This window comes from Pistacia vera, unplaced genomic scaffold (genome assembly GCF_008641045.1).
Source record: "Pistacia vera cultivar Batoury unplaced genomic scaffold, PisVer_v2 Contig144, whole genome shotgun sequence".
Classification (NCBI taxonomy): Eukaryota; Viridiplantae; Streptophyta; class Magnoliopsida; order Sapindales; family Anacardiaceae; genus Pistacia; species Pistacia vera.
In genome coordinates, this window is record NW_022195510.1 from 567,158 (window position 1) to 639,246 (window position 72,089).

General features: G+C 36.2%; 6 protein-coding genes, 1 non-coding gene and 2 pseudogenes across 7 annotated transcripts; 4 read left to right on the forward strand and 5 right to left on the reverse strand.

Moving 5' to 3' along the window:
- The window catches only part of LOC116123679, a 4,149-nt pseudogene extending 3,392 nt beyond the window's left edge, over window positions 1-757 (forward strand).
- A 3,994-nt stretch (window positions 758-4,751) lies between these two features.
- LOC116123680 lies at window positions 4,752-5,318 on the forward strand (annotated as a pseudogene).
- A 6,432-nt stretch (window positions 5,319-11,750) lies between these two features.
- LOC116123652 lies at window positions 11,751-14,295 on the forward strand. Its single transcript, XM_031409404.1, has 2 exons — window positions 11,751-11,937; window positions 12,169-14,295. The coding sequence occupies exon 2, from the start codon at window positions 12,232-12,234 to the stop codon at window positions 14,278-14,280; it is 2,049 nt and encodes a 682-aa protein (XP_031265264.1). The 5' UTR covers window positions 11,751-11,937; window positions 12,169-12,231; the 3' UTR covers window positions 14,281-14,295.
- Window positions 14,296-19,477: 5,182 nt separating this feature from the next.
- On the reverse strand, window positions 19,478-20,242 carry LOC116123681 (secreted RxLR effector protein 161-like). Its single transcript, XM_031409425.1, has one exon. It carries the CDS (start codon window positions 20,240-20,242, stop codon window positions 19,478-19,480), a length of 765 nt encoding a protein of 254 aa, XP_031265285.1.
- Window positions 20,243-25,352: 5,110 nt separating this feature from the next.
- LOC116123682 (universal stress protein A-like protein) lies at window positions 25,353-27,723 on the reverse strand. The gene is made up of 4 exons (XM_031409426.1): window positions 27,543-27,723; window positions 25,878-25,954; window positions 25,607-25,743; window positions 25,353-25,491 (listed from the first exon to the last, which is right to left on the reverse strand). The coding sequence occupies exons 1-4, from the start codon at window positions 27,721-27,723 to the stop codon at window positions 25,353-25,355; spliced, it is 534 nt and encodes a 177-aa protein (XP_031265286.1).
- A 488-nt stretch (window positions 27,724-28,211) lies between these two features.
- On the reverse strand, window positions 28,212-31,386 carry LOC116123727 (universal stress protein A-like protein). The gene is made up of 4 exons (XM_031409487.1): window positions 31,050-31,386; window positions 29,130-29,251; window positions 28,814-28,932; window positions 28,212-28,544 (listed from the first exon to the last, which is right to left on the reverse strand). The coding sequence occupies exons 1-4, from the start codon at window positions 31,228-31,230 to the stop codon at window positions 28,436-28,438; spliced, it is 531 nt and encodes a 176-aa protein (XP_031265347.1). The 5' UTR covers window positions 31,231-31,386; the 3' UTR covers window positions 28,212-28,435.
- Window positions 31,387-32,138: 752 nt separating this feature from the next.
- LOC116123638 lies at window positions 32,139-32,892 on the reverse strand. The gene has a single exon (XM_031409381.1). It carries the CDS (start codon window positions 32,735-32,737, stop codon window positions 32,207-32,209), a length of 531 nt encoding a protein of 176 aa, XP_031265241.1. The 5' UTR covers window positions 32,738-32,892; the 3' UTR covers window positions 32,139-32,206.
- Window positions 32,893-47,446: 14,554 nt separating this feature from the next.
- Window positions 47,447-47,539, forward strand: LOC116123754. Its single transcript, XR_004127100.1, has one exon. It is a non-coding gene; the product is annotated as a small nucleolar RNA snoR1 (small nucleolar RNA).
- A 370-nt stretch (window positions 47,540-47,909) lies between these two features.
- LOC116123701 (cinnamoyl-CoA reductase-like SNL6) lies at window positions 47,910-51,101 on the reverse strand. Its single transcript, XM_031409449.1, has 5 exons — window positions 50,599-51,101; window positions 49,912-50,093; window positions 48,707-48,901; window positions 48,426-48,579; window positions 47,910-48,317 (listed from the first exon to the last, which is right to left on the reverse strand). The coding sequence occupies exons 1-5, from the start codon at window positions 50,852-50,854 to the stop codon at window positions 48,022-48,024; spliced, it is 1,083 nt and encodes a 360-aa protein (XP_031265309.1). The 5' UTR covers window positions 50,855-51,101; the 3' UTR covers window positions 47,910-48,021.
- Between the last annotated feature and the right edge of the window lie 20,988 nt (window positions 51,102-72,089).

Sequence of the window (72,089 nt, forward strand, 5' to 3'; positions counted from 1 at the left end):
TTCATAATGATCACTAAGTTTTGCTGACAAACTGATACACAGGTTGTAGCTGTTATCTTAGGGATGGAGTCGATTGCCTGCAGACATGGTTGTAGTAGGGATTGGAATACGTCCAAACACAAGCCTTTTTGAAGGTCAACTAACTTTGGAGAGGGTGGGATTAAAGTAAATGACGATTGCAATCAAGCAAACGCTCATTTATGCAGTTGGCGATGTTGCGGCATTTCCACTCAATATTTGGTGAAATCCGAAGGCTTGAGCATGTTGACTCTGCTCGAAAATCCGCAAGACATGCTGTTTCCGCAATTTATGGAACCAGACAAAACAGGCGAATTCAACTACCTGCCATTCTTCTACTCTAGCTCTTGCGTTGTCTTGGCAATTTTATGGGGACAACGCTGGGGAAGTAGTCCATTATGGGATTTCTCAGGAAATACATTTGGTGCTTACTGGTGAGTAAGGGTCATCTTGTTGGATCTTTTCTTGAAGGTGGAACGAAAGAAAGTATGAAGCTATAGCCAAAGCCACAAGCTTGAAGCCAGAAATTGAAGATTTAGCCGAGCTGGAGAGGCAAGGTTTGGGTTTTGCTTTGGCAGTTAGTCGGAAGCAGTGCAGTCACCACCTCCTGCTGTGTTAAATCAGAGTTCTGGCCTTGTTTAGAGAAAGCCTTATATCCTTGGCATGCAACAGCTGGTGTTATTCTTGCTGCATCCGTGCTGCATTTGCATATTGGTATGGAGGAGCGCCGAAGATGTAGGAGACTACTCACGGGTATGGCAAATGCAAGTGAAGGTTATTGATGTTTTCTGATTTAATTCTGTAATATTCATGTTGTAACATTGAAGAGTAGGATTTGTACATTTGATCTTATATGATTAATCACTTGTATTCATCAGAGATATATTGTATACGAAATCGTATCCTTGTTGATAATTTAAGAGAACTGTCATTACATTATCTATAAAAATTCTAGGATCTTTACAGGTGGACAGGAGAGTGTTAAAGAGACATTGTTTTGGTTACTTTCAATAAAAAATCAACCTGTGTTTTGTAATTTGTTACAAATTTGGTAAAAGAGTGCTGGAGTCGTGTCCCATTTACCGAACTTGTATGATAGCAAAGTCATACCATGCAGGACAAAGCTTTTTAACTTCACCATGTGATGCTCAACGGGGTAGAGTAACAAGATTATGGTTTCATGGTTTTAGTCGGACATTATTGGATCTCTATTTGATGATGAACTCAAAGTTGTTTGCTATGATAAATGATTTTGATATCAATATAAAGAGTAAACGACTTTGTCCCACCCAAGTTTCCTTAATGACCTTTCCCACTTAAAAGTTTAAAATATCACTTTCCTACCCAAAGTTAATATTACATTACTACCTAAAGCCGATTCGACAGTAAGTTCTCTCTGTCACCACCATTTCAACCTTTAGTCTCCTCTTTACAAAACCCTCTCACTCTGGCTTTGAATCTCGCCGATTATCGGCCACCGCAAAACTAGAGTTTCTTGTTCTTAACTGATTTTCAGTTGATTCCACGGCGAATATTCAATCGATCGCCACCATTCGATCCACCGACCTTCACTCAACAAAACTCCTCTTACCCTAGCTTTTGTTAACTCGCCGAACTCCGGTTGGAAAGTAAAATATATTTTAGGTATTAACGAAACATAAACTTTAGGTGGGAATTGGTATTTTGAAACTTTTTAAGTGAAAAAATCATCAAGGCAAACTGTGGTGGGAAAAAGTCGTTTACTCTCAAATAAAATAACTAAAATATTATTATCCCACCAATTGTCAATCCAATTTTGAAAACTTATTGTACACTTCCGTCTATTATCATTTATCCCTGGAAAAATAATTAAAAGAGTAATGTTATATTTACATCACTTTTTTACACCATTTTCATTACATCTAATGTGGATATGTCACAACCACACAAATTTTATTATAATTTAAAAATTAAAAATAATTAAAATTCGTGTGGTTGTGACATATGCTACATCATGATATAATGAATATGGTGTAAAAGAGTGATGTAAACGTAGTATTACTCTATTAAAAACCCCTTATTATGAATATTAATACTTTTAAAAATAGTGTGTTATCTTTTATATTTCATCCTTTATATTTTATAAATTAATCTAAGAGTTAACAACTTTTTCCCACGCAATAATAGTTTAAGACACTTTCTCACCCATAGACTTTTAAAATACTATTTTTACTACCCAAATTTATATTCCGACGGTGAATAGAGAGCAACCTCGTCCAAGCTATTAGGGCTTTTGAAGAGAGAGGCCGATGAGTCTTTTGGAGGTGAAAGGTTGGATTTTGGTGATTGAGATTAATCAGATTTGACTTGGAGGGGCGGCTATGCAAACCCTAATCGTTCGATTGCCAGCAATTGTGGGATTGACAAGAGTAGTGTTTGAGGGGTTTTGGTGAGTGATGATCGAGGAAGAGAATGGTTTTGGTGTGGGGTCGCAACGATCTCGAAATTGGAACGGAATATAAATTTGGGTAATAAGTAGTATTTTAAAAGCCTATGGGTAGGAAAGTGTCATTAAGCAATTACTTGGGTGGTAAAAAGTCGTTTAGGGTCTGCTTGGAGTTTTAGGTAGCGGTTATGGGCAAACCATCGTAGCGGTTTTGAGGTAAACCACCGTCGCGGTTTTGAGGGGTTTTTAGTAGCAGTTTTTAAAACACCCAACCTGTGCTTGAGAATTTATTTTCCAACGGTTCTGACAGTTTTTTTAAATGATAATTTACATAAATGCCATAAAGTTAAAACACTTTCTCTTTGCTTAATTAACTTTGAAGTATAAATTTGACTTGCATGTTTTAGCTACTCAGTCTTGGAAAAGGTGTCTTTACAAAGTTGTACTTATGTTTCTTATTTAACACCGGGTTTTGGGTTTTACTACTTCCATTACATTAGTCTGTGTCATGGTTTCCAATTTAGTAGAGTAGAAGACGCTATAATTATCAAATTGGAATGGCTGGACATAGTTTTGACTCCTGTGAAGAATAATAACAAGCAAATAAATTTGAAGAGAAAGGAAAGATTGTAAATTAAGTTAAATGGCAGAAACAGATTGCGGTCAAATACTGGACACAGTTTGCTTAGAGCATTGAAAATGGTGTTTTTAAATAGCTGGTGATTGACAACTTTTCTTTTCAGGTTTTGAGAAACTAATAGTTAATACATTATTATTATGAAAGGATTTTTTGAGAAAGAAATTATTGAAAGGATTTTGTGCTAGAGAGAAGTCAACAGTAGAGCGAGATATGTGTGCAGCAAAGAGAGTGAAAAGGTTTTTTTTGGGATAAAAGTTTTAATCAGTCAAAACACCTCAATTTGGAGTGTTTTATAAACCTCGCAAAAATACACTAACTGATTTTGGGAGGTTTTTAAACCAGTCAAAACCAACCTATTAAAAATCTGGCAATGGGGTTTTTAAACACCTCAAAACCGGTCTAATTAAAAACCTCCCAAACTAATGAAAAAAAAACTCCCAAGCAGACCCTTACTCTAAGAAGGCGTTTGCTTGGAGGTTTATGAGATTAATGGGGTTATGTCATCAATATTACTTAATTGTCATGTTTGTTGTCAATAATATAAGATTCCGGTAATCTTTCAATACCAATAGTAGTTAATGTTGGTAATATTGGAGGTAATCTATAACCTCTATTTTCTTAGGCATTGTAAGATTACCAAGGTAATCTTATTTTTGTTACAATTATATCCCTTATTAATAAAATTTTAGAACAATAATACCCTTATTTTTAAATTAATTTGCATGATCTAGCTTTGCTATTTCACCCCAATTAACTTTTTGGACAAAATTACCCTTGAATTGAAAACAATTGCAACCCACCCAAGCCACCACCCCCACCCATCTATCGCCAGCCAAACCACCGTCAGAAGTCGCCGTGAGACACAAGGAGGCTCTGATATCCGTTTCTGGCCATACTGATGGCTGGAAATGGCCAAACAATATGCCAACGGCCATATTTTTGGTAATTTTCGGCGAGATGGATGGATCTCGTTAACGGCCATATCTCATCCAAATATGGCCGTAAAGGCCATTAACAACTAAATTCATCAATCTCGTCGGAAATGGCCATATAGGACCTCTCGGTGACGGTGAGCTACTCATTGCGACCCAGGCAACTTCCGGCTGCAGATGGTGGTGGTGAGCAGGGGCTTGGGATGGTGGGGGTGATTTTCTTATAAATTAAAGTTTTATATAAGTAGGGTGTTTAAGCAAATCTTAAATATTGGCAGTTAAAAATTATTCAAAATTAATAATAAAATTAATTACATTAATTTTAAAAAGAGAGTAATTTAATAATTTAAAAACATACTTACTAATTTATTTATTTCAACTAAATATATTAATATAATATACTCACTAATTAACTAAACATATTTTTCTAAAGATTTCCCAATTTTCGCGTGAACCAAACGGACCTGATTTTGTTTAGCACCAACTAGTTGCTCATTTGGTCTAGTGCCAGAGGTCCGTAGTCGGTTATACGATACTCAAATGTACCTCTCAAATCACTTTTTTGCCAGCCTCTCCCTTTTCCAATCACGAGGGTAATATCGACAGTTAACACATAACTCTCATCACTATAACTCCACTCCCACTCTTCCTTATCCTTTCATTTATCTCAAACTTCAACTCTCTCAACCAATTCCATCTTCTTCAAAACAAAACCCAAGCCCAAATCTTCCCCAAAATGGCGACAACTCTTTCAGCTACGACAAGACTCACTCTCCGCTCTCATCCTTCTCCCTCAAACTCATCTTTTCCCCTTCTCACCCCAAACAATTCCTTAAATTCCTTCCTACCACCCCACCTTTCTAACCTCACCCACCGCACCTCTCATCTCCGCCCCTTGCCGCCGTCGAAGCCCCCGAAAAGATCGAAAACTCGGCTCCGAGATTTCTTCCTTGACTCTCGAGGAAGCTCGCACTCTGGTGGACTACCTTCAGGATAGCTCGGCGTCTCTGCTGCCGCCTTTGCTCCCGCCGCAGTTGCCGCGCCCGCCCGAGTCGCGGTGCAGGAGATGCGCCGGCTGCAGTGGAGGAGAAGACGGAGTTCGATGTTGTCATTGAGGATGTCCCGAGCAATGCGAGAATTGCGGTGATTAAAGCTGTGAGAGCGCTGACTAGCTTGGCTTTGAAAGAGGCGAAAGAGTTGATTGAAGGGTTACCGAAGAAGTTTAAGAAGGAGTGTCTAAAGACGAACTGAAGACGCTAAGAAACAGCTTGAAGAAGCTGGAGCTAAGATTGCAATTGTCTAGAGACCCTTACATTGATTTTGTGTACCTTTTTTGGGGGAATTTTCTGATGGTAGTTTCATTGTAATTTGAAACTGTAATTTCTATGTGGTTATCGTCTTATCGATTGTTTCTCATGGTTTTAGCTAAAACTCCATTTGTTATTGTTATTTGAATTGCTCTATTTTGTTTGTTAAATTGCTTGATTGAGTTGCTTTTGGCGGATGAGGTAAGGCGTGTGTATTATTAATAGAACGCTGCGTTTCAATTGAGCAGAAGAGTAATTAAAGGTCTAGTTTTGTGAGAAGATGTATAAATTAGAAATGGGATGTTAAGATATAATATTAGTGGCACTGCAATGTTGGCTCAAAGGCTGCCTTTCTGGTTCAATCTTCAATGTGGCCGCCCTTGTTTTGTTACATTGCATTATGAGATTTGGCACTATGAAATTGTTTTTTTGTTTATCCATCGTATAATAGTTCAGACGTCCTATGGTTACAGGCATTGCGAGATAGGCCATCTTCCAATTTCTTTTTGAGTAAACGACATGTTCCACCAAGGTTTAGCAAAATCCCAGTTTCCACCCGTATTTTCATAAACAATAACACTACGGATCCGAAAAAGTTCAACCGAAATTCTATATTGGTCTACGTATAATGCGCGTCTAATTTTTTATAATTTTTTTCTAGTGAACGGCCGTCCATCAAATTTGGACCCGTTCACTCACATGGATGCCTGTCCATATACAAGGGACGGGCGTCCCCATTTAAGGACGCCCGTCCAAATAAAATACAATAAAAAAATTTGCAAAACATTATGGACGGCCGTTCATAGGTTGTGGACGGCCGTCCCTTAATTTTGAACGGGCGTCCCAATACGGGACGCCCGTCCAAACTTAATTTGTTTTAAAAAAATAAAAAAAAATTTGGCCGCCATCCATAAATTGTGGACAGGCGTCCCTTAAGTTTGGACGGGCGCCCACAAATAATGGACGCCCGTCCTTACCAAATATGAAAAAAAAAAAAAAAAAAAAAAAAACCTTTTGGGACGGCTTTCCGAATGGATGCCCGTCCCTTACATTGGACGGCGTCCATTCGTCCATACTTTAATAAAAAAAAAAAAAATTCTAAACAAAACCAATTCTCTTCTTCTTCGTTTTCATTCCTCCTCTCTTTTCTTCGTCTCAAGTTGCCATGCTGATGCAAACGAGAAATCCAGTGCCCAGACAACTGATTGACGGTCTGTGAAATTACAAATATAAATCAGTAAATGCTTTAATTTCATTTGCAGATCTAGATATACATGCACCAGTGACACCAAGTCATTTTTTTTAATCAGCTTCCAGAAAATAAATGAAAAAAGGAAGGGAAAAAGATATATGGACAACAGTATAGATAATTACCTTTCAGTGTTAGAATCCACCAACATATCCTCTGGGTTGTCTCCAACAATTATTAGAAGTTTCCCATCAGGACTCAGCAAGTATGCTGCAAAAGCACAAAATAAAAAATTCAATTGAAAGCTTCAGCCTGCAAGTCTTCATTATTGCCCAGAAAATGAAGCACAAAACCCTCCATGTCAACAAAGGCACCACTACTATACGGACAGATGAGACGTTGAATTGTAACTAACTTACATTCACTCGCCAAGGAAAACGGAAATGCTTAGAGAGTTGATACTTTTCCATATCAAAATCTCTAACACCATAGTCATTATTTGAGGCAGTGAAATGGACTGCACCACTAGCAATGAAGACGAAGAAAAAGAGAGACACCATAGTCATTATTTGAGGCAGTGAAATGGACTGCACCACTGGCAATGAAGACGAAGAAAAAGAGAGGAGATGGGGAATGAAGACGAAGATGTTTTGCAACAGAAGAATGGGTTTTTGTTTAAATTTTTTTTTTTTTATCAAAAGTATGGACGCCCGTCCAAATGTAAGGGACGGAATGGACGCCCATCCAAACATTAGGGACGGCTGTCCAAACGTCCCCAAAGCTTTTTTTTTTTTTTTTTTTCACATTTGGGTCAAGGACGGGCGTCCATTATTTGTGGGCGCCCGTCCACAATTTATGGACAGGCGTCCAAATTTTTTATTTTATTTTTTAAAACAAACTAAGTTTGGACAGACGTCCATTCCTTATGGACGCCCGTCCAAACTTAATGGACGAGCGTCCCGTATTTACAGACGCCCGTCCAAAATTAAGGGACGGCCGTCCACAACCTATGAACAGCCGTCCATAATGTTTTGCAAATTTTTTTATTGTATTTTATTTATGGACGGGCGTCCTTTAAATGGGGACGCCCGTCCCTTGTATATGGACGCCCGTCCATATAAGCGGCCGTCCAAATTTGATGGACGGCCGTTCACTAGAAAAAAATTGTAAAAAAATTCAGACGCGTGTTACACGTAGGCCAGTACAAAATTTCGATGCAACTTTTCCGGTGTCCGTAGTATTATTGTTTCATAAATTTCATATTCGTACCCTCAAATTAACATCGTTTGTTATTTTTTTTGGTTCTAACACAATATAGATAGTGCTATTACCAAATTACCCTTATTATTTTTTCTCTTTTTCAATACAGCCAGCGTTCCTCACCAGACTTCCTACTGTCAATGGGCCGTGGCCTTTCATCTTTCCCAATTTTCTGCCGTCGATCGAGCATGGTGTTTCACCTTTCCAGCCAACCGCCAACCCACAAACAACTGCACCCTTAAATCGCTGGCCAATAGCCACTATACTTTCGCATTTTTTCGGCTAGATCCCAACCGATTCTCACACTGAAAATCAACCTTGTCTGCACCATTCGACTCCCTTTCCTCTCTTCATCAAAACCCATCCCTCCTTTGATCAAAGACGTAGTCAGGATTCTGAGTCAGTGGGTTCAAAACATCAAAGTTGATAAATTTATAATAAAATTTATCAAAAATATAATTTATTTGCAATTACAATTAAAAAAACAAAACAAATTTATCAAAATTCAACTCATAACTTAGGTTTTTCAAACAATTTCTACTAATCCAATAAAATTTAAGTCATCAAACCTAACTTTAAATATTAAGCAATTAACCAATATATCAAAATTAAACCAAATCTCCAAATCTCTACAACTTAAGGTTTCATCAATTCTTTAAACCATATTCAAAATTAACTCAAAAACTAACCAAAATTTATCAAACTTAATTTAAAACAACAATTAATTAACTTATACCTCAACATAAACAAGATTAAATCAAAACTCACATCAAAATCTATAAATTATTTCAAATCCATTTATTAAACTCAACAAAAATCCATAACTCATAATCTTTCATCAATTAAGAAAGCTAAAAGAAAAGAATTTTAAGTAAAAAAATAAAAATAAAATTAACATCATCTTACTTTGTAATCCAAAGGAGTAATATTTCTTGAGTATCCAATTAAAGGAAAAATATAACATGAGTGAAAAGAAGAGGAAATTAAAAAAAAAAGACAAATTTAAAAAATATTAATTGATAATTCATTTTGTAGGGTCAATATAAAATTAAATGGGGTTAAAATTATAAAATCTATAAAATATTAATACTTTTTTGAAATTTTTGAAAAGTTCAAAAAGGATTCGATTGACCCCCAACCCAATATGTGGCTATGTGTCTGCCTTTGACCCTCCCCACTCGTCGTTTGCTGCCCCTGCCTTGCACTTGCCGTCGCGAGATAGTCGCTTTCTCATCTGCTTATTGTTGGGTATTGGTGTTTGATCAATGGGGTTTGTTGTTTTTAAAGTATTGTTGTTGTGTTGATTTATGGTCGCCGGCAAGCCTCCCACCACTTAAACCTTGCTGCTTCATCTACCACCTATTCAACCATTTGCCGCAGCCAGCTCAACCAATCCAGCACCCGTCCTTTCTCCTGCACGCATAGCCTAGCATGAAGATGGGTGGAGGGGCAAAAACCAAGGGTGTAAACAAAATTATTTTGAAATTTTTATTTTTATTTCATATTTAATGTAATATTAAATAATTTTCGTTAAATTAAATTAAGGGTGAGAATCTATAACTTATGAAACCAAGGTGGGAACTTGGATTTCGCTAAACCTTACGTGAGAATATCTTATTTGCTCTTTCTTCTTTATAAAATATTAAAATGTTTTGAGAAATTCTGTATAAATCTGATAATATTTGCTTAGCCATTTTTTACTGACGTTTAAATTTTCTATCATTGACTCACAAAAANTCATAACTTAGGTTTTTCAAACAATTTCTACTAATCCAATAAAATTTAAGTCATCAAACCTAACTTTAAATATTAAGCAATTAACCAATATATCAAAATTAAACCAAATCTCCAAATCTCTACAACTTAAGGTTTCATCAATTCTTTAAACCATATTCAAAATTAACTCAAAAACTAACCAAAATTTATCAAACTTAATTTAAAACAACAATTAATTAACTTATACCTCAACATAAACAAGATTAAATCAAAACTCACATCAAAATCTATAAATTATTTCAAATCCATTTATTAAACTCAACAAAAATCCATAACTCATAATCTTTCATCAATTAAGAAAGCTAAAAGAAAAGAATTTTAAGTAAAAAAATAAAAATAAAATTAACATCATCTTACTTTGTAATCCAAAGGAGTAATATTTCTTGAGTATCCAATTAAAGGAAAAATATAACATGAGTGAAAAGAAGAGGAAATTAAAAAAAAAAGACAAATTTAAAAAATATTAATTGATAATTCATTTTGTAGGGTCAATATAAAATTAAATGGGGTTAAAATTATAAAATCTATAAAATATTAATACTTTTTTGAAATTTTTGAAAAGTTCAAAAAGGATTCGATTGACCCCCAACCCAATATGTGGCTATGTGTCTGCCTTTGACCCTCCCCACTCGTCGTTTGCTGCCCCTGCCTTGCACTTGCCGTCGCGAGATAGTCGCTTTCTCATCTGCTTATTGTTGGGTATTGGTGTTTGATCAATGGGGTTTGTTGTTTTTAAAGTATTGTTGTTGTGTTGATTTATGGTCGCCGGCAAGCCTCCCACCACTTAAACCTTGCTGCTTCATCTACCACCTATTCAACCATTTGCCGCAGCCAGCTCAACCAATCCAGCACCCGTCCTTTCTCCTGCACGCATAGCCTAGCATGAAGATGGGTGGAGGGGCAAAAACCAAGGGTGTAAACAAAATTATTTTGAAATTTTTATTTTTATTTCATATTTAATGTAATATTAAATAATTTTCGTTAAATTAAATTAAGGGTGAGAATCTATAACTTATGAAACCAAGGTGGGAACTTGGATTTCGCTAAACCTTACGTGAGAATATCTTATTTGCTCTTTCTTCTTTATAAAATATTAAAATGTTTTGAGAAATTCTGTATAAATCTGATAATATTTGCTTAGCCATTTTTTACTGACGTTTAAATTTTCTATCATTGACTCACAAAAAGGCACCATATCCCAACTAACTTCCACACAACTAGATTAGTGACGAGGAACTTCGTTCCTTGAGGGTTGAGGCAAAGCGACGACACCGTTACATGAAATGAAATGACAAAGTTAGCGGTGAAATTGCTGTTTGCCTTTTAGGTTCCAGGTGGCCATCATCCATAACGTCACGGCATTTTAAACACGTACCAGCCTTTCTCTTTTCAACTTGTTTTTACTGCTGCCGTTATCGCACTGTTAAAAACGATTAACAATGGCCCCCTATGCCCTAACACATCCACGCCTCTATTTCTTCAAACAAAAAAAATTAACAAAAATTGGCATAATTCAAGATAATAAGAAAATAAATAAACTTTTGGTATGAAATTAATTGTTGAATTTATTATTAATAAATAATTATTTGGTGCACAATTATACTCATAACCATTCAATAAAGGTGTGTCACGTTAACGTACGTGTCTTATACGCATTCTCTTATTAATTGATCATAAATCTATCTAACACCGAAGATTTTCTCATTGTTAACATATAAATAACATGATAATAAATCATTTGAATCTATATATGACAAGCTATTGAATTTAAACCATAATATAAATTACCATATAGTAAAAGTATTCTTATATACACTTATTACTAAATATTGACAATAATCTTATTCATTTTCATAATTGCAAAATAAACAATACAGGTATCTAAAAACCATTTTATCAAATGTTTAATTGCGTGAAATTAAAAATTATAATATAAAATTAGTAAATCTCCTTATAAAAATTTAAAAAACCTAAGAAATATTTTAATAAAATTTTAAAACCAATAAGATTTAATTTATCTCTTAGCACGGAGAAACCAAACAACAAACAATCGGCGGTCATATAGAGCGCGAGTGTAAAATCAAAGTCCACTCGCGCACGTAAAAAAAGTGGACCTGACCTTTCACTTACAGACAACATAACATAGATGTTTATTATAAATAAAATAAAAATTGTAATAGTAACCGCCTACCTGAACCCTAATTCTTGCAACATTTTTATCTTTGTAATTTTCTTTTTAACACTAGAGATTTTCTATATCCATAGCCCCACTTGTTCGCTCTGTTGTTTCTGAAATTCAATTCCTCTCTCTCTTTTCGTATTCTTGAAAATGGTGTGGAGAGGAAATTTTACTCTTAAACAGTGCAAGCTCGAAAGCTCTTCTTCGTCAGGTAGATTATTATTATTTTCTTGGGGGGGTCAAAGTTTTTGATACTGTTAGTGTTATCTTTTTGTATGTAAGTAGCTAGAAATTTTAAATTTTATTTTTTATTGCTGAAAAGTTTTATTTTTAATGCATGTGAAGCGGGTATTGTTTAGTTCAGTATTAAAGGAAAACCCTAGATTCTGTGTGTTGGTTTTAACGTTCGTTTTTCTTCTTTCTTGAAATTTTGATGTTACAGCGGTTTAAGGAAATTTTTTTTTTACGTGGGTTTTCTTGAGGAAGTTTAGTGTTTTCCGGGAAAATGGAAAAAAATTTGCCGGATGGAGTAAAATCTAAGAACTCCGGTGTTAGAAGTTTAAATCAAAGCTCGAAGTCTTCTATGTTGATGGTTGGTGTGGGTTCAGCTGAAAATAGCAAAGAAAATGGGGTTAGGGTTTCTACAAATGGTAACGAAGATTTATGTGGTGGTAATTTGGGTGGAGTTGTTACAGTGGTTAAAACCAAGATTGTTGAGACTGAAGTGGAAGTTAAAAATGGAGGTGTTAGTGAGAGTGCGGAAGGAACAGCCTCTTCTATGGATGCTGTAATTGAATTGGCCGGTGATGGTATGGGCGGTGGTGATGAAGATGGCGTTTCGCTTCTTGCTGATATCAGTACTGAAATGGGGAAAATGGATGCAAATGAAATTAGGGATTTTGGTGAGAGGGAGGAAAATAGGCAAAATCCAGATGAGGTGAATGACAGCAACGATGAGGAGGAAGATGATTTCATTGACGGAGAGTATGAGTTCTGTGTGGGTGATTTCATCTGGGGTAAGATTAAGAGTCATCCATGGTGGCCAGGGCAAGTTTATGATTCTTGCTATGCTTCAGACTATGCCTTGAAGATAAGAAAAAGGGATAGGCTTCTTGTGGCATACTTCGATGGAACTTTTGCTTGGTGTCATCCATACCAGTTGAAGCCTTTTGTGGAGAATTTTGAGGAAATGTCAAAGCAGAGTACGTCAAAGAACTTTGTTAGTGCTGTTCAGAAAGCGGTGGCTGAGATTGGTAGACTTATGGAATTGAAGATGACTTGTTCTTGTGTACCAAAAGAGAGTTTGGTTGGACTTGAAAGACCGTTGACCATGAATAGTGGGATTAAGCAAGGAGTTCTTGTGCCTGATTGTGGAATTTCAAAGCTTTGGACCTATCTATTTGGACCATCAGAATGCCTAACTGAATTGAAACGCGTTGCACAAGTTGTTTCGATGACTAATATGCTTGAGTTCACTGAATTAAAGTGCTGGCTGTCGGCTTTTTATCGTGCAAAAGGGGGGTATCAGTTGGCTTTATTCCATGAATCTCAGCCGATTCCAGGCCTCGAAGACAACGACCAAAACGGATTGTTGGACATAATTCATGTCAAAAACATGACAGAAATCCCTATCCAAGGGCCGGTGGAAGAAGAAACTAATATGTCCTTGCTGCAGAAGTGCCTTGAGGCTTCAGAGAATGGGCAATACCACAGAAGAAAACAGAAAAGCATTGCTGAAATTATGGAAGGAGATGTGGATGATCGAGCTAAAAATGTTGGGGAGGATTCATTGAAAGAGAGAACTGGCACAGGAAATCCGGTGACATCATCTGGAAGGAGGAAGAGGAAAGGCAATGATGAAGCTAATGTTGGGAGTAATTCAAGTTCTAAACCAAAGAGGAGGAAAGTGACCAAGCTTTTAGAAACTACTCAAGTTACTGGGAGTGAAATCCACAGTGATGAAAGGGATGGTATCAGGGTCAAGGAAGAAACGAAAAAGGTTCTTCTGTCAAGGGAGAAGAGGAAGAGTAAAGGTTCAAGTGCCGACAATGATGGTGGTGGGAGCAAAGAAGAAAGTAATGCCAGCCCTATGTCTAGAGAAAGGAAGATGATTCAAAGAGATGATGGTGAGTCCAAAGACCACACTGAGAAGGGCTTCTTATCAAGGGAAAGGAAAAAGAGCAAGTACCTGTCACCTCCTTACACAGATATAAATAGGAGGCAAAGCAAAAAAGACATGATAGCCGAATATTTGAAAATTTCTAGTGAAGCTCAGGCAGCGCAGCAGTTGAGAAAGGCTTCTGACAATGTTGTTGAGTCTGGGTCTCCTCCAATTATTTCGTGTAGTGATCAGGTGGTACAGAAGAAAGACTCTAAACATGTTGGCGTGGGGCATGAGACATCTGATGTCCTAAGTCTTGAAACACTAAAACTAGATCACAACACAAACATTGATGCAAAGAAAGTTAAGAAGCGCAGTCTATTGCGATGGATCCAACTACCAAATTTACAACAAAAGTCAGCCTGGTACAAAGAGAAAGACACTAGAATGTGAACCTGGTTCTTCAGCAAACCATCAAAATCAAACTGATCAAAAGTCCCCGGAACAGACAACACGGCGGAAAAAGCTCAAGAAGAATGAAGAAGAAAAATTGGGTACAATGAAACTCAATCAAGCTGCAACGGCACCTGAAGTGAAGACAAGAGAAGGGGAAATTGATGATAAAGCAAAATCGTCTAAACCCAAGAAAGCTGGCAGGTTAGAAAATAAGAAGAGGGACAATAAAGAAACTGATGGGGAAGCAGCACGAAATAAAAATGCTGATGAGAAGAAATCAGATGAGAAAGCCTCACCTGCATACCTCTCTGTGACATTTGGCCCAGGATCTGCATTGCCTTCAAAAGATGATCTTATCAAAATATATAGCAAGTTTGGGTCTCTGAATGAAGAAGAAACAGAAATGTTCTATAACAATTTTAGAGCCCAGATTGTTTTTTTAAGAAGCTCCGATGCAGAAGAAGCCTTGAAAAGTTCTGAGGTCAGCAGGCCCTTTGGAGACTCTAATGTCAAATTCAGGCTTCAGCATTCCTCCTCTCCTTCCAAGATGCGGAAACTTAAGGAGATATCAAATGCAAAATCTCTTTCAGCTAAGGGGAGCAAGACCCCAGAAAAGAAATCTGCTTCTAAATCAACTGTTGATGAGTCGTCACCATTTAACTACATAAGGCAGAAACTGGAGACTATTGCCTTAGTGTTGGAGAACTCAGCTGGAAAGATGTCCCCCGACTTGAAATCCAAATTAGAGGGCGAGGTAAATGGCCTCTTAGAAAAGGTAAGCACTGTGGTTGGTTCTTCTTCGTCTTAGATTTGGCGATGAAAGCATGATATCTAGCTTTTCGATTCGTGCAATCTACCCTTTACTATACATAAATGCTGATGCATGTGTAGATGTAGAGATAATATTGCTATCCGTAGATTGCTGTATGGCTGTAGGAGTAAGTTTACTGTGTGTAGGAGGTAATATGATACAGAGGTCTTGCTTTAGTTATAGTTGTGAACTATTGCGTTTGGTCATCCTTATAGAGTTAACATTTAGTGTATCTGTCTTTGCAAATTAGCGATGTTCAATATATCATAACAATGCGAATTAAGTTACTTCTTTCAGATTCAAATCTCCCTTTTCTGCATTTTCTAAAAGATATGCGATCTCGTAAAATTTACGAGTTATCTAATTTTTTTTCTTGAGTTTTTTTCTTTCTTAGTGGGTTGCTTGGTTCTTCAAATCTGCAGTTTAGTTCTTAGTGTCCCATTATTGTATTAAGCAGCTTAGCATTTATCAGAGGATGATTACATGTAAATTAAAAGAAAAAAGCCTCTATATGTCCACTGTCCTAAAATAATTAGGTGGGAATATGAGAAATTTCCGAAGGACTATCCTAAGTTCTTTTTCCCTTGTAATTTATTGGCTATTATTAATCAGATTCATTTTTGAAATGACAAAACATTCACTGCCTGGATTATAAGAACTCATTATTCAGCCCTTATTAGCTAATATAAGCAACAAATGCTTTTGAGTTTTGAAGATATCTGAAAGTATTATTAGCACTAATCATTAGTTATCGGACGGACAAAGAACTTTTAGAAATTGAAGAAAACACTATGGAAAAGCAAATTTATATCGAAGTTTCTTGCATCGTATTCACCAAAAACAGGGCTGGGGAAGGAATCAGAGTGCCTTCAGCCCTGGAACGCAATGAAAGTGAATACACGGACTCACGGAGTACTTCCCGCATCAGAAATCCACGAAATTATGAAAGTTGATCCCTTGTGCTTCCCCTCTTCAGGAATTATAGATATTCAAATTTAGGTTTAATAGCATTTTATTGTATTGAATAGCACTATAGTATATTAGATGTACAGTATTAATATATTAATACTATATAATGCGTTTGGATCATATAATGTTTTATTATAGGAGGGTGTTATATTAATGAAAAGATAGATCACTTTGAAGATTACTGTGAATGTTTAAGGAAATGTGTTTGGTTGGTTCGAATAAATTGGTGAATATGTTATATTTATATTTTTTATTGTGAAGATAAATAGGTAGATATGTTATAGAGATTATTAAATTGCCCTCTTTTTTTAAATATTAATATAATATTATTTTTTGAATAATTCATTTTAACTCCATACATTTGAAATTTTGCTAAAACACCATAGTCATTTAAAACTTTAATTTGTAGCAAAATCACTCCCATCCACCTCAAGCCATTGTCGATAGCTAGCCACCACCATTGGCAGCTGCTGGAAGTCGTCATCATGGTGCACGACTGACGAGATCTAGTCGGTCGTGCGTAAAAAACGGGTAGATCTGGTCGTTTCATGACCAAAGATGCGGTCGTAAAACGACGGTCGTTTCAAAGCTAGATTTATGGCCATTTCATGACTAGATATGACCATTTCAAGCCATGAATCACATATCTATGGTCGGAAACGGGTCTTAACCGCTAGATTCGCCAATCATTCGTCATTAGGGCAACTGTTATCGACAGTCGGTGGTGGTCTTAGATGATTGGGGTTATTTTGTTAACTTTTAAACTTTTTTGTGGTTGGGGTGTTTTAGCTAAATTTTCAAATGTAGAAGGTTGGGTAATGGTTATTTGGTAGACATTTGAGGGCTTTTGTGTCCGAAATGCTATTTAATTAAGAGCAAAATAGGTATAAAAATCATATTAGTTCGATAATTTTTTAATAACACCTTCTGTTGGGGTATCTGATTACCTCTTATATTATCAACAATAAACACTATTTACAATAAAAGATACCCGTAATATTTTATTACTTGTAAACCAAACAACGAAATCTTGCAAATAAACGAAGATTACTCTCGTTATGTTATATGACCGTGAAGCAAACCAACCCTGTGAAATGTAATGTGTTGCTATATGCATCATATATTACATTAATTTATATATTTTTATTTTTTATTAAATTTTTAAACAATTATTTATTGTATCATTAATCATACAATAAGACTTACCAAACATGAAACATCCCTAATAGCTTTTAAATCTCCTTGAAACTAGTAAATGGGTTATCGCGGGCTTTGAACGCCTGCAGATTCCTCCAAAAACTCACTCCAGCAGGAATTTTTCCATATAACCTGTTGCTACTAATCACAATAGAAGATAGATGCGTTCCCAATTTATCAGGAAGCTGACCCGTAAACTTATTATCACCTATCCCCATATTTTCTAAATTCAATGCCGTCCATAGACCTAGGGGGATTTTCCCACTGAAACTAGTTCTGTAAATGCTAATATAGAACAGACTTACAATTCCCACCAGCACGTCAGTGTTCGGGCAGCTTGCCAGTAAGCTTATTGGATACAACCTCCAAACCTACAAGGGCTGTATATAGACCTAAGTCTTGAGGAAGACCACCTGTAAATTTTTGCAAAACAGTCTAACTTCTTCCAGTGTTGGAATTCGCGCAATGCTCTCTGGAATCTCGCTAGATAATTGATTGCACATTAAACTCAAGCCTACCAAGTACCAACTTCTCAAGCTTCCCAAAATCCTTTACATATTCTCCCAGTTACATTGTTTTCTGAGAGATCAATGACGGTCATGTCCAATGATTCAACAACTTGTGGAATCTCCCCGATAACATGTTTCTGTAAAGATATAGGAGCCTCAAATTTTATAACATGATCATGCCGCTAGGGATTTTCCCGGTCAAACTACTTGTTGATAAATCCAGCACCTCAAGCGCGGTCATATTGCCAGTCATTTCAAGGGATTTCACCAATCAAATTTACTTCAACCATCCACAAAGTCCTCAGCTTTTTCAATTGTGTAAAATTTGATGGCAACCTCGATGGAAGAAATTTCGTATTATATTCCAACCCTAATATTTCAAGATTGTGCAAATTGCCAATTTCTGGTGGAAAAGAACCATTAAACTGATTCTGATAAAGATTAATTTCTCTAAGCTCCATTAAATACCAAACACTTGCAGATATGTCGAATGCAAAGTTACTGGAGCCTAGACTGAGGTACCGGAGCCGAGATAAGCTATCAATATCATCAGGAAGCTTAGAACAGTTTAAGAGAACTCTTGGAAACTGGCCGTGAATATAGTTGTAATGTAGGTCTGGTAGGGTCAGATTTTTAAGATCACTAATGAAGGATGGGATTATTTCGGTGATGCTCGTGATGTTGAGGTACAGTCGGGTGATGGAATAGCGAGTGCAGGTGATTTCAGGCCAGGTGCAGCACTGGGGTTTGACGGGGTCCAGTGGGTGATGGGCGGTGGTTGCTTTAGTTTTATTAGCACTGCATGTTCTTCATCATACAGTTGGGAGGAGTCTGCATGGCTGAGGAAGAGGAAGAGGTGGAGGAGGAAGGGAAGGGTGCTTAGGATTGGTAGTGAAATGGCGGTTATTTTGAACATTTTTGAAGAGTTGTATATTTTTTTTGGCTGCGACTGTTTCTTAATATAATATATGCATGTAGAAACCACTGATATTGAAAAACCAAAGGCATGTTTCAATTTCACACTACCAACATTGATTTTCATTTAGTTGGTGTTATACCTACTCGCAACAGATCAACCAGAAAGCAAACACAAAAACCACAAAAAGATTCACACACAACACCAAGATTTACCGTGGTTCACTTGTTCAGATATGAGCAAGCTACGTCCACGTTAAGCTCGGGAAACCAGCGAGCTCGTTGCACTATATTGATCAAGATTACAGAACACAACTCGACCAAGAATCAAACTCTTAACTAGATCTTTACAGAACCCGTAATACCCTAGAGAAATAGATCTAACACCCAAGATACACTGCAAACTCTAGTACCCTCAAGTGGCCTGCAAACTAGCCACTCAAACACCCTGTTACAAGATTCACGATCAAGACAATACCCAAACCCTAAAGGAGGCTATTCGTTTTACAGAGAAAAAGAGAAAACACGAAGAAAAGGGTTCAACTGTTTTGAGAAGAGACTGTTGCAATGCTTTTATACTGTTGACTATCAGACTGATTTGCCACTGTTGGATGCTCAGCCAGCCAACAGACAGGATTAATCTTTTCTTGGCTCAAAACGACGTCGTCTCACTTAATGATAAAACGTCACCGTATGAAGCCATCACCTAACAATCTCCACCTTGATGGGTTTATTCGTGACTGTAGTGCAGCTTACTCTTTATGGAATCCTTCATTGCTCTGGTCACTTTGGTTTACTGAATGAATAACAAATTCAAGCAGTGCTTGAACTTGGTATGAATGACTGTCTTGGTACCCATGTCTGCTGGATTTTCTTCGGTTGAAACCTTTAGAAGTGCTATCTCATCTCTTGAGATCAGGTCCCTTACGAAGTGATATCTCACATCTATGTGTTTCGTACGTTCATGGTACACTGGATTCTTGCTCAAATGTATTGCACTCTGACTGTCAGAAAAGATGACAGGACTTTGACTTGTTAACTTGGCTTCACTAAGAATTCCTTTTAGCCAGATAGCTTCTTTGAATATGTCAGCAACAGTCACATATTCAGCCTCAGTAGTGGATAATGCAACTGTCAGCTGTAATTGGGATTTCCAGCTAATGCAGTTGCCTCCTAAAGTAAAGTAGTATGCAGTAGTTGATTTCCTGGTGTCTCTGTCACCTGCAAAATCTGCATCTACAAACCCAACCAACTCAAGTGAAGCAGTTCTTTTACAGTAATGCAATCCAACATTTAAGGTAGCATTGATATATTTCAGAACCCATTTTAAAGCAATCCAGTGATCCATACTAGGGTTAGACATATACCTACTGAGTAAGGAAATTACAAAGGCTAAGTCAGACCTTGTGCTAATCATGGCATACATAAGAGATCCTATCACATTTGCATATGGGATATGTTCCATCTTAATCATTTCAGGTTCAGTTCTAGGACATTGTGATTTACTCAGTGTAAAGTGGCTGGCCAGTAGGATTGTAACAGGTTTTGCATCTGCCATTCCAAATTTTTCTACTAGTTTGTGCAGATATGAACACTAGTGCACTTTCAGCTCACATTTGTGCCTATTTCTGTCAATTTGCATTCCTAGGATCTTTTTAGCATTTCCTAAATCTTTCATTTCGAACTCAGCACTCAATTTTTCCTTTAATCTACAAATCAGGGACTTAGACTTGCTAATTATTAGCATGTCATCCACATACAACAGTAAGTACATAGGCAGGTTATCACTTAGGGCAAAATAAAAGCAGTTATCATATTTACTCCTAGTGAAACCTATACTCACAATCAATGTGTCAAATCTTTTGTACCATTGTTTGGGGGATTGTTTTAGGCCGTATAAAGATTTGAGAAGAAGGCAGACATGGTCAGGGGTCTTTGGATCTATAAATCCTATAGGCTGGTTCATATAGATCTCTTCCTCAAGATCCACATGGAGGAAGGCAGTAGTCACATCTAATTGCTCAAGTTCTAAATCTAGGTGGGCTACAATGGAGAGCATTAATCTAATTGTTTCATACTTAACCACTGGGGAAAAGACTTCATTGAAGTCTATTCCCTCTCTTTGGGTGAAGCCCTTGGCTACTAGTCTAGCCTTATACCTGAGTGGTTCTCTAGTTGTTGCTCCATCCTTCAGTTTGAACAGCCACTTACATTGGATTACCTTCTGCCCTTTTGGCTTTGGTACAAGAGCCGAGGTTTTGTTCACCTTTAGAGACTTCATCTCAGCTTCTATGGCAGCCTTCCATTTATCCCTTTCCTTAAAGTTTACCGCTTCCTCATAAGTCTCTGGTTCAATTCTCTGCAATTTTGTACCTGCAAGAAGGGCAGTATAGATAAGGTCAGCATATGAAAACCTTGTGGGAATCCTTACCTGTCTTCTGGCCCTATCTCTTGCAAGTTGCTAATCTTGCAAGTTTTTAACCTGAGTTTCAGTATCTTCAGCTGTTTCTGTCTCATCCTCTTGTTCGGGATCATAATGTCCAGCTTCTCCTCTAGGTTCAGGAACAGCTTCAGTTTCCTGGGTGGTTTCAGGATCCTGCAGTGGTTGAGGTTAGGCAGGAAGCTCCACCTCAATTTGTGTAGTCTTAGGCTGACTAGAACTCTCCCTTACACTTGGATTTGGACCTACATTAGAGTTAGTACTTTTACAAGGGAAAATACTCTCATTAAAAATTATATCTCGGCTTACTACTACTTTAACCCCAGGGGACTCCTTGTCCCACAGTCTGTACCCTTTTGTTCCTTCTTGGTATTCCAGAAAAACACACTTTGTTGACCTTGGTTCCAGTTTTCCACCAACAGTGTGTGCATATGCAGCATAGCAAAAAACTCTCAAGTGTCCCAGATCAGGTTTTACTTCCAGTCCACATCTCTTCTGGACATTTTATGTTGATAGCAGTGGAGGGACTTCTATTTATCAGGTAGGCAGAGGTGGTAAGGGCTTCTCCCCAAAAAGAGGTGGGGAGTTTGGAGGTGATAAGCATGCATCTCACTTTATCCAAGAGTGTTTTGTTCATTCTCTCAGCCACCCTATTCTGTTGAGGGGCGTGTTTCACAGTCCTATGCCTCATAATCCCTTCATCCCTGCAGAACTTATCAAACTCTTGGTTGCAGTATTCTAACCCATTGTCAGTTCTGAGAACCTTAACCCTCTTATTCATCTGATTTTCAACTAAGAGTTTCCACTCCCTAAACTTTTCTAAGGCTTGATCCTTAGTCTTTAATAGGTAAACCCAAACATTTATGCTGTAATCATCTACTAGGGACATAAAGTAGTTGTTTACCCCATAGGTTCTAATCCTCCCAAGTTCCCACAGGTCAGAGTGGATGTACTCAAGTGGACTAGTTGCTTGGTGTACCCCCTTTTGGAAATTGTTTCTATGTTGTTTTCCTAGTATGCAATTCTCACAGAAATCCAGTGAAGAGATCTTATCCTTACCAAACTAACCTTGATTGTTCAGGGTATCCATGCCTCTTTGGCTTATGTGACCTAGTCTAAGGTGCCATTTTTTAGTGTTGGATAGGTTGACAGGCTTAGTCACAGAGTTCAAACAGTTAGAGGATATGTTCCCACAGAGTATTTAAAGCCCATTCTTTTTCTCTCCTGTCAGGATAAGGTTCCTATTTTTGTATATGTTCAAGCTTCCATTCTCTGCCTTATAACTACAGCCTGTTTCATCTAGGGTGCTTAGTGATATCAGGTTTCTTTTTAGTTCTGGGATATACCTGACTCTTGTGAGTTTAACCAGCTTTCCAGTGCTAAGACTTAGAGTTATAGAGTCAATACCTCTAACCCTACATGCATTATTGTTCCCCATGTAAACAATTTCTGAGTCAGTGTCCTCAAACTCCTGGAACCAATTTCTGTTTGGACTCATATGGAAAGAGCATCTTGAGTCCAGTACCCACTCATTGGCAGTGTCAGACATTGACACTGTAAGCACCTCAGGTTCATCTACTAGGTTTGTACTGGTGGCTAGGTTTGTCTCTGTGTTCCCTTGTTTTTGTTTCTTGATCAATTCAAAACAGTTCTTTTTAATATGGCCAGCCTTATTACAGAAAAAAACATTTTCTAGTTTCTTTACTCTTGTTATTACCCTTCCATTTTTTCTTGTTCCTATTCCCCTTATTCACAGAATTGTTTCTCCTTGTCTGACTAGACTCCATTTTTGTTTTAACAAACAGGTTAGACCCACTCATTTTCTGGACTTTCAACTCTAACTCCCTAGCCTTAATACCTGCAATTATTAGATCTAGGGTTGGTATAGTACTAGTGTACTGTAATGCATTTTTGACTACTTGGTAGTCATCAGGCAATGAGTTCAAGAGGATCATAGCAAGGCTAGTACTACCTAATTCTTGATCTGTTCCTTTAAGGATCAGAGTCATTTTAATAAATTCGTCTAAGTTGTCCTCTATACTCCTAAAACTATCCATTTTGTAAGAAAATAAAGTACCTTTCAAGAAAGCTAAATTAGGAGCAGATTGTAAAGCATACAAAGTATTGAGTTTACTCCACAGTTCTAGTGGTGATTCGATACCATCTACCTTTCTGAGGACACTGTCTGAAAAATTCAGAGCGATCAGATTGTAAGCCTCTTCATTAACCTCCTCCTTCTTCGTCGGTTTTTCCTCTGGCCATTTCTTGGTGTCTTCTTCCAGTGCAATTGCAACCTTGTTGTGTGAGAGGAGAGATTTCATCTTCTTTTTCCAACTCCCGAAATCGATCTTCTCATCATATTGGGAGATCTCCATGCGAGTAGTACTCATTTTTTTTTTCTGAAACGATAGGAAAGAAAGGCCTAAGAGGTACGCGGCGTTGTTATACCAGATGTTGCCAAATACTGTCAGACAGTTTTTAAGGCGGTTACTCGTTTCCAGCCTTTATACCTTTAAACTTAGCCTAGATTTGACTCCCTAGATCCTATTGGAGACTCAGGGAATCACAGATTCGAAAAGTCCCAAATTTTCAGAAACCCTAATTTCACGAAACCCTAATTTTGCAAAATCCCCAAAATTGCAAAACCCTAATTTTCGTAAAGAAACCCTAGCCTTTGAGAAATGGCTCTGATACCACTGTTATACCTACTTGCAACAGATCAACTAGAAAGCAAACACAAAAACCACAAAAAGATTCACACACACAACACCAAGATTTACCATGGTTCACTTGCTCGGATATGAGCAAGCTACGTCCACGTTGAGCTCGGGAAACCAGCGAGCTCGCTGCACTATATTGATCAAGATTGTAGAACACAATTGACCAAGAATCAAACCCTTAACCAGATCTTTACAGAACCCGTAATACCCTACAAAAACAGATCTAACACCCAAGATACACTGCAAACTCTAGTACCCTCAAGTGGCCTGCAAACCAGCCACTCAAACACCCTGTTACAAGATTCACGATCAAGACAATACCCAAACCCTAAAGGAGGCTATTCGTTTTACAGAGAAAAAGAGAAAACACGAAGAAAAGGGTTCAACTGTTTTGAGAAGAGACTGTTGCAGTGCTTTTATACTGTTGACTATCAGACTGATTTGCCACCGTTGGATGCTCAGCCAGTCAACGGACAGGATTAATCTTTGCTTGGCTCAAAACGACGTCGTTTCACTTAATGATAAAACATTACCGTATGAAGCCATCACCCTAACAGTTGGAGTGTGAAACGGTTTTGCAATTCCAAACAAGAATTAATGTTCAACCCCTCTTCCCAAAAAAAAAAAAAAAAAAGCTAGCTTCAACAATCAATATAATCTTTAATCTTCGCTAACTTTATAGTTTATCAATTTTGATCGGCAATGAAAGAATTATCGTTACTTTAAACAAATTATTACAATTTAATTTATTACGAATTAATACATATTTACTTTATTATCTTACTGTCGTATATGCTAATACTTAAATGATGCTTTAACATCTAAGTCATTATGCGTCTTGACTGGAAGTGAACAGAAAAAGTATAAACAAATTTTTAGGAAATAGACTTCATGGAAAGACAGAAGACTTGGACAAATTTTATTATGGTCTGGGTTAAACCTATTCGACCAACCATTTGCTTACCCCTCTCAAGACTCGAGAATTTTTATGAACATATTAATTTTGTACTTGAATATGCAAAGAATGCAAAAACGCATGGATTTACCTAATAACAACTAGTTACCTTAAGCCTTGCATTCACAAGGAGATGAAGATCATAAGTGGGAATTTAATTTCCTTCATTCTGAAAAAAAAAAATGTGTTTATGAAGTCCTGATTTCAGTTTTATACTTGGGTAACTGGACACAGGACACATTCCACGAAGGAGATTGAACCTAAAAACATACATTAAACTCACATTGTGAAACGTACAAGGTTAACGGAAAATTAGCTAAACATAATATGATAGTCATATCGGCAGAATATTATTGAGATCAGTTTTAAGTCCAAAACAGAAATCTACTAAGTGTTGAAACCATGCATATAGCGATAGGCTCAGCCGACAACACTAAAGCTGATTCAAACAAAATAGCTTTCAGTTTTTGTGTTCCCATGTCCTGATTCATTCATGCATGGTTTGATGAAATTAGAAACAAAAACCCCAGTTCAATTTAGATGAAAAACGAATTCAGTCCTGGCGCTGACCACCGGCCACCCGATCATAATCAATCTCATCCTCATTATTATCATCTTCACTGCGTCTGTAAGTCAGAACTGGGCACTTGGCATGCCCCACACAATGTTCAATCACCTCAGCAGAAAAAATCCTGCAAATTTATGTATAAATCTCATTCTCAGCTACATATAAAATAAAATAATACTCCTCAAACACACAAAAAATTAATTTTACTGAAGTGAACATCAAATACAAATATATAATACCTCTTCCAAAGATCAAGACTAGTGCGTTGACGTGCTATACCTCCCACAACCAAAAGATCTGCATTTTTTCGTTTCGCTTCTTTGCAGATAATTTTGCTCACATTGAGACCTGCCCTGTTGATTGCTTCAGAATCAATCTACAAGCATTGCCATAAAATTAATAAGTTATACTGAAATTAAATATATATATATATATATATATATGTATTAAGGGAAAATAATAACTATGCAACAAATTGAATCTGCCCAGAAGAAACTGGTAATCCATTACCTCCAGCGAATTACATCTGTTGATAAAATACTGCAGCAGTGCATCTCCGTTTGAGTTGTTCTTCTCCAATTGTGTACCTGCCCAAAACATAGTACAAGTAATATTAATTCTTCATATTTATGCATTATACATGCACACAGCAGTATCAGGTCAGATAGATCAAGTATTACAAAAGATTAAGCTTCATCTAATTAATCGCCCATTTAGAGAAATGGAAGTGCATATTGTAAAACAAATTAATCCCTAACTCTTCTTAAAAAACAGTTCAAATACAAACTCTTATTTTCAGAAACAACAAATTGTATAACTTATACTGTAAATAATACACCCTTAGTTTTCTATAAGGGAATTTCCCTTTTCCAAAACAAAAGACAAATTTAAGGAACATATGTGATTTGTACATGCTTAAAATATAAGTCCAACGGCACCTTAGAAATTTGACTTGTATGCATAAAAAAATTAATAGAATTAAGCATGAGAAAAATTTAAGGAACATGGTTTTAATAATGAAGTTATTAAAACCATTTAATTAAGTATTGAGATTATTAAATAAAAAATTAAGCACATACTGTAAAGGAATATTTATAAAAGAAACTAAGATTCTTTTAAGTCTAAATTCTACTATTCCAATCTCTTAATCTTTGCCTAAAAGGCTAAAATAAAAGAAAAGAAAACTTAAACAAGCAATTATTGATTTTCAATTCAAGCATAACTACATTTTAGTGTAATTTTATTTGATTGAAATTTTCAGTAAAAATATAACGAAACTATCTAATGAATTGTTCTTCAGACCCGAAAGAACTTCCTTTAATGTTACTATAGTAGTGTATGCATACAGAATGTGGTTAATTCATACGAAAAAGAAAGCACCGTCAACAACAAAATCAAATAAGATAAATCAAGCTATGCTAAGGTAAAGGTTAACATTAAGAATGTGCGCACTTTTCATTTTTGGTTTCCAAGGAATTAAACATGTACAAGAAATTAAGTTTTAATTCGGAACAGAGGATGAAGGATAGGTTTCCCTGGAGAGAGTGAATCACTCGAGATTAAACTAGTACTTGTTATTAATTTTCTCCATTTTCTGAGGGACCAAACAGAACACAAGATATATAATTAACTGTAAACATCAATTACGTGTAATTAATGCAAAGGAAATTACATAAAATTATATAACCTTGCGATCCATTTGGCTCACAAGAAAACAAGAAAATGTAGTTGAAATCGATCGACAAACAAATAATTTCAATTTTCATGGAAAACAGTCTTAGATCACCTCAAGAATTATCAAGGTTTAGTTATTCCTTTACTTTTCTTTCACTTTATCAAGAAACAAAACAAACAGAAACATAGTTACAACAAATGAATACATAAGAGAGGAGCCAGGCGGATGGACGCGGAGGACGGAACGCTGGAAACATACATGCGATTAACGCTCAGAAAATTACACAAATTACATAACATCCGATACATTTGACTCCAAAGAGAACATGCAAATGTAGTTGAAATCGATCGAAGGACAAGATAATTACAATTTTCATGGAAAAAGAAAAAACGTTAGATAACCTCAAAATTTATCAAGTTCTAGTTAATCATTTACTTTTCTTTCACTTTCTCAAGAAACAAACAAACAGAAACCTAATTGTACAACAAAGGACTACATACAAGTAGCGGCAGGGGAATGGACGTGGATGAAGGAAAGATGGAAACCACTTGTGTTATAGCGAACGATCTTTTCAAGAGTCCAGAACACAGCTCTTCTGCTGATTGCGGAGGGGTGAGGGTAGCCATGGCGCTTCGACTCTGTCACTGCAAACATTATCTTAGTCTTCTCTGTCCTCTCCATATCTCAACTCGCTCTCAATCACAATAATCTTCCACAAAATCAAGAAGCCAGAGACTTATATAGGCAGTGAAGTGAGTGATTATATTGTGTGTTGGTGTTTGTTTGCTAACGTTGGCCTTGTTAGTTATGGGATAACGGCCAGTCGGTTAGTTTAAGATTCGGAGGCAGCATGTGGGAACTGAGGTAATCGTTTTGGCGCCAAAATGGTGGGGCAAATTTATTAAATTCCTGTTATACCCTCGTTGGTTCTTGCAAGACGGTTACAAATTGAGTGGAGCGGTGTATCATTTGGAATCTCAAATAATTTAAATAATTTCAGTGATGGAAGTGTATCACATTATAATTCGTATCCATGTTTTCAACATAAATTATTTTATACGTATATTATATAATTATTTATACTGCGTTGGTGGAGTTTTCTGATTGAACCAGTGACTGCTACAAAGCACCATAACATGTTTGGCAAGCCAGATGGCGACAGACATAAATAGCAGAATTTACAAAGATTTCATTCACTGAGAGTTCGCCCGAAAGGAACTTCATAGCAAACCCACGACCATTGATGAATTACAAATAATCATATTCATCCACAGTATATGTTGTCAACAAATGGCCAAGACAATCTCAAACAATACATCTTATATTTCCCAAACTGATTCTTCGCTGTCCAAAGTCTATCAACACAGATAAGGAAATCGAAACACAGATAAAATCAGTCATCAACAGGATCTTCAGGAGTTTCATCTGCTCTGCGTTTAATGGTTATAACAGGGCACTCAGCATGCTTCACACAAAATTCACTCACGGTACCAACGAAAACCCTGCAAAACACATTAACCATAATAAATTCTTAGGTAAGGAAATTTTGACTTATGCATCATGTATATCATGATATTAAGTCATGACCATTCCTGTAAAACCATAAGGAAATTCATGAAACAGAAATGTAATTAGATATGATTCTGGTAGTTTCAAAATGATAAAAGAAAAGGAAATTGAGTCCAATAATTTTAGTAATAGTATAAAAGAATACAAGAAGCGACATCAACTACATAAACTGACTATCTATAAGCACAATGAATAAGCATACCTCTGAAAAGGGCCAAGTCCCCGACTTCCCACAACCAGGAGATCCGGATGGATTCGTTGCACTTCACGGCAGATAACTTCTTTGGGATCTCCTTTCTTGATCCATGATTCACAAGCAATCTACAAGCATTTTGATATTTACACAATATAACTATGCAATGTGAAAATGGAAATAGAAATAATCAAACTACAACAAGTTCAAGTTGCCCCCAAAATATTCATTCTGCCATAGATAGATGGAATGAGTGGTACATGTGTCTAAGTGCACATGAAAGAGAGAGGAGGGTCAAAAAATGAGAAAAGAATAAATCCATTACCCCGATCTCATGACATTTGTTAACAAAATACTCCAGCAGATGAATCCCTCTTACTTTGTCCCTGTGCCGCATGTTTCTGAAATCCTCAGGAGATGCATATATACTGTCCATATCATCAAAGCCTAGCCAAATCATGTTACAATATACCATGTCAAGTAACATTCTTCATATATATGCAACATAGCAGTAGATACAAAATAAGGAAGGCAAATAGTTACAATGCAACTAACGAAGTAGAAATGTCATAATGTGATAAGAGCACTAAGACTGTACCTTTACAATAAAAAAAAAAAAAAAAAAGTTTCAGAAATTGACTTCAGAAACTTCCGTCTCTTATCCATTTGGATCAATCAAAGAATGGTAAAGAAAATCCTTGAAATTCCAAAAGACAAGAAAACTTCAAGGCTTCAGCTGCCCATAGACATACTATGCATGCTCAATACAACATACAGGACCAACCACTTGAAATACATAAAACCAAAGGAGCCCTCTTATTGCAAGATTTAAAATAAATTGACTATATCTATATGTCATTATTCATGTCATCAATACAAATACAGAGCAGTGCTCCTAAACCAATATAACTAAACCTCAACATAAAAATTTGATGACAGATCCAATCAATTTCATCACCAAAAGGAAAGAAATCCTTCATTGAGAGATAAGTATCAATCAGCAATTAAGAATGTCAAACTTATACAGAAAGACATTTGATTTAAATTCATCAAAGAAGAATTATTGAATGAATTGTTCGTCAAAACCAAGACAAAAAATTAAAAAATATGAAGAACTAATACAATCTAACATATCTACACTGACAGAGACACATAAAAAGTACACTTTCTAAGGTAATCTTCCTTACTAAAATTTCTCCTTGTGTACAGACAAAAGGAGAGAGTTATAAATCATATACATTGTAGTGAACTTTCCGAACAAAATTTCCCTTCTCAATATCATTGGACACTGAAGTCATGTAAGAGAATCATGTCTATCATGTGTCTGCCATCAAAAAGAAAGACAAATGTAAAAACTATTCTATGGTTCAAGACTGACCAAAACATACTTATACAGTTCTGGTATGTGTAAGTTAAAGAGGTCATAGTTAACTCCCCTGTTCCAAATGGAGTTAGCACTTGGCCCGAATGTTGATATTCTTTACAATTTACATGGGCAGTGCACATGGTTTTAAGTAATTTAGATTGAACAGAACCCAACATGTCCGCATTCCCCTTTTCATTGCCAAAGAAAGATATATATTTTTCGTTCAAGCAATGGATTGCTACTCTGATTTTCTCTACCGAACATTGATTAGTAATAAAAATTACAACACTAGTAAACGTACTATTTATACTGATGAGTTTGGCATGAAAATGAAGAACCCCCTTTCTTTAACCTTTCTTTTCATGAACTCACTTCAAAATTTAAAGCTACAAAACTATATACTTAACAATAGCAAGTACATGTAAGTTAAGTGCAACTTCTAGAACCAAAGAATGGCTATTTCAAATTATTTCAATTCTCTTGGTTGCTAACAGATTTTATAAAAGAACAATCAATCATACAAACAACATCAGCTGAACATTTCAATTTTCTATGAAAATCACTCCACCACAATATAATCACGTTCCGATTACTTCATTCCTTCTCCTATACTCCATTTCCAAACAACACAGATCATAATAAAAACAATAATCCATCAAATTCACGCTCAAATTCATAGCCTTAGCTCTCTAATTACTTACTTTAACAACTCCTGCAAGTTCATTTCAACACAACCAACGCAATTTCTCATCAATTTAAAACGCACACATATTCCAACTTCACAAACCCTAACCAGCATATACAAAACAAATAAATAAACACAAAGACACAAATTACAAATACAAATACGTAATTTAACGAGAGAACAAGAGAGAGAACCGTCTTCGTCAGGGACTTGGACGTGGAGGAAGAGAAGCTTGAAACCAGAAGTGTTAGAGCGCACGATCTTCTCAATAGTCCAATCGAAAGCTCTTGTGCTGCTTATAGAAGCGTGCGGGTAACCTTTGATAGTCGACTCGCTCACAGCCACCAGTATCCGAGTCGGTTCCGAGCTCCCCATTTCAACTCACTTCCTTAGTGTTCAGTAACCGAGTCAAGTCACAATATCTTGCTGCGTGTGTGTTTTCTCTTCGATTGCTTGTTCAATCTTCAAGAATGGAGGGATTTATCATTTATACGAATGTGGCGTATTGTACTCTAAGCTCATTTTAGTAATTAAATGGGACTGAATACTAACATGTACCGGCCCAAGTTGCCAACCGTCAAGTTCTAGAGAGTGGTAATCATTTGCCGCGAAAGGCGTAGAGTTGTTTTTTTTTGTTCCTATTATGAGAAATTACGCAAATAAAAGAATTTAGAAAATTATTTTTTTATTATAATATAAATCAATATTCTAAATTTAATTTTTTTTTTAATCATGATTTACATACTTATATTAATCAAAATGTTTTAGAGAATTGAGTTAATTAAGTAAATGGGTGGAAAACTTAAAACATTCTGAAGAAAGAAAATTTATGAGGTGGTTTTCAAATGATTCTTTAACCCACAAAGGAAAAGGTTTTAAGTGCAAAATTAGTATGAAATAAGCTGACATCTGGTGATCTTGTTTCACATGCCAAAGATTTTATCTTCACCAAACAAAATTCCAAAACTCATCCTCATGTATATAACACAAGATTTTAGGATAAATCTTCAAATATTTTTGCATCTACCATTCAAATAAAAATTTGTCAGATTCTTTGTTATCACTTGAGATAGTTAATTACCCTTATGCTTCTTCTCTCAATTGGGATTATTGCAGTAATTAAGTAGTGTAGACTAGTTCTAAATGATACCTATATATGTAAAATATCATTTCACATAAAAGAAAATTTTCTCACTGGAAAAATCCTTTTTTTCAATACATTGCTTCTCAATATTCATGGATCACTGAAACTCAAGCGTAAATATACCCCAGAAAACGGTAAAAAATTGGGACTTTCACAGTCCAAAACAACAACAATGATAATAGTAATCTATATCACAAATTTTGTTCCTTAATTTTCCTTTTCTTGGGATTGAATTCCAGTGAAAGAAATTCTTCCAAAACCCAAATGACCAACCTGATACAGTTCTAACCACACCCTCTCTGCTTCCAATCTTGCACTGTGAACACTCCCATCCATTTCTTCTTCATCTTCACCAAATGATTCAATCTCTAACTTGCCCTTGTTCAAATCCCCATAATTTCTCTCCACCACAAACCCACATGATGATGAAGCTTCCACTTTCTTGCATTTTCTCTTCTTTTTCCCCAACCCCAAACACTTCCTCCCCACCATGTACGGAATCTTCACAAAAGCCAGCGCCAAGATATTCACCACCGCACACGGGCAGCAACAGAGCGCCACACAATCGGCTACCAACCCCGTTGTGCATGATCTGCAATACTTGCCGGAACACTCTATCAAATCTCCGCTGTCATCAACGGCAACGGCGTATCTATTCCTCCTTGTGGGCCCTCCTCCTCCCTTTCCGGCTCCCTGGATCCCCTCTTTACGTGACACTCGAGGTGGGTTCTCCTGCATTTGATGAATAATGATGAATGATGAATGATGATATACTTATCAGTACTTCAACTTCAACACCTGCAAAAAGATCAACACCATAGCCATAACTCTTATGATCTTCAAGTGCTAACTTTGAACTTTAATGTCGCACGTACAAAGAAAACATAAAGTCCTCCATGCATTTATCCCAGTAGCAAAAAAGCAACAGACACAGAGGGAAAGAGAGAGAGAGAGAGAGAGAGAGAGAGAGATGAAAATGATATTGGGACTCGGATTTGTTGAGTATCAGAGACAGTAAGTAAATAAATTTTATTTTTTTTATTTTGCTTTGGAATTTGTCTTGATTAATGAAGAGGACTGGTTATTGATTGGAGAGCAAATTTGGTTCATTTTTATGATTTGACCTAAACCTCCCTTACTTTTACAGTTGACAACAATGGAAATGCTTTAAATGAAAAAAAAATGTATTATTTCCTCATCTACACACTTCTAATAAATTAATATCTGGATTAGTATTACTAATAATATTTTTCATTTTGAGGATGTTAATTATGATGGTTTTGAAATGTCTATCAATGTAGCTGAAAGATGTGAGATAAGAGAGAAAAAGGAGAGATTGAAAATGGAATTGTGAGTGAGACCAGACACCAAGTGAGTTGCCCAGTTAATGTTAAACTTGGGTGCATTGGTTTCCCTTAAATAAAATCTATCACTCTTTAGCTTTCCAACAATTCTTTCTCTGACAATTGAATTTTCATCAAAACGCATCACCTTTAATAAGCCCTCTACAAAGATATTACCCCATCCATTTGATCGCTCACCTTTAATAAGCCTTTCAGTTCATTTTCAGAACTAACAAGTAATTGCATTGCATATTAGGAGGCTTTAGATCCCATCTAATTTCATCTAAAATTGTTAAAATATGTTGTCACATGTGCTTACTAATAATAAATTAATTTAGGATATAGTTTCTTTGGATTAAATTTTATCTCTTTTTTTTTTTTTTTTAAATCTTGTACCATGTGGGCGATAATAATTGGTTAAAGATTCTCTCCTACTTGACTTTATCTTAACATCTCCACATACACAATGATCTTAAACTTAGTTGAATGAAAATAGATCAGAAAAAAATATATATATACAAATTATTAATGACAAATATAATTTTTTGTTGGAATAAAACTCAAAATGAGAAAGAATCATTGTCTTGTAAATTAAAGCATTGTGAAAAAATAAAAACAATAAATAAACAAATGTCTGATAGTTATATTATAAAATTTACTGATGAAACTGCTTCACATGGGACACAGTAAACTTTACCTGCATAAGTTGATGGGCCACGATGAAAAAGCAATAAAGAAACCTTATATTATAAAATAATATTTGTTTAACTTAACATAGAATTAAAAATCTACTGGGAATCTGCAAAACTAATTTATAATTAAGAGTATCTTAAGAGCAGAAAGCTAGGTTTGACCAGCATTTAAAGATGCCACTTCTTTTAATCTTCAATATTTTACTGCAACCAAATCATCGAACAAATTAAACCAAATCCCAGTGGCTTCTTCAACCCTTAATATGATTTTTGTTCAGAATGACAGAAGCAAACTCTCTGCAATCATACATGATAATTTGCTTTAACCAGAAATCATTATTCTAAAGATTAAACTCTTAAATATTGCATTCTCACCCCACACAAACCAAATGGGATCCACAAATTAAGTCCAGTCCTGTCAAAATACTAAACAGTAGTATTTTCTTGCCATTTCTAACCAAGCAAAGAGCCTTATTTCACGGAAACTGCATACGCCATAGCCCCATAGACTATGAACCAAAGCGACAAGAAATTAAACAATGGCGCATTAATGTTATCTACACTGTTGCAAGTCATCGCAAAATGAAAACAAAGTTGAAGATTCATGCATGGTTCATATCAAGAAAAGAGATTAAAAGTAAAGAAAACTAACCTCACTTCCCCAGTGAAAAAAGAAAGTCGCTGATGTTTGATGAATTTGAGTGAAAGAAATAAATGTGATCTGATCTGAGAATGGCAATGTGAAAATGAAATGAAGAGGGTAGTAGGTCTTGAATATGAGGCAGCATTTTAATTTGTGATCTACAGGAGGGAAGGGAATCAGATGACACACACTGTTTTCTCTCTCTTTCTCTTAGTTTGTGATGATCTATGTGCAACCTAAAATTTTAATTTTTAAGAGACTGACTGGACTGGACTAAAACTAAAACCCTTTTCTTAAAAACAACAAAGCATAATGTTGATAGTACAAAATGGGATTTGATGTATAAAAATAATGAGAAGATGATATGGGATTTGATGAGTCCCGATGACAGCGAATATAGGAAACTGTCTCTCTTTCTCACAAGCCCTCTCTTTTTCCTACTGTTTCGTTCATCATTTTGCATGACTTCTGCACGTGCCGCCACAGTCGAGCTTTTATTAAACTAATCGGAAATACGACTAGGGGGCACTGTGGTCTTGCTCTTGACTCACTCATTTACTCCCCACCGGCCTACTGCTGCATCTCATTTTGGTGATTTGAATCCGCTTTTGAATTATTTTTTTTCTTATGAAAATTCACAATAAAGAGAATATATTAATTTATTTAAAGTTTAAAAATAGCTCGTTAAACGTTTTGGTTGTCATTAATTATCTAGATTATGGAAGTTAAATCAGGTATATAAAATCAACAGACTCGATGAGGTTTAGAATTGATAATCAGTAATCCTTTCAACTAAAGGATTGACAGGGTTAAATTACAGGGATTTTACTTTTCTCCTAGCTTAAAAGTGAGTGAAAATTAATGAGTTTAATAAATTTAAAAAAATATATATATGAAAGCCATTAATTACTTTTTTTTTTCTAAGTTAATGAAAATAAATTATTTAGCTTTGGAATTTGGATTGATAAAAATTGTATTGTTCTACCGGCAAAGTCAAACCACCGAAAAGAAAAAGCAAATATAGACTAAAAGTATATTTAAAAAAAAAAAAAAAACGAATATTCTAACCAAGAAGAAACCTAAACTTCATTACTGTGGAGGCTATCCAAATACACACAGCCACCAGTTACCGAACAGATTTCTCAATTGTCTGTCTAAAATTCGAGTCTTTTATGTATTATAATCTTTCCAAAGTTAAGCTTTGTTATGCCTAGAAAATCAAGGCTGACGGAAGCTTACACTAGCAAAGAACAATCAGAATTCAGAAAGGTTTTATGCCATCCAAATGCTGCCACGTCACGCAAGGATGGAAGAGGTAAGGTTGTCATCAGTGTGGGAGGTGAAAGCTTGGCTTGTGAGTGGCTAGGAATTGTCCTCCTATCCAAGCCCTATTCGATTTAAGGATATCTCATGTACGTCAGCCAATGGGAAGCGGCTTAGGAATTGTACCACACCTGCCCCGACTGCAAAATCATGATTATTACTTTGAATCTCTCGACTATAAATAGAGGGCTCCTCTCTCATTTAGGGGATTCACTCATTTTTACTTTTCAAAAGCAGACTCTCTCTCTCTGTATTTAAATCATCTCTAGATTGTAACTCAGCTCGCTGTACGCGACTTGACTGTAATCACCCATTAATACAACTATAGTAGATGTAGAATTCGCTTTTGAGCATCCGAACCACTTTAAAAATTGTCTCTTGTTTAATCTTTCGTTGTACATTTTCATATCACGTGTAATCTCTAAGTCCGCTTAGCACTTTACACGTGTGAGTCGTTGGTGTCAAAATCAAGCATCAACAGCTTGGCGCTAGAAAGAGGATCTAATTTAGTATTTGCTCTTCATCAGGAATCTCTGATCGATCAGTCCTATCCATCAGCAAATGGCTCGTGGTTTTGAAATTGAGCGAACCAACCTCGACAATGAGGAGATCCCCCGGGTACAGGATGACACTTCCCCCGAAGTGCCTCCAGTCCAGCAGAGTGCCATGGCAGATATTCCTTCGAGCTCATAACTCGACCCAGTCGTGATGGATTACCTACAGGTCGTGCGAAAGCGCGAAAAAGGGAGAAACTTGTACCGCACGCACTGCAACGCGTAAAAGGAAGGGAAAGCAAGTGGCGAACAGTAGGCCGAAGGGCTCTGAGGGACTAGCGAACACCGGTCGTGCAACGGGTAGAATACCCACGGCATTGCTACTTGGTGACATGTCGCAGCATGAGTCATCCCACGCCACATCGCATGGGCACTCCCACAAAAGTGCAAGGCAAGGAGATTCCCAATATTGCCAAAATGTTGATCTCAACCATCATCATGCGGGAAACCCCCGTTGTTCGCGAGTCAATTCTGCCTACCATGGAGGTTAGGAAAATTCCCCAAGCCCTTCAATGCCTTCACATGGCCCCAGCTAGTGTGTGTCAATGTTTTTCGGAGCTTCCGACCGAGTTGAGGAAGAGTCTGATTTGTGGTCTTTCCTCAACTGCAACCATAAGGGTCGAACCCACATTGCGAAAAATGATCCGCAGGTATCTCCACTACCTCAGATTGAAGAATTATAGCGAGTTTTGGATTAGCTTAAAGGTCAGCAAAATGAGCGTGGGAAGGTCGCCGAGGCGTATCTCTTTTCTCCAACAGTGTTAGATGCCCCTCTCTCGTCGAGATTTAGAATGTCTGATATGCGGGCATTCGATGGGAATTTTGATTCGCAGGATCACCTTTACGAATTCAATGACCTCATGGAACTCCATCAAGTCTCCGACTTGGCCAAATGTCGCTGCTTGGCAGTAACTCTGACTGCCCATGCCAAGCGCTGGTTCAGATCACTTCCCGTAAGATCTATCAACTCGTGGCAACAAATGAGCTCATCGTTCTTGACGCACTTCCAGGTGAACAAGAAGTTCTCGATGTCCTTAAGTTATCTAAGCAACATACGGCAAGAGAGGAATGAATCCCTCTAGTCTTACATAGACAGATTCCACAGGGAACTCCACAAAGTGGCTCACACTCCCGAAGAGTCTGTTCGAAATCTCATTATTGCGAGGGTTTGCCCGCAGACTGACGTGTGGAAAAAATTACAATCTAAGGACGATGTTTCCCTCACCCGCTTTTACGACCTTAGTGAGAAGTATCTCCGAATCGAAAATTTCGTGGTCGCTCTTAATCGCCACGACCTCGGTCCCTCGACCAGTGCTCTCGACCGAGGGGAGAACAGTAGAATGAATGATCACAAATAGGCTAATGACGATCAGCGGAAAGGAAAGAAACAACGATTCGAGCCCAAAAAATCTTATGCCCAAGTTCCCTGTCGCGATTGCGACAAAAGCCAATACATTCCTTTGAATGTCTTAGTGTTGACCATTCTAGATAAGTCAGAGGAGGCCAACCTGCTCGGAGAGCCAGAGCCCAATCCCCCCTCAGCTAGGAGCAGCAAAAAGTATTGTCGTTATCATCGGGATAATGGGCATCACACCGATGAGTGTTGGGCTCTCAAGCAAGCAATTAAAGACCTCATCAAGCAAGGACACTTCAAGGAGTATGTTGATGGTCCAACTCCCATTTGAGAAAATGATCAAGAGGAATAAGGGAAAAAGTGTCGTGGTCATAAGGGTCTCTACTGTATGGAGATCATCTTTGGAACACCACACCTTGCGGGGAATTCTCGAGGTGTCCAGGAAAGGTACGCTTAGGAAACTTGTCATGACCCCGTGAGTATAATGAGCACAGTGTCGCGACCCACTAAGGTTCACAGGGAAGAAGGGATTACCTTCTCAGAGAAAGATGAGGTGCGATTGCATCATCCCCATGAGGATGCACTCGTCATCGCGCCTGAAATAGGTCGTGCAAAGTCCACAAATTGTTGGTGGACAATGAAAACGTTGTGAATATCCTATTTCAGTGAGCTTTCGAAAAAATGCAATTGGATGAGGTAGACCTAAAGCCTGCCTGTATCCCTCTCTACGGTTTTACTAAGGATCATCTGATTCCTAGGGGAACGATCGCACTCCTTGTCACGTTGGGTGAGACGAACGAGATGACCAAGATGATGGAGTTCTTGATAATAGACTGTATGTCCGCCTTTAATAGCATTCTGGGACGACCTCTACTACAAAGTTTTAAGGTCGTCACCTCCATCTATCATTTGAAAATGAAATTCCCCACGCCGACGGGGAATGGGGAAGTAAAAGGATCTCAACGTGAATCTCGCGACTGCTATATAAAAGTAGTACAGATGGCGTGCAAGAGAAAACGAAGGCCAATAGGCATCCCCAAGCAGGCTATGACAATCAACAGGATCACGCCATAACCTGACCCAGTAGAAGACAATATGGATCCTCGCATCCAAGAGTGCCCTCATAGTGGGCCAATTGAGAATCTTTCTAAGATATCAATCGATCAAAATGAGCAGACCCGAGTGTTGAGAATCGGGAGTAATCTCAACCCCTAGCTCGCCAAAAGCTTGATGAGATTCCTCAGAGAGAATGTCGATGTCTTTGCATGGACTCATGCTGATATGATCGGGATCAACCTGAATATAATATGTCATGCCCTCAACATTAACAATGTAGTCAAGCTAGTTCGCCAGAAGAGAAGAGCCTTGGACCCTGAGCGCTATATTACCTTGAAAAGTGAGGTAGATAAGCTCCTTTCAAACAGGTTTATTTGAGAGGCGCGTTACCCGAGTTGGGTTGCCAATCTAGTCTTGGTAAAGAAGCCTAACGGAAAGTGGCAAAATTGCGTCGACTTCACCGACCTCAACAAAGCCTATCCAAAGGACAGTTTTCCTTTGCCAAGGATTGACCAACTCGTTGATGCCACCTCTGGGCACGAGCTACTGAGCTTTATGGACGCCTACTTGGGGTACAATCAGATTCTGGTGTACGCACCTGACAAAGAGCATACCTCGTTCATTACAGATCGAGGACTGTACTATTACAAGGTCATACCTTTCGGCCTAAAAAACTCTTGGACAACCTACCAGCGGTTGGTTAACCATATGTTTTTTGAGCAAATCGAAAAGTCAATGGAAGTTTATGTTGATGACATGTTGGTCAAGTCGCATGTCGCTTCAGATCACATAATGCATCTCGCTGAGATGTTCGACGTACTCTGAAAGTACATGATGAAACTCAACCCTCTTAAGTGCTCATTCGGAGTATCCTCAGGAAAGTTTATAGTGTATATGGTTAACCAAATGGGGATCAAAATCAACCTCGAGAAGATCCAAGCTCTCCTTGATATGAAAAGTCTGATAAACCAAAAACAAGTTCAAAGCCTAAATGAGAGGATCGCGGCTCTCAGTCGCTTCATATCGAGGGCAATAGATCGTTGCTTGCCATTCTTTAATATACTTAGGGCCAACAAAAAGTTCGAGTGAACTCCAAAGTGCGAGCAGGCTTTTTAGAGTATAAAGGAACACCTCGAAAAGTCGTCTCTTCTATCTAAGCCTCTTCCCAAAGAATTATATTCATCTACTTGTCTGTCTCTCAATATGCGGTCAACGCAACTCTCATTCAGGAAAATGGTAGCGTTCAGTGGCCAGTGTATTACGCGAGCAAACAACTACTGGACACCAAGATACGGTATCCAGAGATAGAGCAATTAGCTTATGCCTTGCTAATCGCCTCCAGGAAGCTGTGACCCTATTTCTATGCCCACACAATCCATATTTTGACCAACTACCCACTTAAGCAAGTTCTTTAGAAGTCAGAAGCTTCGGGTAAGTTACTCAAATGGGCAATGGAATTAAGTCAGTTCGATCTACATTACAGACTGAAGGCAGCAATCAAAGGGCAGGCTATTGTTGATTTTATTTCAGAATTCTGGTACCAGCCAAATCGAGAATCCGAGCAGTCAACCAGCGAAGTCATCCAGGAAATCGTTTAGAACTTATCGACTTGGAGCCTCTATGTTAATGGTTCCTCGAATAGAAAAAGAGCCGGGACAGATCTTCTCCTCTTCAGTCTCGAAAGGACTCGCATTCATGAAATTCTTCGGTTTGGGTTCCAAGCTACGAACAATGAGGCCGAATATAAAGCAATGTTTGCTGGTCTGCGACTAGTAAGGGAAATAAGATCAGATGCGATCAGCATTCATAGCGACCCCCAACTGGTTGTTAATCAGATTTTGGGAGAATATCAAGCCAAGGAAGAAAACATGATCAACTATCTAAAGAAGGCTAAAGTCGCACTCGAGCCTTTCAAGCGTTTCACAATCAAGCAAATCCCGAGAGACAATAACACTATCACAAACGCCTTGGCAAGGATCGCCTCATCACTAGACTTCGATATACTAGAAAGTATTCTAGTACGGTACATAGAGATTCCTAGTATCAGCTCGCCTGAGCAGACCATAGCTACAACAGAATCCACCTCATGGATGACTTCAATCATTCAATATCTCCGAGATGAGACTCTACCCGGTGACAAGACTGAGGCAAAAATCCTATGCACCAGAGATGCTCGTTACACGCTCGTCGGAGATCAGCTGTACAAGCGAGGGTTTAACGCCCCTCTCCTCCGATGTGTAATCAACGAAGAAGCAAACTACATTATGAGGGAGATACATGAAGGGATCTGCGGTAATCACACTACCGCACGATCCCTCACCAATAAAATTGTCTGCCAGGGATATTATTGGTCTCTACTTCAAGAAGACACTTTCAACTTTGTGAAAAAAATGTGACAAGTGCCAACGGTTTGCAAACATCCCACGAGCTCCTTCCCACCAGTTGACAACAATGACCAGCCCCTGGCCATTCTCTATGTGGGAAATTGATCTCACCGAGCCCATGCCAACCGAAAAAGGGGGCATCAAGTATGCAATGGTCGTAGTGGATTACTTCACCAAATGGGTCGATGCAGAGCCTTTGGCCGCAATCACTATCAAGAAGCTCAAAGACTTCGTCTTCAAGAATATAGTGTGCCACTACAGGATTCTCCATACACTCATCTCTGATAATGAAAGCATTTCGACAATGAGGAATTTGAGCAGTTTTGCAATGAGCTGGGGATTCATAAAAAGTTCACCTCAGTCGCAAGACCGCAAGCCAATGGTCAAGTTGAAGCTATCAACAAGACCATCAAGCACACACTGAAGGCCAAGCTTGGCGCTACCAAGGGCAATTGGGCAGATGACCTCCCAAAAGTTATATGGGCATATAGAATAACTCCGAGAACCTCTACTTCGGAAATGCCTTTCTCGCTAGCATATGGCTGTGAGGCTCTGATTCCAGTGGAAGTAGGAACTGGTTCACTTCGGAGAGACCTATTCAATGAAACAGACAATGAAGCACTTTTACTTGCAAGTCTGTACCTAGTTGAAGAACACCACAATAAGGCTCGGTTAAGGATAGCATCTACCAGCAACAGACGAAAATGTTCTTTGACTATAAGGTCAGGAGAAGAGACTTTCAGGGTGGCAACCTGGTCCTAAAAAAGTCTTTCTCGATGCAAGGGAACCAAGTGTAAGGGTATTGGGACCTAATTGGGAGGGTCTATACCACATCGCTAAGGTAATACAACTTGGAACATATCACCTCAAGAGACTTAATGTTTCTGAAGTACCACGAGCTTGGAATGTTAAACATCTTCACCCCTATTACCAATAATTCTGAACCCGCTCTTAATTTTGTTCATTTCTTCTGCTCATAAAGTTTCCCTTATAATCTTTATGAATAAGATTGGTCTGATTTATCTTGAAATAATATTTGTGTCATGCTCTTTTGAATGATCTTGTTCATTATAATATTTTTACAAGTTCCCTGATCAGATGTATAATATTAGCCTTGTGAAGTGCTCGAATTATAGAAGTGCTGTCACAAATGGCCGAAAACATTTCTTTTATATATGTCAAAACAAATACAATGGGCAAGAGAATATTTAAAAAAAAAAAAAAAGGAAATTCAAAGGGAAAGTTGTGAAAAACAGAAGAGGCGATCACTGGTCCCCGCCTCCAGGCTCTCTAGGCGCAACCTCTATATCCACTGGTTGGTCGCCGACCACTCGATCAACTGTTGGGTCCTCAGGGACGTATGCCTCTGACTGGTCATCCTCCGGAGGAGGCTCTTGTCCCTCTTCCTTCTCAGCATCATCAGTTTGGGCTATGGAAACAAAGATGTCCTGGTATTCATTTGGGAGGTCGGAGAGGTCCATCATCGGATTCCTTGGTTGTAAGTTGTAGATGGCCTGTATTGCCCAGTCAGTAGCTTTCCTCTCGAGTTCAAGGTTTTGTCGTTTCATCTGTTCAGTAAATGAAGTGACTTGCCCTTGGAGTAGCTCGAGATCCACCTCCAAAGCCCTTTTTCTGCTTCTTCGAGTTTTCCCACAATTGAGCTCTGTCCTCCTCCGCCTTCCTAGCACACTTAGAGTTCACCTTCAGCTCATTCTCTTTCTCACCACACTCTTTGGTAAGTCTGGCCACTATCCTTTGGAACTCCTTATTCTTCTCGCCTCTCTTCTCAAGCTCGACCTTCTGGAAGTCCACTGTGCGAAGGGTAGAATTTCTCTCCACCAAGTATTGATTCGTTTGAATGTGGACCGTTTTCACCTCTACGTCTAGAGTCGCGAAGTCCTGTTTCAGTTTGGTATTCTCTTCCCTCAGCTCGTGGAATCCTCCAGCAAAGTCCATATCGATCTTCTGTTTAGTCATGTGTAAGGTAAGTAAGGACTGTATGAGAAAAGAAACAAGAGTTAGCCTCCTGTTTTCCCTAAAATCATAAAAGTTAGAAAATCAACTGATACTAAAAAGTCCTCGACAAGAACAAATTGTTTTACCCGGCTTTGCAACTGAAGCGCAATAGCCACTAGGTCCGCAGGCCGAGAAACCACAAACTCCTTGAAGGCCATAGCCAGTTGGCATTCCAGCAAGGTATATACCATCGGTTTTATGTGTTTTGGCAGCTGCCCCATGGAATCCAGCACAAACGGCACAAGTCCTTGAGGAATAGGCACCTTATCAACCCGATGCTTGCCCGTTCTCCTTGGGCAACCGCGACCTCCCCTTCTCCTCTGCGTGAGCTCTCGGGGATCGCTAAAGTGCCAAGGGTACTCCTCGGGGGCACCCCCGAGCGGAAAGTCTGGTAAGGCTACGATCCCTCTGGTAGCATCCTGAAGCTCTCCGGCTCAAACTCAGATTCCTCCTCAGTAAGCAGTTGCTTCCTCTTCTTGGTCTTTTGGCCCATGGTTTTCTGCTTCGCGACTATGAGCCACGGGCCGAGAAGCCTTTCCACGTCACTCCATGGATGTTCGCCTTTCAGCACCAATCTATATCCTTCCTTCAGGGATATCACCGGGGGTCACCTTAGTTGGCTCGGTCGGATCGACCTGGGGAAATATGAACCCCCAGTCCTCGTCGACGGCTTTGGAACCCTGGGTGGCATGGTCACTGCGTGCCATGAAAATATGCTAGCGAAAAGGTCACCTCTAAAAAAAAGGTCCTAAGTGTGAAGATACTTACGGGCTAGAGGTTCCAAAGATGCAAAAAACCATACTTTCGCAAGTTGGCAATAGTCACGAGCAGTCTTTCGTCGCGACTCTGCTTGGGTAGACGACCGGATGTCACAATTCGGTTAAAGTCTGTTAGAGTCATCAACCTGGTCGTCTTATTTTTTGCAAAGAGACAAAAAGTTCGTTAATTTCATCAATAGAAGAGGAGCTGAAGAAAAAGGGACAGTTTGCAAATCGAAGGAAAGGAAAACCTACTCAGCTCCCTAAATTGGCAGACACCATCGTATTCAAAAAAGAAAAATTTGGTCTCATAAGCCCCGACATTACTTGGGTAGCCAAATATTCCTCCCTCGATCGAAGATTGCTTCGAGAGGTAATAAGAGTTTTTATCTTTGTTTTTCTTCAAATAGTAAGAGCATGCAGGCTCCAGCGCTGTCAGCTCGCCAAGACCATTTTCGCCACATGCGATATACATAACAACAACTATCATATACGCATTAGGCATCAATTGTAATGGTGCGACCTCGAAGTGGTCAATGATCGATCTGATGAAGGGATAAAAAGGTATCAACACCCTTCACTTAAAGATTGCCTCGGAGATCGCGACCATTCCCTCTGGGGGATTTCGAGCTGTGTATGTCCTATGCTAGTAGACATCTACGTTAAGCGTGAACTGGTCGACCACTTTCTGTATCTCGTCCCTGGTGGCCATTGATAATGTCTCTTACACGGGACTTGCTGAGGAACCCGGTGCCTGCGAGCTCGTCCCCTCGGCTGCTCCGGTCGCTGAAGTGTCCATTGCTCCTAAAGTCTGGAAAAGGGACGACATACAGAGATGACTCAGTTTTTGTATAGTGTCTCGTACGATGATGTGGAAGAGCAAAAGAAACCCTAATTTACCTTTCTTAACCCCTAGAAAAACCCTAAAAACCCTTGAGAATGAATTCCCAAGAATCCGTGCCCCAAGTTCTCACTTTTTATGAAGAAAAAAGTTATCTTTTTACCACTATCTAGGAACATGCATCGTGTAAGCTTACTAGGCAGTTCATACCCACCATTACCATAAAGTCAAGCTTTTAACAAAAATAAAAGAGGAAAACAAAGGAGAAGTCTTCCTTACCTCTTGACTGCTAGGGACGAACTTCCTGTCGTAACGAAGAGTGCGCATCAACTGGAAGAAGAACAGATCGATTTCGCGAGTGCAAGAGTTTTGTTTTTCTCTCTGAAAATGTGAGTTATGTGATAAAACTTGACGCGAACCCGGGGTTTCATAGGGGGAAAGATGACGATTGGTTTCCCTAGCGAGTGATGCTTGGGCCGGATATGTTTCTCGCCATTGATTACAACCACATATCGTTAATCCACGTAAAGAGTAACCTTCATGCTTCGTGGATACCAATCGACGTTTCCCAGTAACCAAGCATCAGTGCGGTTACCTCCTCCACATTAAATGCGCCTTCATCTGTATTTAATGCTGTGAAAGGGAATGTCGTTTTAGCATGGCTTACATTTAATGCGCATGGTTGGCACTTATTGCGCAAGAGACATGTCTATCAGAATAAAGTTTATTTTATTTACCTGACCAGCTATCAAGCGCAACAGTAACATCTGAAGAGGTCGTTCGAGTAAAACACTCTTCGCCATGTATTGATTTCGAGACGATGTGATCCCTTGTTTTCGGTAAAAATGTGCTAAGTATTTTCAGGTCACGAGCGACGGATGAACTTCAAAGCATGTTGGTACAACACTAAGCAGGGCCAGGCCCAGGTCATTGAACCTGTGGGAGAAGGTCGCCTCAGCTCGCTTGTGCTATTCTTAGAGACCTATGTTGTGACCTCCTTACAGCTCGTTGGTCGGGTTGAACCACTAGTTTCACATTATCTTAACTGCTTGTTTCATACAACTCGATCATGCATCACTCAAGATAAGTCAGGTCACGGCATAATCATGAAGTTCTCAAGGTTCAATCCTTAAACCTTAAATGGGAGGCTTCTGCTATGCCTAGTAAATCAGGGCTAACGTAAGCTCACGCCAGCAAGGGCTAATCAGAATTCAGGAAGGCTTTGTACCGTCCAGACGCTACAACGTCGCGCAAGGACAGGAGAGGTAAGGCTGTCATCAGTGTGGCAGGTGAAAGCTTGGCTTGTGAGTGGCTAAGAATTGTCCACCTGCCCAAGCCCTACGCGATTTAAGGATATATCATGTACGGTTAGCCAATGGGAAGCGGGTTAGGAATTATACCACATCTGCCTGACTGCAGAATCATGATTATTACCTTGAATTCCTCGACTATAAATAGAGGGTTCCTCTCTCATTTAGGGGATTCACTCCTTTTTAGTTTTCAAAAGCAGACTCTCTCTCTATATTTAAATTCTCTCTAGATTGTAACTCAACTCTATGTACGCGACCTGACTGTAATCACCCATTAATACAATTCTAGTGGATGTAGGATTCACTTTTGAGCATCCAAACCACTTTAAAAATTGTCTCTTATTTATTCTCTCGTTGCACATTTCTATATCACATGTAATTTTTAAGTGCGCTTATCACTTTACACGTGCGAGTCGTTGATGTCAAAATCAAGCATCAACAAGCTTGTTCAGAATGAAAGTTATGATAAATAAATAAAGATTCTGGCTTTTCACAAGTTTACTTTTTTTTTAATCTCAGATTTCTTTTTTTTTTTTTTTTTTTATTGTCCTTTTTAATGTGTAGAAAAACCTTACTTTGATATGACTGAGTTTGGAACAGATACATTTACTGATTTACACTTAAACCCATTTAATTGTCTCGAATTAGTCTTATATTATTTTTTTTTTTTTTCTAATGGCTGAGTAGGAGCTCTAGTGACCACTGCTATTAGGGACTGTGACAACTCAAACTCGAAATACCATATTAGATCATTCTCTTACACTTTTATCATCAGATCATTGAAACTCGAAATACCATATTAGATCATTCTCTTATACTTTTATCATCAGATCATTCAATGGTAGTTAACTAATCTCATACTTGGTTAGTTCTGAGTACACAGGTTTGAGAACCAAATTGGCATCCCAAGTGTCATTTACGTGTATCAATGCTGAGGTTAGAGCCAACCCAGTATAAAATGGCCCAATCAATCAAATGGGCCAGGCTCAGACCTAGCCCAGAAAGTCCAGTTAAATTTTATAAATACTAGCGTCATGGTCAACAAATGTGCATATTCCTAACCCTAACGTCGGGACAGACACGGCCGCTCTCTAACTTCGCCATCTTCGTCTTCCTCTGTTTCTTCTTCTTATTTTGTTTGTTTGGATTTATGTAATTTACAGTTTGTGCTTGGGCAAAGATGAAGAGTGCTTTATGTTCTGACACCTCTTGTATGAGAAGAGCTTTACCGCTCTTCTTTGAGCACAGATAGCAACTCTCTGAGCCAACTCTTTCATTTTACTATTCTTTATTATTCTTTTCCGTTTACACGAGAACGAATCGGTGTCTTATACTTGTATATAGGCATCGGTTTTTTGGGATGTCTTTCTCAAGAATGTGCAGTATAAACGCCATGTCGTTTAAAGAATTTGCAGTATTATGGATGAGCAGATTAATGCTGTGTCTTTTAAAGGAATTAATCTTTTGTTTTAGATTTCACAATTTCTTTTATAAAATTTTTCGAAAGTTTTGCTTTTTTATTTTCTTGCAATTTAATTTTAATGTTATTAGTTTATATTAATCATTTTATTTTGGAGATTTAAGAGATGAAGAACTGGCAAAGAGGTGAAGAAATATTCCTTATAACTTTTCAAAGGAATAAAATAAAAGATTTATTAAGGCATTGCAAATGGGAAACATATGGGCAATCAATGAAAGAACATGCTCTATCTTAAATCCTCGGTAAACTTGAGCAAATATACCTCCTCCTAAAATTGATTATAACAAGGTCTAAGCGTTCTTGACATGAGAGTTGTAAGCTTCTTGTTTGACAATTCAAATGGCATAGATATAATGTTTGTATTTCCAGATAACTTGTTTTTTGGCATTCCCACTTGGCTTTCTAGCCTTTCTGCCTCATCTTCTCTTTTAATGACTTTATCAAAGCAAATATATCTTCCAAATCCAGTCTTGTTCATCGCTTCATATACACATACATGAGCCTCGGCCAGTCTCATTACATCCACTGTTGCCAGCAACCCATTTGCGTACATCTCTTGGGCTCCTGCATTGGATTATTTAACAAGTAACAACATTATTATCAAATTAAATTACGCTGGGAACAGAAACTGTTATGAAATGGGTGAAATTTTGAGAGTTATATTATATATACCTTTGAGATAAGCAATTGTTGCTGTGGGATTTCTTTGAATAAAGTCAGGACCTGTAATGAGACCTGGACAAATGGTGGCTAACTTTAAGCCTCCTTCCTCAGCTATTTGCCATGCAGCCTTCTCTGACCTTAGTTTGCCCAAGGCATACCATAGCTGTCAATTATCAAAAATCTATTAATCAACTAATCTGGTAAGACGTGACATCATTTACCAATAGAACTATTACACAGAACATAATGTAATGTGAACCGAATTTATGGAGAAATGCAAGGAAAAATACCTTCTTGTTTATGCAGAGTGGTTCATTACTCCAGCAGTCTTGGTTAACTACTTGAGACAGGTCTTGCTTGGCGCCTTCTCGCCAAATGCAGGCCAAAAGTGAGGATGTAAGCACACAATTTTTTACTGAGGAAGTTCTTGCGCATGCCTTCATTACACTCTCAGTCGCTTTCACTTCTATCTCAGCCATACATTTCTAACAAAATCAAATTCAAAGCATTGGTTAGTTGTTTATAGAGTAATTTTACAGAAACACAGTTTTGTTCCCTAATTCATAATTTCTAAGCATATTCTTTCCGGGGGTTTTGTTATGCTACTAGTCCATCAACGTTACTGGGAATATGACTCATAATACACAATGATATAGCTAAGTTCTATGTTAAAACTTCTTCGCAAATTGGTGCTCAATGTTAGGATTATAACATTCCACGTTACGACTCGTAACAACGGCCACATAGGCCCATATTTTCATGGCCAAAAGACCAACTTCCTGTTTTAGGCATTTATTATTAGTTTCTTTTTCAACATACAAGGGGTCTACTACACTTACGATGCTTGTCCGTTTATGATCTTTATTCCTTTATCTTTGCTGGGACCAGCACATAGCTCCAGAGTTAAATTATCAGATTCAGACGTAATATTCACAAGACAAAAAGATGATGAAAGGAACTTGAACCAGTAATACTGAATAATTTTGTGTTGATTGCTTGCTAGTAAAGATTTATGGTTGAGTTTAGTGCCTTCTTCTGCCCCTTTAATTTAAGAATTTGACTAGGTAGGTACCGGAACCATGGAACCATAGTTCTTGGTAGCTGGCACCTCATTAATGGAACCTCTGGTAAGTGCAACTACACAGTAATGCAGATGACAGGAAGAAGAAAAAGTTTGTGAAATCTAACTACCTTTTGGTACATTAAGCCACACACTACATGCAAGGGAAAAGCTAAATCAGATCCCATAACTCCACTAAATTGAGATCTTATAAAACTAAACAATATATCAATTCAACCATTATTAAGCATTCGTAACATTGTCACTCCCATAATTTAGTGGTACCCAATATGCAATTAAGGCCAATGGGTAAATCCCAACTATGTGCACTCACCCACCAATCACACTATCAAGTATCAAGTAAGAATATGTAGGAAAAATGGACATAATTCAAAGATGTTAAAGTTTCAATGCAAGGAATGAATAGAGACTTACAGAGTAGCCAGAGAGGCCAACAGGATCAACAAATGCAGAGGTGTGGAAGATGCCACGACAGCCCTCGAACGCTTCCACCACATCCTCAACTTCAGTTAGCTTGGCAGTAACCACTGACAAATTATTATTATACGTCCTCATCTCCCCAGAACTCTCCATCTCTCTCAATTTCTCTATATCTTCTGCATTTATAATTTGAGTTAAGGCCATACCAAACCCAATCAACAATATACATATTGCATTCACTTTCTTATTTTTTTTTTTAATTTAAATTATTTTTGCAGAAAACATATTCCATTGTGTTTCTTAAACAAAGTAACCCCATTTATTCAAACATACAGTTGATCGAGTTATTTTCATCCATTGAATTTCAAATTTTTTAAGGGGTAGGAAGGTTTATAATGAAATTTTATTGGAAAAAAACTATCAAGACAGATGTTTGTGACAAAATTAAAATCAAGGGATCTCGTATTCTCGTGATATAAAATAAAAACAATTGGGAAGTTCATTATATTAGTTCTTCAAGAAACAGAGTTGATAATAAATACATGGTACTTGAATTAATCATAAAATTAAAAAAAAAAAAAAATCAAATTTTTTTTTTCACAAGAAAGCCGAATGATTAAAAATAAAATAAAAAAATCATTTATTTTCTTGTGTCTTGAAACAGAGAGATGAAAGCGTTACCTTGATTATCAACAATGATTCGAACAGAGTATCCACGAAGCAACAGCCTGTTGACAATAGCCAAACCCAAGAACGAAACGCCACTAGTGACACAAACCACCTCATCACGGCGGCGCTCATCATCATCCATTCTATCACGCAACCCTCTGAACTCTTCATCGTCTTTCCTTCCGTTGACACCGGCGCAAGCCACCAACATGCGGCGGAGCTCCTCAATCTCCATCCTCTTGCTCTCTTCGGTCTGCAGAAACCCCATCTCTGAAATGGAATGGAGTTGAAGAAGAAAGCAGACAGAAATGCTTAAAATTCGTAAAGTGGTTTGGTTTGTGAAAGCGTTTCAGTTAAATATCTATTTGTATGTAGAAAGAAGAACCGAAATCCAAATGGCTACGCGCGGAGATTGAGAATAAATCGCTTATCATGCAAAAAAGTTATGTTGAATTTTTGCAACTCTGTAATGGCGTTGAAGAATGGAAGACTTTATAAATGAGCTCAGCGCGGCTGGACTTGGCTCACCTTGCCTGACTCGGTTTGGTTGTTGCAGAAAATGACACCGTATTACTAACAAAGAAATAAAACCTCTGTTGGTAAATATCGATATTGTCGTCAGAGTTTTTATGCAATATTAAAGTAGGATTGGTTGAAAATTAGAGAGCAGAGAGAATTTGAACAAGTCTAGTCACTAATTAATTTGAAGACTATATCATATAATAAGTTGAATTACGTCAGTTAATCACGGTTATTAAATTAAAAAAGTCATCCATTTGGGTTATATAAATTCAGAGGGTGAGATAATGAAGACGTGAATTATGTATTGGAAAACGTATAAAATAAAGTTGTATTTTCCGTATACTTATTATTCGAAGTTCAAACTCAAGGTATGATATATACAAAAAATAAAACAATTCATTGACATCACTATCATTGATGTAATCAAGAGAGTTATTCAAAAAATTGTTTGAAAAATACTATGGTAAGAGATTATCACTAGGTATCCCATTCCTATTAATTCTATCGTTAAAATGTTTCTAGTGGGAACTGAATTAGATTCTCTCCTTTTCCTTTGTACGTACTTACATTTATTAAAGAATAGGGCCAGCAAAATAAAAATTATTTACCTAAAAATGAATAAATAAAATATTAACAGTTAAAAGTGAGGGCGGCTTATATTGTTTTTATAGTTAATGATTAATAAAGAAGAATAAATTACAAGGGTTCATGGGTGGTCTGGTCTTCTAAATCGCCCAATCATTCAATATTGATAGCCAATACTGGGTAAGCAATTTGGGCCTACTCTCCTTCTCGGCAATTTAACAAAGTTGACCTTGTGATAAACGTTCCAATCTTCATAGCCCGTCAAGTTTTAACAATCCACTCCTTCCTCACGAAACCATTTACTTATTTCCGCAAGTTTTATTATTAAAAAAAGAGTAACGGACATGTTCCCACCCAAGGTTAAGCGAAATGTAAAGTTCTCACCCTAGTTTTATAAATTTCAGATTCTCACAATAGCGAATCCAAAAATTTCACTCGATGAAAGCAAAAAATAAACCAAAAAAAAAAAAAATTAAAACCAATCATATTCATACTTTTTTTTTTTTTTTTCATTATGATAAGCTTCAACAAAAAGTTATAAAATACAAATAAATATCTTTTAAAAACACAATTTTTGTAAAAATAAAACAATTTTTCTACAATGGTCCTCGACGAGTTTTCATATTCTGAAAACATTGGATAATGATCTCATCATCAACTGTATCAAATACATCTTTCTCAATATAGGTGACTAAGCAATCATTCATCCATTGATTTTCCATTCGATTGCGTAACCAACTTTTTAACAAGATTCATTGTAGAAAAAGTCCTTTCAATGATCACAGTCGCAACTAATAAAACCAATGCATGTTTCACAAGCTTATACATCAACGGATACAAAATGTTTTTTTTAAACTAAACTAAAATCTTAGTCAAATCACCAATTCCTTCTAACTCAGCAAAATTTATCACAAGGACGTCTGTCAATCACATAAGTCCTACTATGGTTCTCAAGTACCATCAACTCAAGTGCAAAAAAATCAGTTGGATAAAACTAAGCAAAACGGATCAACTTATGTTTGTCAAAAGCAGAGAATGAAATACTTGGATCTAAACATGTCATACAAAGAAGCAGCTCAGTACTAGCCTTAGTGAAACGAGTGTTAAGTTCTTGAAGTTGCATATCTATCACTGTATAAAACAATTCAACTCAATAGTGATGCAAATTTTTTATGTGCTCAACTCTTCGTTGTGGCCGCCTTCGAATTGCAAACATATCATCCATATTCAAAATGGCAATATTATGTTTTTTGGCAAAATGAATAAATTTTACTCAACAAAGATTTTCATCATTCATCTCTCAACAATTGTAACCGTTGTTTTGGAGACGTTGACTAGGGCCGTAGCATTTACAATGTCTTGATTTTTTCTCTACAATGCTTGTGACAACTCATTAGTAAATGCAAAATCAAAAGAATAGATTACATCTAATAGATTTAGGGGTGAAATCGAATCAAGTCGGGTATTCGGTCAATTGAACTCAACTCGATCTCTATTGTACCGAGTTCGAGTTCGAGTTCAAGCCTGATCAAACCTGAGAAATCAAGTTCAAACTCGAACTTGGTACTTGAAATTGGAAATCGAGTTTGAATTCAAGTTCGTATAATAGGGCTTTTTTTAGGGTTTTAGTCGAGTTTTATTCGAGTTTTAATCGGGTTCAAGTTTGAACTCGATTTCAAGCTCATCTAACAGGGGTGCATTTGCAAATTTTATAACGTTTAAATTACATATAACCCCTATTACTTTAAAAACTGTCAACTTAACCATCGAGCTTGGAAATACTCGCGAATATATTAAGTCGAGTTTTACTCGATTAACTACTCAAACTTGACTCGACTAATGCGGAGTCGAGTTCAAGCCAACATCAAGTATAGTTTGAGTGGCTCGACTTGATTTTCACCCCTAAATAGATTACATGGTTCACCCCTTTGTTCAAGATTTAAACCATTACGTGCAAACCTAACAGCTCTTATTCCTTTCATTTTCACTCTCAATAAAATTTTTAAAAACTAATAGATCCCTTTGCATAAAAGTAAAAATCACAAAGAATATGTAATAAATATATTAGAATTAAAAACGGGGTTTTACAAAAACAAAATCCACATTTACCGGGCCGGCTATTCCGTTCTCAAAATCTCAAAGATTTATAAGGATAAAATTTAAAATAAATAGAAATAGAAATAGAAAATCTGAAATGTTTAAAAAATTGAGTGGGGGTCGTGGTCCCCACTCATCATTCATTAAATCTGCCCCTGGATTCTCACCCTTAAATTAATACTGTTAATGAATTTTGACTTCTGAAACAGCTGCAAGGTGTGTTATTCATGTATTGCCCTTACTTTTGATTTCACTGTCGCCCAGCCATCATCACCATCCAGCCACCCATCATCACCTTTCAACACCATCATGACTAAAATCCCAAAGTCACCACCACCATCGCAATCCCTCTAAACCCCAAAGTTAGCCTCGCTGCCACCAAACAACCACCACATACCAACACCAAATCACTCACAAATTCAACCACAAACAAACTCAACCACAGTCACCATCACCACCCAACGTCACACCACCACTCCTATCTAATCACACCAGCCAGTTGCATCTATGAAACTCAATCGCGTCGTAGCCCTTCTCCCTCACCAGCCACCTCAAAAAGCAAAAGCAAATCCCTTGGACTTTTCTCGAACACTTGGTGGTAGTCACAAAAAACTTTAAAAATACCAACATCGATCCATCAATCAACCTATAGAAACCAATAATCTGTAGCAAAAACAATCAAACACCCCCAACAAATCAACCAGAAATCAAAATCTGTCCTCAATCTCCTACAAAAATCCAACAACCAAAAATTTTCCAAAACTTAGCTGCAGCGACGGTAGTCTTCGAAATGCTCCGTTGCGACAAAGGAAAATGGCTAGAAGGGCAAAGGTCAACGGCAGAGTGGTCATGGTAGCCTTCGTAGAGCCTATTCCGAGAAGTGAGAAGAGTGAAGAAGAAATAAAGTAAGAGGAAGAGAAGAAGAAAGAGAGGAGGAAAAGAGGAGAAGAAAAACAAAAAAGAGGCAGTAGTGGTAGTGTGGTGTTAGGTGGTTAACCGGATATGGGAGAGAAAGGAGGGATAGAGAGGGGTGGGGCGACGGTGGTGTGGTTTGGAATGGGGTGGGTTCAATGAGCATTTTGCCCTTTGACCATTTCATTAAACATTTTTCTATTAATTTAAAGATGGGAATTTGGAATTTATGAAATCAATGGTTGAAACTTGATATTTTGCTTAACCTTGGGTGGGAACATGTCGTTTGCGCATACAAAAATGGGTCAAAGTGTGATGTTGCACTAATGACAGGACCAAAGGAAAAATGTATTTAGCAAGTTGCATTTACTGAGGTTAAAGTGCCAGCAAGCAGGGATGGGCAAAACCGAGTACCCGATCCGAATGCGCCCTTTCTCTACCCCACCCGAATATTCAGGTAACTTAAAAATAGTACCTAGTAGCTGAACCGGTTTATGCAATACCCGAATATGTGGCTACCTGAAATTTCAGTTCGGTTACCGGGTAACCAAATGTGAACCCGAATTTCCAGCATAACCTTTTAATTAAACATAAAATGTTTCTTCCAAAATTCCTCAAATTTTAATCAAACATAAAATGTTAATTAAACTTGCAATATTTCTTCCAAAAATAAAATGTTTTACACCAAATCCAAATATCCAATAAGAACATATTTCTTCATCCAAATCCAAATATCCAATAGCAATCTGTGGTAGATTTATTTATCCAAAAATACATGGTTGAAGTCTAAAAATACAGTGTATTGCAATGAGATAATGGCTGCAATATTTTAAAAAATTCAAAATAGAAAAAGGAAAAAGGCAATGAGATTGCATATTCTACCTTCCGAGGGTTACACCACTACAAAATGCCATAGAATCATCAATCATCTAGATGACCACGAGTATTGTCCAACTCCATAGACAAAAATTCTACAAAAAAGTGGGAAAAAACTAAATATAAGTAAATATTCAATATTTGAAACTAAAGCAAAAGTTTTACCCAACTCCATTTCCAATAATTCATCCAAGCTCTCATCACTGAGGAATGTGCACGCGTAGCTTGAATCTAATCTTGTGAACCAATCAGAGCCTCCACCATCTTAGTAGTAAGGGAGCTACAAAATTGATCTAATACACGACCCCCAGTACTAAATGCTTACTCGGATGCAATAGTGGAAACAGGCATAGCCAACATATCTCGTGCCATTAAAGAAGGAATTGGATATCTTGTTGAATTAATCTTCCACCAAGTAAAGATATCAAAATTCTCATCTTCACATGAATCCCATAAATATTTATTGAACTCAGATTTGGGCTTCAAAGCACGTTGTCCAGCCTTTTGTTGTTTATACCTAGCCTTCATAAGGACTTGCGGAGCAACATTTGGATCAGTAACATCAATCTTTCTTGCAAGTTGAGATTGCTCACTTGATTGTGCAATAGGGGAACCCTTAACCAAACTGTATTCATCAAATAAAGTGACCAAAGTGTTATGCACTTTTGTTTTCAGTTTATCAACATTAACATCATCATATGAATTATCAATAGTCTAATATACATATTCTAACTTTTTGCTAGGAGCAAATACCAATGCAATGAATAACATTATGTTGATATTATCAACATTTGTCCAATATTTTTTATGTTTTCCCCTCATCTTTGTTGCCATTGAACATAAGCCAGGATCATTACTTTGAGTCCATGTCAAAATCTACAACCCAATGGCATACCTCTTACATGAATGCATTAGCAGTAACATAAAGACAGTCAAACACACGTAGAGTTACATCACAAAAAACTTTTAGAAAAGGCAACAAGTATCTAGCATAATCCCAATCAGTAGACATATGCACACCCCTTGACATTTCCTCGCTACTAAACTCATCTTTTTTATTAGTATCTTGGAATTCCAACAAGTCAAATGCTTTCTGAAATTTTAAAGCCACATCTAACATCAAGTAAGTGGAGTTCCACCTTGTTTCTACATCAAGAACTATAAGACTTTTACTTTCAATTTTTTCTTGTTCCACACATTCCTTAAACCTTTGCAATCTCGTTGGAGAAGACTTCACCTACCTCACTGCAAAACAAATTCTAAATATTGAGTCATCCATCTTTTTTAATCCCTCTCTCACATTTAGACTCAATATATGGGCACAACATCTCATATGAATAAAGTCACCATTCAAGACACTTCCATTCCAACGTTCTAACCGATGCTTAAGATAAAGTATCCCAACATCATTAGCACTTGCATTGTCAACAGTCACGATGAACATCTTAGAAATACTCCAATGAATCAAACATCTCTTAGTTGCCTTGCCAATAACTAAACCTTTATGACCAGTAATTGGACAAAAGTTTAAAATCCTTTTGTTTATTTTCCAATCATCATCAATAAAATGAGTCGTAAGACACATGTAATTAACGTTCTGAAAAAATGTCCACGTATCAGCGGTGAGACAAATACCATAAGACGACTTACTAAACAAATTCTTCAACTTATGTCTCTCATCAATATAAAATTTCAAACAATCTCTAGCCACAGTTCTGCGAGAGGGAACTTGAAACCTAGGTTGTGCCACACTCATCAAGTAGTAGAACCCCTCATGCTCCACAACTCTAAAGGGCAACTCGTCAAGAATTGTCATTTTAGATACAACATCTCTAATCTTGTCCTGATCAAATTTCCAAGCCACAGGTAAAGGGTGTGCGGAGGAGGAAGTAGTTGCAACACCACTAGAGTGGCCACTCGAGTGTTGTTGAAATACTAAGGTTCTTTGTTTCTTATCCACCACATTGAAGGGGTATTATTTACACCTAGCTAAGTGATTACGTAGGGAGATAGTACCACTTTTAGTTGGACAAGCAAGAATAGACCCACAATACTTACAAGAAGCTATCATATTATTCCTATCCTCACAATCATTTTTAGTAAAATGGTCCCACATTTAAGAAGCAGTCCTCCTAGAAGTAGTAGTAGAACTCACACGTTTGGAAAATTTAGGTGTGGTGGATGCATGGAAGTCACATGAGCAGGACTCTCACATTCTGTTACTGGGGTCAACGTTTAACTGCCACTAACACCCAACAAGAAGTAGTCGTATTGTCACCAGTGGAGAACATCTACAATATCAATGCAAAGGTCTCATAAATAATGTCTTTCATCAATCAACATTACATTGTGAAATAATGCAAAGCCATGAAAGAGTGAATAAAAGAAATCAACTCAATAAATATTTGAATGAGTGAGAATTAATTTGCACAAGTTTGAAGACAAATAAAAAAAAATTAAAATGGCCAAAGATGAATGCAATTGGAAAGCATTTTGAGTAGTAGTTGGCACGACAGTGATTGAGAATACAGTATTCAATCCATAATTAAGGAAGAAAATTAATAAATTAATATATAATTAAAGTGGTATTTGATGTTAATCAAATAAAGGTATTCAAGGTGCATGTTTCACATTTTTTGTGCAGGCCCTAATTTATTAATTGAGAATTAGTTATATGAATAAGGAAGAATTAAGGTTAGGTATATATATGACTTGAAATTTGTGCCACTTTTATTATAATATGTCCAAAATGAGGAAGACAAAAATCTACAATACTTTTAAAATAATGCAATTCTACCATCAAAACCAAAACCTTACATCTTTTAACGAAACATTATCTTAATGGCTAATCAAGTAATCGTTATTATCGACAACCAATTAATGCTTTGCACCTTTGATTTAAAGCCCTTCTAAGAATAATTAAGAAAATAGTGTCATAATAAATTATTTTCTACTTAATCTAGATTTCTATTATTATTTAAAAACATGATAAAGTATTCTACATACATGTCATATGTTATTTGCTTCATAGTAGAGTCAACTCGTCTTGCTATTTGCTTATTGACTGAACATGTATGCATGTCAATTAATTCAAGAGTACATCTACACACATCATGAGATATATATATATATATATATATATATATTACCTTAAGGCTTAAAGACTTTAAACTAATATAAAAAGTAGCAAGAACGAAGAATCACAATGATCCAGGAGGTAATTGATATAAAAGGCGTAAAGGACAAAGATTTCTCTGCCAAAATCTATAAAAAACAACAAAAACATTGAAAAGTTAGTGAACCAACTAAGCAAAAAAGATATAGAAATAATTCTTAACCATAAAAAGAGCCCAACACAGACAATTCATCAAATACCTTTTATGAACTGGAGAAATGGAGAAATTAGTGGAGAGAAACGGAGAAATGAAGAAGAAGATGTGAGCAAAATCAGTGGAGAGAAATGAAGAAAATGGAGAGAAAAGGAGAAACAAAGAAGAATATGTGAATTTGTGAACTAAGAAACGAAGAAGATTAATAGGGTAAATCGATTTATACTTTTTAGGTTTTTTATATTTTATTTTTAATTAAACCGGGTTTTGGGTATCCGGTTTACATTTTTAATATAATCCGGTACTCAAACAGAAAATTTGGGTACCAAATTAACTACTACCCGAGCCTGACCCAATTTTTCGGGTACCCAAAAAATTTTGTTCGGTTTGGTTCAATTTGGTTGCCATATTCGGTTTGGGCTACGGGTAATTTTGTCCACCCCTAGTGCCAAGTTTATCCTTTCAATTATAAACGCTCAACTTTTGTTAAATTCGTTAGAGTAAACGACATGTTCCCACCCAAGGGGTTTAGCGAAAGGACAAGTTCCCACCCTTAGCTTCATAAATTCCAGATTCTCACCCTTAAAGTAACACCGTTAGTGACTATTGGATTCTAACAGAGATGCAGAGAGTGTTCTTACCAAACTTCCCTCCCATTACCAAAGTCGTTTTTCTTCTTCATTGCACCCTCCCCAACCTCGTTTAACCAAAAATCTGATCGAATTCCACCGTTTTCCCGCACCCACTTCCTCACCGTGAAACTACCGATCTCAAGCCAAATCGACTTAATTTCGGCACTATCGGTACCCTTAACACCACCATCTTCAAGCCCTTGGTCCCCCCAACCTTCTCAGCCTTTTGAACCCATCGTTGTTGACCGCTGCCCTCCCAATTTTGTCGTGTGAACATTCCCTTTTTCTTGCTGATTTTTTCATTGGAAACCTTCCTAAGATCACCATTGTGTTCACCGACCAACCCCTATCACCCCACAACCACGATAGCTCAACATTCGTCGGCCACCACCCCATTTAGAGTTTCACGATTTTGTCGATTTTTAGGTAAAATTGGAGATCGATTTATTGTTACAGTGATTGATGTTTGTGTTGATTGATTTTGGAAGTGTGTTGATTGTTTGATTGATTTGCTGTGATTTTGAGTTGTAATTGGTTTTTCTGGCCATTACCACAACTTTTTTCCCTCCAACCCTCCACCTTGCCCACTAGTTGTTTGTTCAATTGCCCTAAACAAAACCCCCCTTAGTCTTCGCAAATTACTTGTGGGGAATTTTCCCCAAGACAAGGATTCATCCCAGATTTATAGACATAATTTCTTGCAAATTACCAAATTGAATGTTTTGTGGTAGTTGGATAGTAAGCAAGTTGGAATTTTTAGAATGAGCAAGTGTAAATGGTATACATAGTGTATCAAATGAAATACCAATATTAATAGAGAATTAAAACTAGCAAATGACATATTTTATTCAATGACAAAGCAAGGTAGCATTGAAGCTCCAAATAGCAAGTGTTGAAAATGTCTGAACTATAATCATCAACACAAACAAATAAATAATTTAATAAATTTTGACACTAGACAATTTGGAGTTTTGGACTTATAATTTCATACATTTAAGATTAAAAATTCCAATTTCTAAGTAACACCAAATTTGATCTTATAATAGACTTGTTCATATATTAGATTATGTTAATAATTGAATATTTAAATTACAAATTATTAAATTAAAATGTATAGTGACATAATATATTTTATTTCTGTTTGAGAATAAATTAATATGAATCATTGTAGGCTATAATTCATTAATTCATTACATTAATAATAATAAAAATAATAAAACTTCACATAATGGAAATATTATTCCATTATTGAAGGTTTCAGTAGTAATTAGTTTTATAATAGTCAAGAAATATATCAAACTTTTATAATTTTGTAACTTTTTTTTTTTAAATTGCACAATTATGGTGGTTATATTTGACACTAATAATAAGATAAATCAATCACTTAACTTATACATACATGAACACATCTTATAGCAGGTAAATAAATTACTTAATCTGTTAATTAGAGAGAGAGAGAGAGAGAGAGATTGAGAAAGAGATATATTAGTGAGACCATTTTGAATTATTAATCTTTATTCAAAAGTACTAAATATCATAGTTGTCAAATCGCGTATCGTATCATGTATCAAAAATTTAATTTTTTGAATCGTATATCGTATCGTATCATATGATACCTTTTTTTCAAAAGAAATAATAAAATAATAAATAAAACACTAAAAAATTTTAAAAAATTAATATCATCCCCAAGATTAATTAACGAATTTTTTGAAATTATGGTATTACATCATAAAAATTAATCACAAAATTAAGAATTTATATCATTTCCTCTCAACCATTCACATCATTTCCAAGATCAATGTTAATATTTATATCTCCACTTGTATTATTATTATCATGCAAAATGGGCAGTGCATCTTCCTCTTCACTTTCTCCATGCAAAATAGGTTAATTTGGGCGGGTTTTAGTAAACCAGATTGGGTGACCCAGATCCGAGCCAAAAAAAATTTTGGGCCGAAGATTCAAATTAATAAAGTCTTGTCGATTTGTATCAATAATTTAAGGATACAAATCGATATGTATCGTATCGTAGGATACAAACCGATATGTATCGTATCGTAGGATACATATCAACATATCAAAAGGTTTAGGATACACTCTCTAACACGTATCGTTGGTGACCTGTATTGAATCATATCGTAAGATACGTATCGCATATCGTAGGATACTAATAAACATGTTAAATATCCTTATAAATATAATAAATTATTAATCTTTAATCAAATATCAAATATCAAAATATATTCATTTTATGCCTTACAGTTACTTTTATTACATAAATTAAAATATTCAATAATAAATTTAAGATAACTAATTACAAAATTTGATTGCAGCACATGATTCATAGGATGATCATTTTACTTAAAATCTATTATCTTATACAGAATTTTATAAAACATGTAATTAATTAATTATATATTTTCGGGGCAAGGCTAGGCATGGCGAGGATACACCCATCCCCAAACCCCCCTCGCCCCGCCCCTACCCTGGGGAATATTCTTCTCCCCATCCCTGAGGTTTTCGGAGAATCCCCAACTCGTTTGGGATAGGTAAAACACCCATCTGCCACCGATGCAGGCTAGAGACAGAAAATTGAGAGAGATGCTTTTGCAGAAATTTAAAATATAATAAATGACCATTTTAGCGTTTAACCATTAAAATATACAAACGGTATTAATTTAAGGGTGAGAATCTGTAATTTATGAAATCAAGGGTGAGAACTTGTCATTTCGCTAAACCTTAGACAGGAACATGTCGTTTACTCAACTCGTGATCATACGAGTAATGTTACATGTTAACGAATACATAAAAGAGTATTATTATAAGTTGTTACTCAATATTAAAAATATTATTATTGATTCATAACTCACGTCATAACTATGATATTTCGAAATGGTAATATGAAGAATATGTGTATAGAAATGAAATAATGTTGACCATGGTTATTAGTATCTTACGATATACGATACGTATCTTACGATACAATACGATACGGGTCACCAACGATACGTATCAGAGAGTATATCCTAAACCTTTTGATATGTTGATATGTATCCTACGATACGATACATATCGGTTCATATCCTTAAAAATATCGATATAAATCGATAAGACTTTATTAATTTGGACCTTCGGCCCAAAAAAAAAATTCGGCTTAGATCTAGGTCACCCAATCCGGTTTACTAAAACCTACCCAAATTTACCTATTTTGTATGGAGAAAGTGAAGAGGAAGATGCGTCGCCCATTTTGCATGATAATAATAATACAAGTGGAGATATAGATATTGACATTGATCTTGGAAATGATATGAATGATTGAGAGGAAATGATATGATTCTTAATTTTGTGATTAATTTTTATGATGTAATACTATAATTTAAAGCCAATAATTTTACAAAATTCGTTAATTAATCTTGGGGATGATATTAATTTTTTGAAAAATTTTAGTATTTTATTATTTCTTTTCAAAAAAGAGGAATCCTACGGTACAATAATTCTAAAAATTAGATTTTCGATACACGATAAGATACGCGATTTAACAACCATGATGTTGACTAGTTTACATGAATTATCGGCCAATTCCGATCATTTCTACGCCGTTGTGACAAATTCCGGCAATCGCTGACGGTGGTTACCGGCATCCGGCAACTATGGGTGGGTGGGAGTGTTTTTGTTAATTTTTAAACTTTTTTTTCAAAGGTGTTTAATTAAATTAATAAACTTAAAGGGTCTAAAAGTAATTAAAAAAATAGAGTAGTATTTCCCAAATAATTAAACAAACATGTATTTTGAGAATATGATTGGGAATAGGATAGGAAATAATAAAACAAACGCACTCTAAATTTTCGATACACGATAAGATACGCGATTTGGGAAGACATCGACTAGTTTACATGAAGTATTAAAGGCACCTAACCCATGGTTTGACTTTATGTAGGTTTTTGGTTGGTAGATGAAGGCAGTTACGTGTATAAATTATTTAACACCAGTTTGCACTACGTTTGTATCAATGGAGACATTCAGATGGAGCATATCATAAATTGATATTAATTGTAAAATGTTTATGTTATTGGATATGATTTTTGACATTAAATTAACCTCAATGGGGTCAATCAAATCTATATCAATTTCAAAGATGATTATTTATTTACCTGCTTTAAATTATTAACATCGATGATATGAATAAATTTATTAGAAAAACAAAAAACAAAATGAAGAAAGACTTTTCAAGCCTTAAAACTAAATCATATTTATTAAAATCAATTTTTGGTTGTATTTATTTGAAATTATATGTTCAAACAAGCAAGCCAAAACAAAAAGAAAAAGAAAGAGGTAATGGGTGGGGTTGGCTAGGCTGGGCTAAAAAGGGCGGAGCTGAGGAGACGGATCGGGCCATCACGTGTTGAATGACCAGTACCATGTTAGTTGATGATAATCAAAATTCTTTATTTGTATTTTTATTTTCAAAACTAATTAAGCGAGATTATTGATGAATAAATCCAGACTTGATAATCTCATTAAAGTCAAAAAGAGGGGTATTATTCTTAAATTATAGATATATGCCCATAGTTAAAGAATGGTTATACCTTATATTATGAATTAAATTCTTTATTTATGGGCTACAACCATGTGAGGAAGTCAAAATAATAGTTAATCCCTAAGATTGTCAACTCTATAACTTTCAATTTAATACAAACGGTTCAAAGTTTTAATTTATCTATGTTTGACTATCCATTTAATTATATTTATTTTTAATTAAAAACTGACCACGTTTGGTAGATGTATTATTTAGTGGATTTGTAGTTGGAAACGGCGAGAAATAAAATTTAATAAAATGAAATGCAGAGCACCATTAATAAAAGAAAAATGTTATAGATAGTGACGCTTTGCAGTAAAATTTTTACACTGAACGACGTGTCCACTGTATCAGAAATATCATGTATCACGTTAACAAATATTTACGAATGAATGACCGTCCATCAAATATGAATGATCATCCATTGTTATTGGATGACTGTTCATTTAAAATTGATTCTCATCTATATTATATGGACGACCGTCTATTTAGAATGACAATCGTTCATAATTTTAACTAAAAAAATTTGGCCTAAATTATTTATAGATGCCCATCCTCTTATGAGGACGATTATCTACAGTTATGGACGCCGTCCTCGTATGAGGTAACACATTTTAAAATTTAAATTTATTTAATGCATTCATTGTCCAAAAGATGAGCAAAGTTATTTAATGCATTAATTTATTTAATTGGGCGTCCATCCAATTACTTTGAATATGGACAAAATTTTAATGAAGGCTGTACAATTACTTTAAACATTGACAAAAGTTGCATGATAAAAATTGAATGAATATAAACAATAAAAGGGACGTCTGTACATTGATTGTAAAATTTTTTAAAATTGTATGGACGCTCGTCATAGTAAATATAAAATTTTTTAAAATTGTTTGGACGGGTATCCATATCGCCCGTTCATAGTAAATAGACACCCGTCCATATAAGATGGATAGGCATCCATTATTTTTCTTTTAAAATTTTTTAGACGGACGCAGCCATAAATGTTGGATGACCTTTCATTCACGAAAGACTCCAACGTGGTTGAGTCTTACTGGTTACCATGTCCTTCAATATAAAAATTCGATGTAAAATTTCGATATCTGTAGCATTACTCTTAATAAAATACGGTCAATATCTATGTTTCACTATATAATTATTACAAATTAATAATAATCAAAAGTTTAGAATAAAAAAGATTTCATACTTTACACGACAATTTTATATATATGTATATATACATATCAACATGTGGATAGTGATGGCAACGGGCCGAGCTAGGACCGGGTACCCCTTGGCTCAAGCCCAAGCCCGACCTCATGACAAAGGTCTAAGCCCGGCCTGGGCCTATCACGGGTATGACAAGTAAAGCTCAAGCCCGACCTGACGGGCTTTTTGTAACAGAAGGCCCGGCCCAAGCCCGCTCATTTTTATAACGTGAATTTTTAAATATTAATAAATTTTAATTTTTTTTATACTTTTGATTCTAGAAACAATTTTTAAATATTAATTTATTTTTTAACACTCACCAAATATATAAATAACTTTCTACAAAGTGCATTCATCCATCCATGTAGGATTTGAGAAAAATGAGTATATATATGTAGGATAATCTTATAATTAAATATATAGTATAAGAGTAATTTAGTATAATTAATACTAAAATTATCGGGCTGCGTCAGGCCTGAAGACAAACCCAGATCTGACCCGTACCCGAGGTCGGGCCTTAAAATCATGCCTAGGCCCAAGCCAAAGCCCGCGAACATCGGGTAAAGCCTGACCTTTTCTAGTCGGGCTGGGTACCCAGAAATATCGGGTCCATTGTCATCTCTAATTTTTTTGATTTGTGGATTTAAAAAAGAGAGAGAGAGAGTAAAAAAAGAAATGGGAAGTGACCATTGAAAGAAAGATTTCCTTATTTGAAATGTTGGACAAGTACAGGAGAGTAGTAAATGAAAATTTAATGGGACACCTTTTTTTTTTTTTTTTTTTCGGTAAACAGGGTGTCCAGGTTTTTTATGCACACCTCAACTAATCTCCCACAGTCTTGAAGTTAACGATTAGGTAATCCTCTAGTAGCCGCTCTTATTAGCAACTGTGAATAATTAAACTCAAAGTCTTTTGAATGATACATTCAAGAGTCTCAGTTGACCGTCTGACCACCCAAATGTTAGTTTTAATGGAAGTAGTTTTAAGTAAGTTAATTTTTACTTAAACAATAATCAATATTGGTTAAGTGGGGTTAGCTAGGGGATTTACAAAATTTAAATTAAAAGTCTCAACCTCTTGACCCTCTCGACTTCTAGATATATAACAACCCTCGAACCAAATTTCAAAACCCTAAAACTTTATCATATTTAATAAGTTTCTCAGGTGCCACATAATTTACCTACTACGTAAAAAGAATCTATGAATTTTGTGAGTGAATAGAATAGTGTCCTTCTAACAATTCAAAGTTTGATGTTTTCCATAGAATTTCATCTTTTTTTAAACTTAGACTCCAAGAATATAAGCAGTGCTTTCAAAGGTTCAAATTAATTATCATCTCTAGTAATTTATTGTTACTTCATGTAAAACGTGGTTGGTAAAGAATTAAAGATATCTCTGGTTTCAAAACCCATGCATGCTAATTAATAATTATGTGACGTTGTTTAACAGTAATATTTTTGCATATACAAGTTTTTAAACGATTGTAAAATAATTAATTATGCCCTTATGGTTTTAAGAATACAGCAATAATAATTGGATAGTTGTATTGTTTTACAATCAAACTTCTTGAAGGGAAGTTGTTGGCGTAAATTTTATAAAAATTCTGAAAATCTATACATTTTATTGTTAACCTGCCAAATCTCTACAAATTAAAAAATAAATAATTAAGATTCCAATTTAGTAAAAATATTATGGCCAACTACTATACCTGTAATTGAAGATGACATGACACATATACTAATATCATACCGCTATAATTAATTTTTGTCACTCTTTGAATTTTTATGAATCGGATTTCATCTTAAATGAGGCTAATGCCAAAATGTCCATATTACTTAATCAATATCTTGTACCCAAAGTAATTAAATACATGTTCAATTAATGCCGAAAATTGGGTACATATATTTCTAGATTGTGTTAGGTTTTTCCTTATATGTTCTAGGAGAAGTACTATATACTCTTATTACTATAACAAGAGTTAGAGTATCTCTAACAGTATTCTTTATTTTAAAGAGTATATTTCACATAAATAAAGAATATCTTCATTAATTTCTAAATATAAAGAACAAAATTTGTATTAAAATATAATAGACTCTTTAAATTAAACTTAATAAATATGAGAGTGAATTAATAATAGAATGCATAGAAACTTGTAATTTATTAAATAAAATTGAGATATAATAGAGAGTCAAATTTCACTCTTTAATTTATATTTAAAAAATAAATAGTCTATTTGACTCTTGTTTTAATGAACAAACTCTTTATAATAAAGAGTCATTTGGAGATGCTCTTAAGCCAATGGTTATAATAAGAATATAAGACTTAGAGAATTATATTTAGAGTTTACTTGACATTATTGTAAACATTTCAAACTAGGTCTCTTTTATTTATGATCTATGAAAAACAAAAAAAAAAAAAAAAAAAAAAAAAGATTCAAATTTTCACTGCATCTTAATATTTTTAAATTTTGAAAATGAGTTTGATATAATATTCAAAGGCTATTTACAAATTTAAAACTATTGAAAAACTTGGAAAACAATTTCTAATCATATTTTGATTTACACTTGTTTCATTATCTGAAAACTGTTTTTGAAAACTCATTTCTACCAAATGCCTTCTCATAAGATTTTTCGTATCCTTTTTTTTTTTAATAAAATAATTGAATTTCATATCAAGTAAACTTTTATAATTACAATTAGATAAATTTGGGGTGAGCAGTTCGGGTACCTTGTATTTTTCAAGAGAACGGAACCGAAACTGCACAGTGCAGGTTCCCAAAAAAAGGACGGAATTGGAACCGCATAGTGACGGTTCTTAAATTCAAGGAACCGGAACCTAAAATGCAGGTTCCGGTTCCTTTCCTGGGTATCCTATAAAAATAATTACCTCACTATTAGTTTAAAAATAACAAAAATACCTTAAAAGTTACAAAATACACCCCTAACAAATTTTGATTACTCATTCATTTGTGTCCAATGTGGACTCATAAATCCTCTAATCTCTAGGCAACACTTGAATTCAATCATTCATCATAATTCACATAAAATTCCAATCAAAACCAAAACACAAATAATAATTAACACATCATACTATAAATCTATAATTAATATATAATAATTAAATTTCTAATCATTTAATTAAGTATTATACTAATGTTTTTAAATGGAAATTATAATTAATTAAGTAATCTACTATAATGTAATGTTATAATTAATTGAATTTTTAATCATTTAATTAAGGAATGTACTAAGGTAGTAAATTACTATGTTTATAATATAATGTTATAAATTTAAAAATTAAGTTCATTTAATTAGGTGTTGTGTAATTTAGTAAATAACTAATGTTTATAATATAATGTCATAATTAATTAAGTAATTATTTCATATGTAATGTTATAATAATTGTGATCATACTATAAGTCATGTTATAATGAATTAAATAATCATACTATAAATCTTTAATATAATATTATAATTAATTAAATTCTAATATATAGTATTGTATTAATGTTTACGATGGATATATAATTAAAAGTAATCATTTGTTATAACGTAATATTATAATTAATTAAGTAATCATACTAAAATTTATAATGTAATGTATAATTAATTAAATTTCTAATCATTTAATTAAGTATATATTAAAGTAGTAAATACTAATGTTTATAATATAGTCATAATTAGTTAAGTAATTATTTCAGTATGTAATGTGAAATTAATTATGTATCATACTATTAAGTAAGTTATAATGAATTAAGTAATCATACTATAAATCTTTAATGTAATATTATAATTAATTAAATTTTTAATTGTTTAATTAAGTATTGTACTAATGTTTATAATGGAATGTTATAATTAATTAAGTAATCATTTGTTTATAATGTAATGTTATAATTAATTAAGTAATTATGCTATAAATCTATAATGTAATGTTATAATTAATTAAATTTCTAATTATTTAATTAAGTAATATACTAAATTACTAATGTAATATTATAAACTTATAATTAATTAAGTAATTATTTAACTATAATGTAATGTTATAATTGATTAAGTAATCATTTAACTAGTACTGTATTAATGTTTATCAATTTATTTTATATAGTTAATTAATTACTAATTTATTACAGATATACTTAGAACTTGATAATTGAAGTAAATAACTAAATATTATATTATTATTCAATCAAATATACTATTCTATTCAAAAATAATTCTTTTAATAACATTAAAATACTTTTAATTGGTTTTAATTCCAATTATACACTTAATTAATCAAAACTTTAATATTAATATATTATAATATATTAAAGTTTTTTATATGATGTAGTTTATATATAATAAGTGTAGAAGCAAAAAATCTACCATCATGAAAAGAGGGTATGATCTCGTGAGGTTGAGGCCACTGACAATCTGCTAGACCTACACACATGAAAGGACAAGTGTGAAGCTTACGGAAAATACCGGGGTAGTGTTTGCCGTAGGCACTCTGACGCTCAAGTCAGCAAGGCTGAAAGAGATTATTTGATAAGAATTAAGGAGAAGAAGGGTTACCAGGATTCTTGTCGGAGGCTAGGACTACGACGGAGGCATTGGGTTCTTGGGAGCAAGAACTTCAGGAGCCAATAGATGGTTTTGAGTAGTTGAGATTGATTATTGGAGATTGATTATTTTATCCCCCCTTATGAGAGGTCAAACTTCTGTTTATATAGTGAACCCAAGGGTTTGGAATCTTTGTAGGACACTAAGTCTTACTTTGGGAGATAATCACTATCAGGAAAGAGATACGATTTCTTGTTTTTATCAGATTAAGTTTAATAGTTTGAGTAAGATTTGGAATCTTAGTAGAAGAGGAAATAGAATGGGATTCTGATTTCCTATTTATGGACTGTTGCAAGCTAATGGGCTGAAACCCAATTTAGCTTAACTTATAGGATAGCCCAACTCATAGAGTGGATAGTTCACAATGTGATTTTAAGCGTAGACCTAATCGGGATTGGGCTGAGGCCTTGGGCCGTGACATGTTTATTTCGTTATTAGGCCTCGTCAAGCTCAAGATGATTTTTGGCCCTAACAGTTAGCCCCCCACTCTCTAAGTTAAAGGGTATTTAGCTTAGAGAGTAGATTTAATCGAATGAGTGCAGATTGAGCAGATCAGTGCTAGCAGCTCATTAGGTCGAATGAACGGTTGTTTGGAGAAAGTTCACTCAACCAACCTGAGTTGGGAGGTGTTTGTTCGACCAACCTGAGTTTGGAGGGATTTGTTCGACCAACCTGAGTTGGGATGTGAATGCTCGACCAACCTGAGTTGGGAGAGGTTTACTCGACCAACCTAAGTTGGGAGATAAATGTCGACCAACCTAAGTTGGGAGGTGAATGCTCAACCAACCTGAGTTGGGAGAAGTTTGCTCGACCAACCTGAGTTGTGAATAAATGTCGGCCAATTGGGTTGAAATTCAAGGCATTGGTCAAGTCGATGTGACCAACTTTATAGCTGAAATTCAAGATGTCGATCGAGTCAGCGTGACTGACTTTGTAGTTGAAATTCAAGATGTTAAATATCGAGGCCCTGTCAGCGTGCCGGCTGTCGATGTAATTTGGGTCTCGCGTCTGAGTCGATGTAAACCAATTGTAGTTGAAAAAACTGTAGACGCTGAGAACCGAGGCCCTATCGGCGTGACCGACTGTCGATATAATTTGGGCCTCACGTCCAAGTCAATGTAAATTGATTGAAGTTGGAGAAGTGACATGCATGTTTTAAGCAAAGAGTTGAATGGAGAATCAATATGCATGATGTGCATGTGTTATAGACCGAATGAAGAGTGAGCTAAATAGAAATGTAAAATGCATGGGCCACATGTGTTCAAGTAATAAGTCGAATGTAGAAAAAATAAATCAAACTGAGTGTAAGTTAAGAGATGAAGTAATACGCATGGCAGCATGGCATGCATGTGTAATAAGCCAAATGAATAATAAGCCAAATGGAGATCAAGTGATACAAGACCAAGGGAAGAATAAGCTTACCTAGAGAAATGACATGCTTGGCATGCACTTTTTAAGCAAAGAGGCGAATGGAGAGTTATTAGTGGGTTTGACCAAGGCATGTGAGATTGGGCCGAATGACTCAATCTTGCGAGACCTCAATGAGCCGAGTGACAGCAAAGGTTGACATCAATTTTGTTTGGCCAACTGCACCAGGTGATTCTCTTACTAAGAGACCGAGCCGAATGGAGATTGAAGACTGGTTTGAAGGTGTGATTTTTGAGTTTGGCCTAAGGTGGTGTTCGTAGGTGTTGGCTTATAGATTGATCTGGTAGAACCAAGTGAGAAGTGGGGAGACAATATACACCTCCAACAGAGCCGAGTGGATTAAGGATCAAATAGGTAATCACCAACTTGACCGAGTGAAGGTGAAATAAGGAAACACCGATCGGGCTAAACTGAATGGATCCTTTGACTTTTTGTGAATCGAGTAAGCTTTCACTTCTGCTGTGGATTCATTTTGGGATTTCCTGAGCCGACACTTTCACAAATGTTAGCGTTAGGTAGAACTAAGTGGAACTTAAACTGGGACTTTTAGCACCTTGACCAAGTTGTGTTGGATTAAAATTTTGGAGGTGTCAGTCTGAACCAAGTGAAAATCCATGTACAGGGGTTAGTTTGGCCGAGTGAGAGTAGATGTTTGGTTCGTTGGCACGGTTTTGAAGGTTCAAGTTTGGGCCAAGTCCAAAGCTTCTCAAAGTCGTGTGACAGTTTGTGATTCGTGTTTGAT

Bases quoted from the DNA above. Each gene is read 5' to 3' on its own strand.
- LOC116123652 (XM_031409404.1), top strand. From the start codon at position 12,232: ATGGAAAAAAATTTGCCGGATGGAGTAAAATCTAAGAACTCCGGTGTT.
- LOC116123681 (XM_031409425.1), bottom strand. From the start codon at position 20,242: ATGGCAGATGCAAAACCTGTTACAATCCTACTGGCCAGCCACTTTACA.
- LOC116123682 (XM_031409426.1), bottom strand. From the start codon at position 27,723: ATGGAGAGGACAGAGAAGACTAAGATAATGTTTGCAGTGACAGAGTCG. The intron at 25,955-27,542 runs GTATGTAGTCCT...TGTTTTGGGCAG, and splicing joins CCATTCCCCTGCCGCTACTT to GTACACAATTGGAGAAGAAC. The intron at 25,744-25,877 runs GTAATGGATTAC...CAATGCTTGTAG, and splicing joins ACAGATGTAATTCGCTGGAG to ATTGATTCTGAAGCAATCAA.
- LOC116123727 (XM_031409487.1), bottom strand. From the start codon at position 31,230: ATGGGGAGCTCGGAACCGACTCGGATACTGGTGGCTGTGAGCGAGTCG. The intron at 29,252-31,049 runs GTTCTCTCTCTT...TGATTTGGCTAG, and splicing joins CCAAGTCCCTGACGAAGACG to GCTTTGATGATATGGACAGT. The intron at 28,933-29,129 runs GTAATGGATTTA...AAATGCTTGTAG, and splicing joins ACAAATGTCATGAGATCGGG to ATTGCTTGTGAATCATGGAT.
- LOC116123638 (XM_031409381.1), bottom strand. From the start codon at position 32,737: ATGCAGGAGAACCCACCTCGAGTGTCACGTAAAGAGGGGATCCAGGGA.
- LOC116123701 (XM_031409449.1), bottom strand. From the start codon at position 50,854: ATGGGGTTTCTGCAGACCGAAGAGAGCAAGAGGATGGAGATTGAGGAG. The intron at 48,902-49,911 runs GTAAGTCTCTAT...TGATTTTGTTAG, and splicing joins TTGGCCTCTCTGGCTACTCT to AAATGTATGGCTGAGATAGA. The intron at 48,318-48,425 runs GTATATATAATA...AATCCAATGCAG, and splicing joins AACAATTGCTTATCTCAAAG to GAGCCCAAGAGATGTACGCA.